At 40.7% G+C, this 72089-nt stretch overlaps 1 protein-coding gene across 1 annotated transcript; it reads right to left on the reverse strand.

The window, feature by feature from the left end:
• Positions 1-10619: 10619 nt before the first annotated feature.
• On the reverse strand, positions 10620-45853 carry GEMIN8 (gem nuclear organelle associated protein 8). Its single transcript, XM_054384889.1, has 4 exons — positions 45518-45853; positions 35945-36371; positions 18893-19139; positions 10620-10716 (listed from the first exon to the last, which is right to left on the reverse strand). Exons 1-4 carry the CDS (start codon positions 45851-45853, stop codon positions 10620-10622), a joined length of 1107 nt encoding a protein of 368 aa, XP_054240864.1.
• Between the last annotated feature and the right edge of the window lie 26236 nt (positions 45854-72089).

Here is a 72089-nt window from a genome sequence, read left to right on the forward strand (position 1 = left end):
AAAATATGCTGGTTTATTTCATCCTTCAGAGCTGCAGAGGTGGTAGGAATTCATACTTTAACATGCATTGAAAGGGGTGTTAGAAACTTCAAAAAAGCTTAGCAAAAAGACTAATATTACAGGAGTCTGATCTTCACTAAGCTAGGGAACAAACCAGTTAATAAGCATCTAGAAATTAAGGAATTAGGTGATGCGAATTAATTTAACAAAGTAGCAACCATAGGAATTCTGTCAGCTTCCTTTGGCTTTGGCTGAGTAATTAATTTTTTTTTCTCCTTAATTAAAATCAGAGACAGTGCCAGCATCAGTATGTGCATATTAACTGATAGCTCTGCTTTAGCGGTTGCAGCCTCTAAGCAGTAATATGCCACTGGCAAACTGGACCAAAGATACAGATGCAATGTTTTATCTTTTTTTTTCTTTATTTTTTCTCCAAACCTCCTAACTTTCCTTACTGCTTAATTCATTTGGGTTTACTGTTGGCTGAAAGGAAAGCTAGAAGCAAACAGCTCATGAAGATGTGAACACTGAATGTGCGTGTGCTGACTGCCGAATGACCCATGTGCACGACGGACCCTTCCCTTGCCAGGGCCCCACTTAGCTCACGTTGAAACACTCACGCAAGCACTACCATCCCCGTTAAGTTTGAGAAGAGAAGCCGCCAATTTCTATCGACGCCCAATTTCGTCCCCCGTGCAGATCCCATGACACAAGAGGGAAAAGTACATCACATTATCCCAGTGGCCCACAGGATTCCCTAAGGCTCACACCGAAACCCATTACGCCTGGCACAGGGGCGTCCTCAACACGTTCCACCTAGAAAAGGCACGTCCACCCTTCTCCCAGACCCCGAGGGTATTCCTCCTCTCTCTGGCAAACAGTGAACTGGACCCTAAGGGGACCTGCATGTGTCTCAAGATGAGCTGAGTGGGACCCTCTACTCCGGCTTATCCCGAGGGAAAGCTAGGGCGAGGTCGAATCACCCCCCAACACCAGCACCTATCCGCGATCCCGGCGCTCCAACGACCGACCGTCCCTGCCTCCAGTGTCGTCCCCCAGACGCACCGCTTCCTCGGCCTCAGCGGGGCCGGGAAAGCCACACTTTGGTCCGGCTGTGTACAACCGCCCCCCAGAAACTACAGCTCCAAGACTCTTTAGCATTATTATTAATAATAATACAGAGGAAGGGAGCGCTCTGCAGTAGGCGAGGTCCCGTTGCCCCGCCGGCTCTCCCTGCGGACAACAGTGCCCCCGCTCTCGCCGAGTTTCTCTGACAGCGGCCCGGCCCCAGTTGGGCGAGGGGGGAGGAGGAGCGGCCGCCCCCGGCCCGCTCCTCCGGGACGCTCAACAGGCTGCTGCCCCCCGTCCCCAGCTCGCCGCGCAAGAAGAGGCCAGGGCAGCTGCGACCCGCGGGGCTGTCCCACACCTGCCCTCGCTCATGCCCTCCCCCTGCGGCTCCGGAATCTGGAGCTCCCCCGCAGCCCGACTCGCTTACCCATGGCTGGCTCTCGTCGCCCGGGTGGTGTGGGAGAGAGCAGGGCAGGGGCTCGCTCAGCCGTGCCTCGCTGGGCTGGGCGGGAAGCACGAGCAGCAAACGCGACTCGCACACTGACGGGCTCCGCTTGCCTCCGGCGGCTGCAGCGCGGCGAGAGGGGCGGAGATAGCCCCGCCTGCCTGCACCGCCCGAGGGGCTCCCAACCCGGTCCGGCCCGCCACGGGGCAGGGGTGGTGGAGCGCCGCCCCGCGGCCCGCGGGGGGCATCCACGGCGGCGGGCAGGCGAGTGGCCCCGTCGCCCTCTCCCGCCTTTTCCCAGCTGTAAGGTCCGAGTGTTCCCCAAAGCAGAGCTTGCTCTCTTACGTTGGCCCCTGTTTTCCTCCAGTGCTTTATCCTTCGTCCTCAGAAGGCTTCCAGGAACGAGCACCCCGCGGCTAGGCTTCAAGTACTTGTCTAGGAAACGAAGGTTAGGGATACTCTCGACCTTCAGAGGTGTCTGCTTCTTAGTGTTTCTCTGTGGCAATGCAAAGGGCAGTGTGTGCCCAAATATAACGTTATTTCATTAATATCTATATTCGTGTTCGTCAATGTGACTCGCCTCCTGAATGAACGAATGCAGCTTGACAGCGTTCTATAGCACTGCGGTAGCTGCCGTGTTCAGCCACACACCATGCACGACTGTGCTCCCAGTGACTTTCTCGTTTCTCTAAACATTGTGAGAAACGTATCTTAGCTTTGGGGAAAACCAGTGAAGGGGACCCCTGAGTAACAGTCTGAGTAATCTGGGGGCTTAGGGGAGACTTGTCCACTAGTAGCTTACTAGAAAAAAAAACCACTTTGTACCTGGACATGTTGAAGGCAAAAATGATGGTATTGCAGAGGAGTAAGCCTTCAACAGACACTGAGGATGGCGATGTAAGAGAGTAGCAAAGTCGGCTTTTTGAGTTTAGTTGTTGTATTTGGTGGACTTTTACCATCAGAGCGATTTGATTGCTGAGGCCAGCTCTTTAGTCAGAAGAAATGCATCTACAGTGACTAATATCAATCAGATTGTGCTGATTTAAATTAATTGGGTACTTGGCATGCATTTCCTCACTTTTGCCACAATAATCGTATCCTAATTTCCTGTTATTTATATGAAGTAAAAGGATGTATTTTCATCTTCTACATGATTATTAACAAATGGATCTAATAAATTATGTAACCATATTCATTCCCCGCTAAACGAGATCAATTGCTTAAGACCATGTTAATAAAACATGAAGGCAAAGGAGAGGCAGAAGTGTGGACACCAATTTTTAGGGAAATTACTTCATACTTTGCAATTTCAGGCTCTTGCTCTCTAAGCAGTCTGTGTCTGCGCTCATATATAAAGTTGCGGTGTTAAAGTCATGGTTTGTTTCCCAATAAATCCCAGTCTCTCAGGCCAAAGTAACCTTAAGTTTTCACATTGAGTAAGGAATATAAAAGTTTTTCCACTAAGGGCTACAGGCCCAACACCATGCAGACAGTGCAGCATCAGGGAGTAAATACCTCTTCTCTAAGAAGTAGTAAGTGGATTGACTGAGTAAGCCATTTTGTAAATATAGTGGGGGAGTAAGGGGGTGGAAATCATACCAAAGCTGATCACTAGCAAGCTGCTTCCAGTCCACACTGGGAATTAAAGTAGATGAGCTATGCACCTTTGAAAAATGAGATTAGTTATGGAAATAGTACATGACTCTTAACTAGAGTGGCACTAAATAGCACTGAAATATGTCAGGAACTGAAAGCAAATGGTAAGAGCACCCTGCTGTGAGCAGCATTATGTGCTGGTGAAGGTATAAATCAATTTTATTTTTAAAATATATTTTTTGGCTACATTCATATTCTGTGAAGCTCTCGCAGCTTACTGCTTGATTAATATTAGGATCAGCTGAAAGATATGGGCCTTATTCTGACTGTGTTTGCCCTTATGGGTAACTTGCATTGTTTAAATCGCTGGGGGATGAGTTGCTCAGGGGAATTTGGTCAACACAGTCAGTGCTGTCCAAATTTGGTTTACATACTTATACCAAATTATGAGGTAGACATTCCTATAGTAGTGCAGAAGGAGTTGCCCATATTAATGGGTGTGCAGTAAGAGGAGGGACTTGTTGCCCTTTATTAGTTTTCTGTCACCCTTAGAAATATTGTTAATTTTTCTCTCCAAACAGTAAAGTGAAGAACAGCTGTCCAAATATTGGTTATGGCTCAGCAGTCAATGGGGATTTCCACTCACAGACATACTGACTCTCTGACAAGTGAAGAGAGAAGTTTGACAGGGCTGATGGCTGATGTCAGAAGATTTGGTTCCTTAAGTGGAACCAAATTGGAGTGTGCAGTATTTCAGCGATTCTCAGTAGCTGAATGGGTCCTTGGGTGCCATAGCCGGTAGCTAGAGGCCTGCCAGAAACCAGATTGATCCAGACAATCTTGGCATCGAGGGATTATACAATGGCCTGGTCCTATTGGAGATTTGATCTATAAAAGAGAAGGTGAAGGTTAGAATTTTTCTTTGATTAATTTCATTCATTGTCTGTGCTGAGTGCTCAAAATCTTTTCCATAGCTTGGGTAAAAACCTGCAAACATTTATCTATTTGCAGTGTTACCCTAATACTAGTGAGATTGTGTCGGTGTGAGCTGAAATTCCCCCCCCACCGACAATAACCAGGCTAGCTCAGTCTGGAAGCAAATGAAAAGCTGTATTTACAAGCAGAGTCTAAAATCTACAGTGAAATGCAATGAATATGTACAAATATACAAAATTCACAACATTCACAAATATATACAATCAACAGAAAAGCACAACCGATCTCCCTTTGCTTCCCCCCAAGGGGACCCTCCCAAAGGGGGCCTCCCTCTCCCAGGAGCTTCCCCCCAGACCCTCCTGGACAGAGAAGCACAGTTAGTTAGAGCAGAAAGTTGTTAACTTAGCTGCCAAGGTCAGTGTGTGTTATCTTCAGCCAGAAGAGAAGAAGAAGAAAACAGCAGCCAGACAGCCCAGCAACTGCCCCCACTGCAGAACGCAGAATGTGCCGAATGCCTACTTTGTTTTGGGTAATAGTTCTTAAACATTTCTATCTATCCAATGGAAGTGTTTAGAACAATCGTTATTTTGCTTTCTTACACCCAATAGTGACTTATTTACATTCTTTCACTTTCTCTGTTCTGAACTTTGCAAGGAAAAATTAAAAAGACAGTTTCAAACCATGACAGAGATGAATATCAGATTATTTCAAGAAACACCTTCAGTCCCTGCAGCAGCATGCTTGGTGTGTCTCCTAACCTGGTCTAAAATAGCATGTTCTCTGGAGATGTTTTAAAGGACCATCTGATCTGTAGGCGAAATTTGAAGGTAAGTTTCAACATCAAGATAAAGAGAAGTACGATGGAAAGTAGGGTGTCTCATCTGTTGTAAGCAAGGGCATTAGGGTATTATACCAAGGGTATTAATCTGAAACTCTGTATTTCACCATACATTTCACCATTCCCAGAAATCAGTAGTGAAGCAGATTTTAAAAACACACGAGGATTGATTGTATTAATTCTTCATTTTATTTTTCTTTAATTTGGCAGGCTCCATCTGCCTCCCCACTTCTTCACTGGAGACCTTCCTAGCTCTAAAACAACTCCTTGTTTTTCTTTGTGGACAGAACGGTGTTGTAGCTGCCACTACCTCTTTTTTTCATCTCCGTTTTCTACTCCTACCATCTTTCCTCAGGATAACTAGATAGATTGCACTTGTTAAGAAAACTTTCCTAATTAAAAACACAATCAAAGGCAGTATGTTTCCACTTAAATTTTTAAGATTTGACTAAACATTTAGTCATATTAAAGATGGTGGTTTAATAAAAAGATATTCTAGTGGGATCCCTGTTTCAGTATGTTCTTGGCTCACCTTGTGTCCTACTATTGGTTGTATGTGAGCCCTCCTCCTAGGACTCCCTCTGCTAATAGTGAAGCTAATGGTAAATTGTAAATATTACTCCTTCTACACTGACTACTACATGGGTAGTGTCAGTGTGTAGCAGTCATTACCAGTTTCCAGAGGATTAGAGTCAGTGGAGAGGGTGCCACTTGTACACTCAGTTTTGCAAAAATCCTGCAAATCTTCAAAACCTTATAAAATAGCCTCCTTTTGAATGTTAACACAAGTGTATTTTAGATTTAAGGGAATCAGAAGTGATAAATCTGTTTTTAGTTGTGGTGTGGTGAGTTGAGGCATGCTTGGATTTTTCTCTCCCGCATGATCTGTGCAAAGTGTTACAAAGGCCACGGATGCTAAAGTGAAATAAGGTGACAAATCACCTTATACTATCATCTGCGTGAAAAGAAGAAGTGACTTTTTCATGTTTTGAACTCAGTATCTTGCTGCAGATTAAGGAGAATGACTCATGCTCCCCTTGTATCATTTGTAATTTTTATGTGAAGCTGATCTGCTTTAAACCCCAACTGCTGCTCCCAAACCCCCTTCTTAGTGCTCACTTGCAGAGAGCTGTTTGCAAAGTTCATCCAGCAAAATGCTGAACGAAATTGTTCACATCATCAGTACTGTGTAGTCTGGGAGAAAAGAGAAAAGATAATAAAGAAGTAATTTGATATAGTTTAACCAGCATGTAGATATTTCTTTTGGAATTTGACATTCAGGTACTACAATGTAAGGAACAAATATTCTTCAAAATCAAAACGGTTTCTTGTTACCAAGTGGGTCATACTTCCAGCAGCCATTTCTCAATATGTAAATATGAGCAGTGATTGCTTTAGAATGGATATAATTATATATTCAACAGAATGCATAATTTTTCCCAATGAACCATAGTTAATTTTATCTGAAAATTAGTAATTAGCATTTGGGTGTTAATTATGGAGTACTAAATTCATCTTCAGTGTTAAAAAATAGGCTCCTCTCTGTTCCATATACCCCAAGTCACTTGCAGAATAACCAATGTCACTATGATTTTAAAGGTACAAAAACCTAATTAGCAGGTATCATTGAAAATGAAGGATTAGTGTTTACATTTGACCTCTGGCAACTAAAGAACCATCTTTCACTTAGGTCTCCTCAAGACGGACCTTACCCTAAGCACAGTAATTTGTACTTATTCTGTGAGTGCCCATGAGAGATCTAGGGGAAACCTGAAGGAAGAGAATGCTATTACCTGTTTTTATTCTGGATACACACTTGCTTCTGTGCCTTTCTCCTTCTGCATGCCTTGTAGGTAGCCCTACATCTGGCAGGGAACCGTGCAGGATAACATGAGGTCCAAAAAAGTGGTTTCATTATAGAGAAGAGAGCTTGTGCAGCCTACCTTGTTTTATCCTCTTTGATGGATCTGTGAAACTGGGTGAGAATACTGACATTTTGCTCATGTGAGGAGAGAAACATCTTCCCCATTGCTGTGCAAGAAATGATCCTCGTGAAGGCATTCTTCCACATGCCTCATTCAAAAACATTTAGGCTCAAAGTTCTGTCAAAGATGATGGCTTCAGCCTAGTAAGCTTGGATATAAACACTTACTGAAGCACTTTGCTGAGTTCCTGTTGTGGGGTAGGATTGTGTGGGATGGAGAGGCCAGCCTAGAAGGTGCTGACTCAAACATGTGGATTATCCAACATTTTCATTAGTACCAGTGGGAAGATTTGAATGTGGAATAAATTTACAAATGAAGAAACCAGACAAGGGCAAAATGTGTACCCAAGAAACATTAGTGTTCAGCTTCAGAGCAACTTCTGTGGGAGCATACATGTACTCCTTGCAATATCCTGAAAATAATTGCATACATATGTATAGTCCCACCCTCCAGTGGTACCAATAGACTTAACCTAAGTTTTATGTTGAGTTGCAAATTAAGGGTATAGACTTTATTTTAAGAGTGTTGTACACATGGCTGCCATCCAATAACTTCAGTATGGCAACCACCCAAGAAAGTGCTCCAAGGCAGCCTAATCAGGACAGAATTCCTGGCAAAAGTACAGTTCAAGACAAGGCTCGCTCTCTTTTTCCAAAGTAGAAAACTGCTTTGACAGCAGGCACCGAGAGCATTTAAGAACATTCTCAGGTGCCTCTTTTTTTTCAAACTGAAAAATCAAACTCAAAGAGCTGGGAAGAAAAATTGCAGGATTCATTTTAACACTTTTCTTGCTCCAATTGGGCAGTGGAGGCTGAGTAACAGCCAGCTGATTTCACTTTAGTCCTCCTTTTTTTTCCACTTCTGTCAATAGGTGCAAGCTCGTAACTTATTACAGAGGGTTTTATTTGTGCTCTGTAAACATGAATGGTGTGTTAGACTTAAACTGTATCATAAAGCTGAGCTAAATCCTCTCATAATGGGCTTCCCAGCTTTTGTTTTCCACCAATATACATTTTTACATGCTGGTTTGGGTTTTGTGTTGGGGTTTCCCCCACTCCTCCCACACACACTATGTTTTATTACATCTGTACTTCACGCTTTGCACAGTCCAGTTCTAGCAAATGGCTACACTGAGAGTTGTGGTTTGTGGCAAAAAAAGTGTAGGAAAAATAGAGAAAAGAGAAAAGATGGGAATGACTCAGTAATTCAGCAGCAGTGTAACATACTCAGTGTGCCCAAAGGTCCAGCAGCATAGTGCAAACTATCTGCAGAGGATGGGTGTTCTGGGATGTGGGAGTTGTGGCAGCTGGTACAGCCTGCCAGGTTCTTTGCTGGTAGATAATGGAGATGGGACTAAGACACAACATCCTCCATCAGCTCTGAGATGAGATTTTGGAAAGAAGGTGTGGCTTCAGATTTTCTGGCCTCATGGAAATGTTTCGCCTCCTTCTGACTTCACAGAAAGCCAAATGCATTAGAGCTGTCAGAAACGTGATATTCAGGAATAAAAAAAGCACAAGTCACTCTGATCAGAGGAGTGAGAGCCCTCCAGGAAAAAGCCCTGCAACTGAGAAACTTGAAAAATAACAATGAGATGACATTTGATATTAAATCTTGGTTTTGGAAGATCAGTTTAATCTCTCATTCTCTAGACTAATAAACACAGAGGGTTTTTTCTTTAAAAAATCCTAAGAGGTATTCTAAACATGAGCATTTTCCTCCTATTTTCAGTCCAGACACTGAATTTTTGCAAATGCATGAGCACATGATTAAAAATAAAAAAGCAGAATGCACTATTCACTCATGTACATCCATTCTCCAATTAGGAGACATGAAAAAGTAAATAAATGAAATTGTTACGTTTCTTACATTAGTCATGATTTTAGCTTTCATTTATAGCATGCATAAGGTAGATTGGAGAGTCTGTATTTTTGAAATAGTTCTTTACGGAGAGTTGTTATCTGATTCTTATTATCTTGGATATCATATTCAGCAATACAAAAATAGTGCCATTCCAAGAGAGGAATGTAATGAAACTTTTTATTAAAGCTATATTAAACATGGGCTACTGTCATAGGTGGATTTGGATTCTGACTTTTTGTACATTTTCCTTTTTCTAATAAGGTTCAGGCAAAACTCAAATGTTTCTTAGCTGCCAGATAACCTAGAACATTAATTCTGGCCTCAAATATTCCAAGGAAATAACTTCTTTGGTTTAAAAGATGAAAAAGCCACAAGCAAACCAAATGTTACATGAACCTGGCAGACAAAATTGCACAGAACTGTTAAAGAAGTTACAGAAACAGCAACTTGGGAAATTATCCCCAAAAGATATCAGCACTTCTAACACCCCGCAGGCCTTCCTTGATTAGAGCCCACCTTGAAAAAGATGCAGAAGTGCATGTACAATCCTTGAAATAGTATGGAACAGCTTGTGGATACGGAGAGGTAGTAGAAGTCTCATCCCTGGAAACATTCAGGGTCAGGTGGGATGGGGCCCTGAGCAATCTACTTAAAGATGTCCTTGTATATTGCAGGGGGGTTGGACTAGATGACCCCTAAATGTCCCTTCTAACCCAAAGCATTCTACAGTTCTACACATAGGAGAGCACCAATGGGATGATGCTGTGATGAGCTTGCAGGTGGAGAGGCTGGAGCAGAGGTAAATGAACTGGGCAGGCTGGCAATTAAGGCAACAAACCAAACACAAGCCAGGGAATGGTAGAGAGAGGGAGGCAGGGCTCTGGAGGCAAGCCCACTGAGGGAAACAGGGACAGGAAGTGATAAGCAGAACAGTGGGTGATGGTTATATTTCACAAAGGGGAAAAAATGATTTTATTACAGCAATTTTTAAGGCACTGGTTTGCACTTCACCTGCAGTTACCTATAGGCACTCCAGGGTAACAACTGGGTACATGTTCTGGGCTTCTATCCTTCCTTTCCTATGACTCCCACAGGTTTTGGACCCTGCTACTACAGATTTTCAGGCTTAAAAATTCTGATACCAAAGTTGGAAGCCTGTAGCCATTAGAATAATGGGAGATCCCTAGAGAGAGCAAACAGAGCTATGTAGGGAATTTATTAGCAGCAGGAATAGAAGCTTGTATCAGCACTTTGCTGGTGGATAAATCAGTGGGTTTGCTAATGATGTTTCAGTTCTCTTGATTGAATTGGATTTGTAAGAGAGAAATGCAGCTGCAGACTGAATTGCTTTATATGACAAGAGAATAATGAATATCCAATCCTGAACACCCAGGGTTTCTGTATATATGGGATAATTTAGCTTCCGTTCTCATTGTTATTATTTTACATGCAAATGAAATTATCAGCGTCTTTATACAATCACTTCTTGGACCACATGTAATCTAGTTTTTGCCTGTTTGTGTGCAAAAGAAGTTTCTTCCCCTCACTTTAGCCACGGCTTTACACTAAACCCAAGTCCTGATGGAGCCTTTGGGACTTCTGCTATACCACAGATATGACCTGTTCAAGAGGTCAACGAAAGTGAACAGAAAATACTGGAACTGCCTGTGGTTCTGAGAGTGGTGTTATTTATTTGGAGATAGGGCTCATTGCCTCATGCTATTATCTGGATATTACATGTGCTGGGGTTTGCATATTTGATGTTTACTTAACATGCATATCAGATTTCTCTAACAGTAGTGTTTTGGATCTGGCTAAGTGCCCTCATCAGCCTCATGCTAGGTTGCTCTCTGGGGTTTCAGCCAGTAAATTTCTATGTGTCTTAACCTCACCATAGGCTACTGCCCCCCCTCCAAAGGATCACTCTGAGCTGAAGCAATGCCCACTGGAAAAGTAGAAAACAGGATGCCAGCTGGCTAAGAGGGCTGAAAAGAGATAAAAAGAGTTAAAATCAGGCTTAAACTGAGAAACTGGCTTAGCAATATCTTCATCTGCTGGGTGGGAATAGATCATGACTACTTTGGTTGGTTTTTCACGTTTGACTTCCTAAATTACAGTTACACCCTGCCATTGGAGAGATGGGAGTTGACAGAGATGTACTTGTTGAGACACACTATAAATTAAACAGATGGATTGTGAAGTCCAGTAATTGTTTCTCCCACTAGACTTAAAATTCTGGTGCTCAACAAGATCATGGTGGTTTCATTGCACTGAAACTGTAGAAGGGCTTTGGTCAGTAGTTAAGAAAAGTGGGGATATTTACCCCTGGGTAATTGACTGGTCTACCCAGAGTAGGAGAGATGAACTGGCAGTGATACCCTTCCCATCATTTTCACAGCAAAAAGGAAGTTTTGTGGTTTAATGAGGAAAAGAGGAGAGAGTGATCTTCCTTCAGACACTGACAGGTCAGGGATAATGCTCTGGGAAGTGTCTCAGCACTTTCTGCTCTCAACATTTAAGGTGCCAGAGGCACGGACCTTTCTCTGGTCATCTAGATTAGTGATGCTTATTTGCTCTGCTAGTTCCCAAGTGTCTGAACAACAATTCATGCCCTGCATGTAGGAGGTGAACAGGAGTGTAGGAGATGACAATGCAGAAACAGCCTGCAGAAGTGCATGCATTGGGGTGGTGGGATACAAGCTAGGTTTGTGAAGAGGGAGGAAGAAGAGACGTAAAATGACTGAAGTAGGAGAAACCCTGGAAGCTGCTCATCTGGATCTTTAGAGATCTGAAGTATGACGGACATTGCCAGAAAAACACACCACAGTGCATATTCATTTAATTCCAGATAGCTTCATGGGGATGGCAGCAGTGGGAGAGGCAGTGTAGGAGGTTTTCTTACATTTGGTATGCATTCAAATGCGATTTCAAATCCTACAAAGTGGGGCTGCTAAGCCCTTCAGCATTTTTAAAGGTTGCTTGGCTAAGAAGTATATATAAAAAAAACACCTCAATTTTTTATTTCTGGAAACCAAGAAATGAAAATAATATTGGAAAATCAACAAACTCAACTTTTTTTTTTTTGACACTTTTTCTTCATAATCATCATTATAATTTTGGGCATCATACTAAATGTTTTATTCCAGTAGGATGTGGGTATCTTATTGGAGCAAAGTGAACAATTCTGTCAGGTTGATGGGGACTATCACACTGCAGCCTGTGCCTGGAATGACAGTTTCCACAACATAACACAAGCCACTAGTGCAGTTAATTATTATCAATGTATTTAATGCATAAAGAAGCTACAGCTGTAGCCAAGCCATAGAAACAAATTACATTTTGCTAGACCTGAATAATGCAAGTAAGACTGCTAGGCTAAAAGAGCTATTGAAGAGAAGAGACTACAGTAAGGCAGCTGTTTTCTTCTGATTTCAAACAAGATGTAACTGCTGTTGACAGGGAAAGTGTAAGTCTTCTTTCTTGAGCAGGTCTGTGTGGTAAAACACACTTGCAAAGAATCATAAATCATAGAATGGTCTGGGTTGGAAGGGACCTCCAAAGGTCATCTAGTCCAACCCCCTCTGCAGTAAGCAGGGGCATCCTCAACTAGATCAGGGCAAATAACTAATACCTTTACATTTTTTCTTTAGAAGCACTTTTGCATTCTGGAGATATGTTTATGGTCTCACACTGGAGCTGCAGATGACCTGAAGAGAGGGATCTGCTCAACAGAATAAGCCAAAGAGGGAGCACTGAGCACTTATTTTGTCAATAATTTTCTTTATTTTCTCTTCTGGTAGAGGAGAGCAGTTCTGGAGTAAGGACTTTCTGTATTACAATGTATCTGTTCTTCCTGGTGTGCCCCTGAAATGAATTCATCATCTGGCATATATGTTATCACAGCCCTTTGTGATGGCACCCAGTTATGTCACTTACACCACACTCAACATCAAAGCTTTCAGAGCCAGAGCAAGCCTCGGAAGGGGCAGTATAGTTTGCATGGTCTGACTTCAGTGACCAGCAAAAAAGGGTAATGTAACAAAGACCACAGGGCTGCTATACAATGAGAAAAACAGCCACCATGAGTGATGCTCAGATGCAGGGCCCCTCAGAGAAGGTTCTAAGAAAGGACTTCATGTGTACCCCTGTCACACCCATGGTGGTGACACCAAAACTGCTGAGACAGAGCTCTGTGGCAGACCATACAAATGAAAATGTCATATTACTCTCAGGAAGACTAGGTAAAACACATGCTTTCTTGTCTCTAGTGCAGGGTGATCTGGCATCACTGGCAATCCTAAATTCATAAACAGATATATAAAAAAATGTTTAAAAGTCATGAATATGACTATCTTTTGAGATGTAATAATTACATAATTTTTTAAAAATAAATTTTGGTTTATAGTCCATTTCAGATTTATATTCTGCAGTCATGTAAGGATTATTTTGTTTGGAGCAGATCATCAAACTTTTGTGTTTCAAGTGCATTGCAGCATAAATGGCAACCTCATCACTTGGCATGAAAGGAGAATAGTGGGATGGGAGCCCTTGGTTAGTACTCAACCACTTCATGGAATACGCTACAGAACAGAAGTGTGATCTTTGATGAATTATTTCATAAGTAAAAACATACTCCAAGCATTTACTTCTGTCACAACAGTAACTCCTTTCCTTCTGTCCAGGGAGAAGTTATTACAGCACCATAATTAATTAAAAAAACCCCACCAAGACACATAATCTGTATCTGCATTCAGATTTTTGGAGCTGTCTGACAAAGGACAGCTTAAACTCATGGCAGTCTTGATATTTTATTATCCTTTGCAAGTGAGAAGAGGGCCATGCAGTCTTGATTAGAAGTTTAATTAGCAGAAGTGGGGGTGGCTTCTCTATGTGTTTCATAATATAGAAAGATGGCTAACATGCCTGGTGAAAGAAAGGCAAAGGGATTGTTTTTATAACAAAGCAGGAAAATACCTTGAAGGCTGTGAGCACTATGAAAATGTGTGCATACATTCTCTTCTAGTGGTGGCAACATTGCCTTATGGATGCTTATGCCTGTGAAGTTTGCCTCATCTGATTGCACAAGTTCTTCCCTTAATTCTTTTCATGACAAATAAACCAGGTTACAATACACAGCTTTGCAGCTGGGCTCTCCTAACTTGACTCCTTTTGATTTACAGCAAGTGATCACACAATTAAGAGCTGCTGGCAGACCTTGATGGAAGTAAACTTTGATGGAGTTGAGCCATGTGGGGTGATTTCCATACCTAAGAAAAAGGATGCATGGGATAGCTGAAAGCTGAACCTCAGGACTGATGTTTCAATCTCAGTCTTCAGTATAAGCACATGGAAAGATTCTAAAAATCACTACAAACAGATCAGAAGTTTAGTTCGCTTCCTATGCCATCACCCAATAGCAGGTGTCTAGAAGGTAGTGTTTTATTACCCCTTCCCAGCTTCCACTAAGGTGCTTAATTTTTAAGACTTTTGCCTCACACCTTTATCAAACCCTGTTTTTAGTGAACTGTTGCTTTTATTTAAAACAAAGCCTAAAAATTGAGGAGGAGCATTTTGAACTCTATTTGGAAAAAATCCCTACTAGTTCTTTCCACTCTTCTCATCCCTTCCTCATCACAAAGGTATTTCCTTGTGATGGCTATGAACAACAGTCATGGGAATAGCAGTTTTGTGCGCTTTGACTTTTTGAAAGGCTTTGTAGGTAACAGATCTTGGTGTAGTTTTGGAAAACAAGCAGTGGTATTGGCATCATTAGGCTGAAAAGTATTTTGTTTTCAAAACCAACATATATGCTCACTCACTCGTTTGCTTGCTTTCTTAGAAGAAAATGATTCATGATTAAATGGGAATAAAAATATTCAGTGAATGTGTAATTAATAGAATCCATGCACAAAGAATCTTGATTACATACTCAGAGCTCAAAAGGAGCAAGTCTTTCTCCACTTTTGGTCAAGCAAGACTTCTGCACTGCTCCCGCCCTGCCAAAATTAATATTTGAAGCTGATGCATGTGTGCTCACCTGCTTCACGGAATGGACTGAGTCCAATCAATTCTTCCACTACAATAGCCAGATCTCCAAGAGAATACCTGTACAGTAATGTCATGGTCTATTACCTACCCACACAGAGCTTCACTGAATGTGTCTCTGCATACCTCCTAGCAAGTCCAGGTATGTAAGAACATCTGTGAAAGGATGTGAGGCCTAGAAATTCATAGTCCAGCTATAACTATCCTTTAGGAGCAGCTGACACTCCCTCACAGGCTGTTACTTTTACTTAGGAGAAAGCCTGTATTTCTACCCTTCAGACTATCCAGGCAGGATCACAGAGGACAACAGAGCAGGTTGAACAGGATAGGTTGATGAATTAGCACAGAAACGTGAAGACAGAATTTTGTCACAGCATGAATATATTCTTTATCAAATAGTATATTCTCCAGTAACTTACACTTTTAAGAAACCAGAAGGAAACTAGGGTTCTGGATGTTTCCTTTTGACAGGTTGTATTTCACCTTTTGGGCAATAGTTCTGTCCCTTCTGTAGTGCTTTCAGCCAAAATATTCAGACCAGCATGCCAAAAATCATACTTAAAAATCCAAATTTAAGCAGCTGAATCGAAGTATCTTTTCTCAATTTCTATTCAAAGAACTGGACTTCCAACTAATGCCACAACAGATGAAGATGCCTCTATTTTAAATATATTTCATGCAACATATGAGAACCTTCTGCAAAGAGAAAAAGATGTAAATGAACAAATCCACAGGGATTATATAAGTTTATCCTTCACAAGGGCTGTTGCAGAAATTTAGGTTGCTTTTTATTAAAGTTTCTTCTAAGCAGGAGATGTTTGCAGCTTAGGCATTGTACCAGAGTACCATTAGAAGGATGAATACTTACCAGTAAGGCTGATTAAAAGTTGTGCCCATCAAAACTGTTTAAACTCTTCTCCATTTTCCTGTACTTAGAGGCATACTAAACTGTCAACTGCTTTATGGGGAAGTAACTCTAAAAAGATGAGTGTTCCTGACAATGTCACCAATGCACAGGAGTAAGCAGTTCTTCTTTCAGTAGAAAACACAGAGGTCATTGCTTCATTTTTATGTTAAACTTAGACTGTGCCAGACCTGAAAAGACTTTTGAATTTCTTTTAAGAGGAGTTTCAGTACAAAAGACCTATTATAATTTTTCTCCAGTTTTCAAAGTGTCTTTAATCAATGACAAACTTTTCTGAAGATGAGGCAAATGAAGAAACGAGTTTCTGAAATTAAGATGTGTTTTGTATGACAGTTTGTTCTTGTGACTTCAGGGTGTAATTCTTTCTACTGAAACCGGGAAAAGCTCATGAGAAACAGCACCACCAGCAAGTGAAGGGGACCACAGGGCAGGGCTGTACAAGCAATTGGCATACCTGAAAGTGAAGATGTGATGCCCTGGACAAGGAAGAATAAAGTCTGTAGCATCACAGTTGTGTTTTAGTCAGGAGGCTGGTGTAACACTGTGGGGGTAGGCAGGAAGAGTACATGGTCCCATGACTGAGGATTGCAGCAGACTATGTATGTGCAAGAAAGGTGAATGTTGCAGACATGAGCATTTTTGAGTTGCAGTTGTGTTGCTTCCATGATCATATTTACATGATGTGGTAAGTAAAATGACATGAGAGATGGAGTAAAAGAACTGCAACACACAATCTCTGAGTTGCACAGAACTATCAGCAAAACAGGACATCCAACCAACTACTGGCATCAGACCATCCTTTGAAATTCAGGAGCAGAATAGAGATCATTTAGCAGCAGTTTGCGGTACTTTATTCCTCCTAGTACAGAGTCCTAGGGAACATTTCATCCAGTTCCAACCTCATGAAGCACATTAAACCTTCTCAGAAACATTTAAAAGAACCAAAGGCAAGGAAATTTCTCATGTGTTTTATCTGAAGTAGGAAAGGAATTTTATGTTTGTCTCGTATGAGGTCTCTACAAATACTTTCAGAGTCCAGAATTTCTGCTTCTGCCAGCAGAACCAGTTGGATGCAGAAAGAACTTCAGCAAGAACTGGAAATTTTGTTGAAAATTAAGAACAGCCCAGTCCTATCCACCCATCCTTCCTTTCTTCTGTACTGAGTTGCACAGGGGGGACACTGTCACCACACTGGAAACACTTCAAATAGGAATACAGAAATCTAAGCATGTTAATCTGGGACAGAGTTTTATTCAAGCAGATGCAACAGCCCACCCACTCAATTGGTACCATACCATGTGTATGTGGTATTGACTGGCACTCCTGTGAAGCTCCTGCCAACACTCTTTGTGCTTCTCAATACGTTGAAGTTGTTCTTGCTTTATATTCAATCTTCTGTAAACAACACAGCAACTATAACAAAGCTTTAGCATCTTAAGATCTGATGTGCTGAAGTATGCTTAAAAAAATAACAAATTACAAGGTGTTATGAAGAGAATTTATTTGGTCAACAAAAGGAAACTCAAACAAAACACTGAATTTTTGACAAAAACTGCCAAAAACAAGAATGAAGACAAATATAGGACTGTTCATAAGCCTTTTCCCTCTCCTGTTTTACACAAGTTTTTCACACTAATCACAATAGCCAACAGGGGCTTTGTATTTCAGTGCTCAATCTAACTCCAACTTGTAACACCTAAAATGAAGAACGTGGAACTGAAATGCAAATGCTGCTTTCAAAAAACACATAGTTACTACTAATAAACCCAAATATATTCCAAACTGCACTGCAGACTTGCTTTGGTGCAGCTGGCTGTGGCAGAGGACATAATTGCTGGTGTGCATTACAACCACTCATGCTACAGAGATACACCAAACAGTGGGCATGAACTGAAGGCAGGACTTTAGTTGTGACCCTCCTCTATTGCCAGAAAGGGACATGACTGTTTTTCCTGATTAAAAGTGTAAGGTTCCTTTGACCTGGCATGGAAATGCTGCTTAATACAAACCACAGCCCTTCAGCAGCCATGCTTCACTGTTCAGGGCATCATTTCCTAAGTCACCAGTATTGCGGGGCTAATTTTACCTCTCTTACACAAACTGCTGATCAGGTGGAGTGTGGCACACAAGCTGTTTGTGGCTGGAGCATGAGTAACCAACCAAAAATTGAGTGACACAAGTGGAGCCTGTGCAGATGGGTGAGTACACACAGAGGCACATCTAACTTGCCTACGCTAAGTGTCATGCATGTACTATGTAGGTGGGCATTGGAAAGCTGCACCTAAAATAAACTTAACTCTCAGGGCTCAGTGGCTTCCACGCCTCCATATACAGCATACAGATGGACCTTTAGTCTACTGAGCTGTCTTCTTTAAAGCTTCAAACCAACTAGATGCATTCTCCTGGAGTGGCAAAAATCACTGCAGGCCCTGGCCCCAAGAGTGTCTTGTCCTCTTAAGTTTCTCTTCTGCTAAACAGATCTCTAACAGACAGGACCACATCAGGCTTCCCCCCACTCTCCTCAACCCCTTTACATTTTTCTATATAATGCTGCTTTAAAGTCGAATTCCTGCCAGAGAAGTATCAGTCTGGAAGAAAAATGTCCTGCTTTATTATAAATCTTTGAAAAAGAATCCAAATGTCTGGGCTACAGTAATTTGATATGTTGTATCTTGGCCAGTGGGCTCCTGGTTCTCCAAAAAAAAAAAAAAATCTAAGATTAGCAGACATAACACTTCACGTCATGCTGTGTTAAACAGGATCCAAATGCTACTACATTAAATAAGACTAAAAAATGGGATCACTGAGTTTCCTAAATGAGAAGAGCAGACAATTCCTATAGTCCTTTCTGCATTGCTTTAAGTGTTCCCAGTTCACTAAGCATAGACATGTTATGTGTCTTGCAAGCATGGTCGAGACAGGTGAGTATCAAACAAGTGAAACTCGGACTTTAGACAAGTCTAAATAGTCTCTCCTATTACTACTTGACAACTGTATGCAGGTAGAATGGACCATGACCACTGCTGACAGACAGTGTAAAAGGAACACAGGAACATGTTACCCTTACAGGTCTCTGCCCCAAAGTTCAATCAAACCCAAAATCTGCAGTGTATTCTTTCAGCAGCACAACATGACTGAGGCACCCATCCTTACAGTTCTGCGCAAGGTCAGAGCACAGTTCAGGTACTCACAGCTTAAGGGGAATAATGGGCCAGTATTTGGGCTGTTTTTTGTCACAGTTTCTGTCAAAGATAAGCTGCATGGCAGCTTCCATTGCCTGGATTTTTGCAGCTTCAGCACCATACAGTCTTTTCATTTCAGCCATTCGCCTCTCCCCAGGTCTTTCTGAAGGTGGCTGCACAGAACGCTCTGTCCTTTTGTGAAGGTCTTGATCAGCCTCCACGTACTGGAGCTCAGCTTCTAGCTGCTGCTGTCTCCCTGGACAAGTAAAACCACAAGAGACGTAAATTATTTTAACTTTCAAAATATCACATATTTAAATTTGTTCTGGGTCTGGAGGGCTGTGAGTCACACATTGTAAGGTGCTATCAGCTTCTGAAACTTACAAAAATGAAGTGCACGTTACTTGTCCTGCTATGCTCATTATGCACAATGACAAATCCCTACTAGACAATCATGATAAAGTAAGGCTGGGAGAAGTGGGGAGACAGAAAGAAGATCCTGAAATTGAATCCTGAAACTGTAGGAAACATCTATATTAGTAACAACATGTCAAACTTGGCATTGCTTCATTTCTCCCCAATAAACACATGCCCTGGAAAGAAAAAACAAATAGAAACACAACCACCCTTCCCAATAGGAGACTTGTTTCCAAAGTAATGACCTAGCAGCTGAGATAAGGAAACAATGCACAGGATAATGCAACTTAGCTGAACCACAGCCAAGAGAAAATGTAATCAGTCACTACTCTGTGAAAATGAACAAATCAGTCTGTCACATGTCTGCCCCTGTAAGCAGCATGCTTAGATAAACTATCCAACCTCATCCATTTCTCAAGACTTGCAACTTCAAAACTGGCAGCCTCACTGCTATGGCTTTGGAGACAAATCAAAACAGCACCCAACACAAATCCTCACATGACACTTTAAAAACTGGATTTAAAACAGTTCAGAGAGGTGAAACATTTAGACCAATCTGCCATCAAAAAATCCTCTTTAGTAAGTCCATTTGGGAAACAAGAACTTGATTTTGCATGTTCAAATTTACCTCCACTTCCTCCATGCTGCTCTGATGGAACAAACAATGCTCTGTGCAGTTAAAACAGCAGAGTGCTACACAAGACTCCTCTGTTACAGGAAGATTTCTACATGAAAAGTCACCTGGAAGTTGAACTCCTTTACCTACCTATAACAAATGATGGTTTTCAAAACTGCATCACAGAAACAGTTCACTAATAATGACAGCATTTTTTTCTTCCCTCCCACCCCCTCCCCTTTTTTTTTAAACACCAAAAGGGACAGAATATCCACAGGTCAGGATGCATTAGCTGCATACAGGATATGCTTCTCAGCATTTGGTGCCACATACCTCTTCCCTCCTTCCCCTAAGAGATTTAGCTTCCACAAAAGATAGGACATCTGCAAACCCTAACCCAAAGTTACATATTCTGACATATCTGTGTCAAACATCTGCTGTTTATTTTTGCACTGGAAAGTACTGTACAGAGCAGCCAATCAACTGCCTGTTGGCCTTCCTAAATGAATTATCCCATGTACCTCATTCACAGAAAACAGATATTTTAAACAGTATCATCAGAAACTTCAGTATTGGCATCTCTTTGTCTGAGAGGGATACAGAAAGCTTTTGCCCTGTCATTTCAAACACCAACCACAGTTCTTTGTTGGTAGTGAAGGGTAGGAGGGCTTGAGGGGTCATTAGCGATTTATTCCAGTGAGTGCTTTCACTTTCTGCAATTTGTGCTGCACTGCCAGATTTCACAAGGAAGCATACATCAGGAGTCCATATGTGTTTTTGGAAGAGTCAGATTTATTTGGTGTCAGGCCACTTTAACCAGAAGGTCTGAATTAAAAGAACTAGCATTGCCTACAGAGGGCCCAGCACTATGAGGACAAGCTATATAGTACCCAGGCTGAGACTACACAGGTCACTTGCATGCCATTGAAAAAAACTTCCTGGGACACCAGACTGCCTACAATTAGGTAACATGCTTTTCAGCATCAACTTGATGCAAATTACACCAGAAACTAAAAGTCTATGCTGGAAAAGCAGTGTCTCCCAGAGCAAACCTCTGCCAGGGCAATGAATGGAACCCATAGTTGTTGACCCTCTTGGGACACAAAGATAATTCCTTCTACTCTGTATTACCCATGGAAATTTTTTATTCATTAGTTCCAAAGCTGCATGCTAGAGACAGCTGCTTCCTCACTTGTATGCCATTGAATACTCTGTGATAGCTCAATGCACATAATAACACTTCAGAAAAACTAATTTCTCTGGAGACAGATAATGAATTCTTCTGTTTGGAAATGAAATGGATCTCTAGCAGAAGCTTTATGATAGATGAGTGGATTACAGTTTAGTGTGCATAAATCTCCATTTTGTAGTACAGAGCAGTTAATAAACTTACTGATCACAGTATTAACAGTCAAAATAATAATAATACTGCTTTACATACTGTTCTCACAATTATGTAGCAAACATCTAGAGCATATGTTTTACTTTACACTAACAAGGTGTACTGCCTTTAACTTTCTAACCTGACTTACTATTTCATAGGTACTGGTTAAAAACTTCCCAGCATGACTCTATGTACAGTCTCAGACATGTAAATCAGGCCTACAGAGTACAGAAATTACAGAAATCTACTACAGCAACTCACAGGGTTTTTTTGTACCAAGAGGGCTGAATTTGAGCATAATTGTGGCAGCTGCTGCTGGTAATACCACTGCAGCTGTGTAGAATATGTTGCAGTTTCAAATCAGTTATTTGTGGAGAGAGACTACCATGACAATCTCCCCTGTCAGTGGCAACACTATTTGCTGTCATGGACAATCAAGGAAAGAGAAGCCATGGAACTAAGTTGGGTATGAAAACTAGTGCTTTTCCAAAAGCAGTATATCCAGCCAAACATAGAGATAAGAAATAGATAACAGCAGAGAAAGTTTTGTCCTGTTGAGATGCATGATAAGCTGTCTTTGGTGAGGCAGGGGCTTCCAGCAGTCTGCGTTCTTTCCATTACCTCATCATTTACTTTAAAACTAATACAACGCAATGCAACTTGAGCTAAGTGTGCAACTGCTTCTTCATTGAAAAGATGACAACAAACATCTGTCAACGTCAAAAAGCAACCAAAATTCTAAACTGTCCATAGCACTACGCCTATAGAGGCAAATTTCTCTGAAGCACCAGATACTCCTCCACAAATTAAGTAGCAAGGTTTATTCAAACACTATTCTCAGCTTGCAGCAATGAAGTCCCCAGCTTATTCTCAAACCAGGATTTCACACTCCAAATTTGTAAGTCATTGTGCTGCCAAGTTATAAATGTGAAACAAATAATTTTTACACAATTCAAAGTAGTTTCTGACTCCACTTCACACAGCCTAAAATAAATGTGCTTTCTTTTACAGCATTCAGCTACTGCCAAGCTTCCCCCAATCATGGAACAGTATTTTCAAATGTTCACATGGCAGGCAGGCAGCTGCAGTGATGGTGGTTTCCTGCACAAATGAAAAGGAATGCTGACATTTTCCTAACTGGTCAGTTCCATTTGTTCCCAAAGATGCTCTGCCTTTCTTGTAGCTCTTTCCAGAATTAACTTACTCCTACCAAGTTCAGTTCTGCTAGGAAGTCATTCTTACCTGGCCAAACCCAATTGTGAACAGTAAACGGCCTTTTTTACTTCACATTTAAGGAATACTGAGATCTCTACATGACTCATCACTGAGGTATCAGTGACTCCAGATCTTTTGAAACAAAGTTTTGGGTTGTTGTTCCCCCTCCTCACCACACTTTTCTTACCTTTTATGGATGGTTTTTAATCTAGGGTATACTAGCTGAAAAGTGACTAAGAAAACTACCTCCATCCTCAGGGACTACCAAAAGCAAGATAAACAGTAACTAGTGTCCTAGCTATTCACTGTATTTGGGGCTTCATATGCACACAAATGCTCTCTTACATACTTGCAGCAAAACTATGACCTAAGCATTCAAGACCTAGGGTATTTTCCTCCATAGGCCCTTAGAAACTCAAATGTCTTGCTTCTTTTATTTAAATAAAAGGAAAATGCAGTGTACTTTCTCTAAATTTGATACACTTTGCTCTTTTTTCTTTGTAGTATCCTTTGAGAAGCTTAGGCAGTAATTAAAAAACAACACCAACAAAACCACATAAGAAAACAAAATCAACCTCAAAACCAAAACACATATAAATTCCATTAGTTGGAAAGAAGTCTCCGTGGAGGGACTTTTACACGTTAAAGGAGATTAAAGTAGGAAAGGCAATTATCTATGTTGGATTTTTAATGAAAGATTCATACCCAGCACTGTGTGGTTTCTTGTACCATTTTTAGCTCTTAGTATTTCTGCATCCAATGCCTAGCTCACTGTAGCCAGTGATCATACATAATCTGCTGATGTTTCTTATACAGGCAGCCTCCTCCACAGTTCTCTAGGTTCACACACTCTGCAATCTGCCATGTTCTGCCCCACATGATGGTAAGAAACCAAGGGCTTGCTGCTCATAAATGTCAACTGGCCTTTACCTGACTATCAGTTTCTTGCTTAGCTGGCACACTGTTCTTCACAGAAATACTGCACTCTCTCTAGCCTTAATCTGTTTTTAGTTTTTCATGATCTCAAACTGACCTATACATCTGTTCACGTATTTGTCTGCTTATTTCAAATGAAGAATGATTTTCTGTTACTGCTGCATGTGCACTTTCTGAGCTTTCTCATCTTGTCTTAACTGCTACCTGAGCTGATCTTGAGCAGCCCACACTAACAGTTAAAAACACTACCCATTTCTACTGATTAAAAACTCCTAGTTCTCTCTTTGAATGCCACTTCCCACAAGCCTGTCTACAGTGTTAAATGCTCTGCCCACACAGGCTTCTCAATGTAAAATACCAGCTTCTTCATCTCCCTAGAAAAGCAAAGTACCTTTACCATAAACTTGCATATGAATTTTTCTGGAGTGATAGCATCAGACCATTTTCTTATGCCCATACTTGCATGGAGAAAAACAAATCTTCGCCTAGAGGAATTTCAACAAAATAGGGATGTATATCTGAGGATTTGTAAACAGGATATTCAAGGAGTTTAATTTCTACAGACCTCTGAATTTCTAGAGGGTGGTATCTCAAGCATTACTCTTTATCAAGTGCAAAACCTTGCAGGACAAGAGTTTCCATCAGTGGGAGCCTGTGAAATACAAACAATTGTGACTTATCCCCACCTCTGTAAAGATAAAATATTCTGGGTTGCTGAAAACAGCATAGTCTCACTTGCTGGAGGGTTACTTTGGAACATCAAGCAACTTAGAAGAAATTGTGGAAACATTGAAATATGAGAGTGATGATTTTATAGAAGAATGAACAGTCTCTAGTTGTAAAATGGCTTGGGAAAAATAGATTAATGTTTAAACTTCTAAAATTCAAAAACTGTTGCTGGCAAAAAATGTAACAAAAAGGTTACAGATGACATAATGTAACTTCCCCTTTCCAATTTTTAACAGAAGAAGACTAATCTCCAAAGAAGTGGAGACAGCTAAGGCCATATTTCACTATACCAGCAGTTAAACCTATACAGAAAAATCAAATGCTATAGCTGACTTCAAAACATTAAATTTGGAATAAAAGTGACTTCCTTGAGGGAATAATTTCCTGCCCTTACAAGCTCTAAGTCAACAGTCGCAACCTCCATGAGAAAGAACTACCAAAAATGGTGAAGGTATAAAATCCCAAGTATCTATACTGACAAACTATCCATCTGCAAGTTGAGGAGAGAATGAGTTAAAAGAAATTGAGTATTTCACCACATATATCTACAAGCAACGCAATATTCCCAAGGAAAAAGAAAATGTTCTGTTACAGGCTTTGAAGTAAGAGCAGATGCGGTTCCTTGGCAAGCTTGTGGCAGTCTGAAACCATGGCTGCAGAGACGTTTTTCTTTCCTCAGCCACAAAGCCAGCTTACGCAGTTTCTGCTCCACTCCTCCCTACCTGCTCCAGCTCCCAGGCCCCTTAAGTATGCCACTACCATCGTCTTGGGGTGACACAATGAATCCTACAATAAACCCCCCAACGTTAACAACAAAACAAACAAACAAACCCCCAAAACTTAAAGTGGCATCACTGAAGCAGAAGTGAATAGCTAGGAAGGAAAATTGCTTAACCTGGATTTGGCATTGAGATGTATTCATTGAAGCACAGCTCAACTGCAAACCTCTTGGCAAAGGCAGGAGTAGTTTAAGGCAAGGGACTGGGCTCCCCAAGAAAGACACAGTTGCAACAGGCAGTCTAAGCAGACAGCAAATGGATTTTGCAAATCTGAAGTAGTCAGTCTGATACCTTCTCCTTCACTACAATAGAAATTTTCTACATGTTTTGAAGAAGACAGCTCTGTAGAAACCAGGCAAATCAGCTACCAAGACAGCAAGTGGAGAGAAATTACCTTTGAAATAGAAAAAGGATAAAAAAGAGGACCCTGAAAACTACTGACCTGTCAGCCTCACCTCTGTGCCTGGGAAGATTATGGAAAAGATCCTCCTGGAAGCTATACTGGATCACATGTAGGGCAGGGAGGCAATTGAGACAGCCAGCATGGTTTCACCAAGGCCAAGTCCTGCCTCACTAACCAGGTTACTTTCTATGACATGCAACTACATCAGTGGACAAGGGAAGACCAAGAGATGTCATCTACCTGAGCTTTTGTAAAGCCTTTGACACAGTCCCCCACAACATTCTTCTCTCACAGGTGAGCTCAGCATAAGTAGGGGCCTGTATCACCTCACAGACACCAAGGAGTCCAGACCATACGCTTGTGCCACCTGACAGAATTAACAGCCAGGAAGGTGCTGACTGACCACTGCTTAGAAATTAGTACAAGATCAGGCACTGGCAGCTGCCTCTAGAAAGGATCAAGACTACAGCAATAAGCTTAAACACAGACCAGCTGACTCTGCACTCCCATCCCCCAAAACAACTCCAATCTGTCACTGATGGCAACAATGCTGACGCCAGACAAAGACACTGGTGCTAGAGTAAACAGAAGGATTACTGAAATCTATATATAACCGTATCCATATACACACATACGTTTATGGCACTGTCAGAGGAAAACGAGCAAGGAAATGTTCAGATTTACAAGTGCCTTTTTTCAAAGCAAATGAGTACACTGCAGAAACATGAGTTTTACAATATTTTTTCACATGTCCTGAACAGAAATTAAGCACATGCACTTGGAAGAAAGTGTTCCATGATGCACTGGATAGATAAATAATACTGAAAGTTTGCTGCTTTTGGTGGAAAAAAAAAAAAAGGAAGTAGTCTGTGTCAGTCTTCTAAATCAAACTTAACATTGCAATTTCTTTCTTCAGTTCACTGCTGAATTCAAGTTTGGTTTATTGCATGATATGAGAACGCAACTCAGTAATTTATGCAGAGAAATCCACTATTTTAATCAAAAATATTTGAAAAAGAGGTATTTTTGAGAGCAACTTGTAACCATGTTTCTGCTTTTCTGAAAGGAAGCATATTGAGGCTATGAACTGACGTTTTAGTTAACCAGCAGGTCCATAATTTAGTAGATGTGCAGAATTAAATAACAATCTCTGATTCAGATAAACTTAGTTTCAGCAAGTAAATGTGCATTTTTTTTCCCATGCTGTTAGTAAAATACAGTGTGTTGCTTGATCAATCATTGTGAAGGAGACATCTGGAAACAGATTCAAACTAAAGGATTCAGCTTGTGAAAGAAAGTGCTGAGGGGTGGATTTGGAAACTTCATTTACTTCTGATCTTCTGAGCTTCCTATTGCTCACTTCATCATTCTAGTAAGCTAAATGAAATAAATACATAAAACCCCAACAAAACAAACTGAGAAAATATGCCACAGAATCTCCCTGTTGTACCTCTCACAAAAGGGAAATGTTTGACATTAGAAATAATTCCAGATTCAGTTGTTGGAGCAGCAGCATGAACACTGTCTTCTTTCAAAAAGGCAGCATCCTGCCCTTCAGAAAGTTCAGCTGCACTTCTAAGCGAGTGGGAGCTCCATGTCTCTCCTCTGTCACTCCAATAGGGCAACTCACACATGAAGGAAGTGTTCAAGTAACTTGAAGAGAAGACTTTTACATGAGCAGAGCGATCAGACTCAAATCCCATCTAGCCTGATATTCTGTTCACAACAGTGGTAACTAATGCCAAGAGCAGAATGCAAAAGCAGGGAAAGCAAGTAGCTACACATCACCAGCTTTACCTACTGAGAAATGCAGAGATCAGAAAAAGACAGATATTTCTTCCCACACTCCTCCAAAGCCAACCAGATGATCTATCATCTACCACCTCAACACCTCCTCCTCCAACAAATCACACATGATGCAGTCTCCATAACCTGGACTCTTCCACAATTTTCTTTCCACTATATCACTGGCCAAAAATCCCAAAACAATGACAGCTGATGAATTTTCAAGTGAGTCTTCCAATCCCCCTGCTCAGCAACATCAGGCTGGCAGACCTTCTGGAAATAAAGGTGTTTGGCAAGGATTGTCCAGAGTGAGAGAACAGCATTGGCTCATTAGGATTTGAGTAATCATATTAAAATTGAGGCCTACCATGCAGTTTGGAGACATTCCTTGCCAAAATTTCCCCAATCTTCTGTGATCAGAGAAATGATTTTTATAGCAACCACCACCTCTTCAGCAACTACAAATTAAATTAAACCCAGGAGATACTTATCCAGCCAAATGTGAACAATAACAATCAATAGTATAAAGCCCATGCTATTTACTCCAGTACAAACCTAACTTCAATGCAAATATCCATTTAAGAATTATTCTTTAACTTTACATTGCCTCTGTGCTTTCAGTGTACTGCAGAATTCTGACAACTCAGATACATGCTCTTGAAAATATCAGGGGGGAAGCTCTGATACACAGATAAACAAGTCTGGGTACTTTGGAGGCCAGTAATGATGGTAACACTAATGAACAGGTGGATCAGTCTGGATTAAGTAGTTCATAGGGCTACAGTACACATGCTTCTTGATATGTTGTCATATCAACCTTCTCTATTTTCTGGATACAGGTTAGTGTTATCACCCCTGTATTACAGGTCCAAATAAAAAGAAAATGGACACAAATTCCTAGTATGGACATGCTTTAGATTCCTCGGAAAGGGCTTCACAGCAAATCATATCACAAAGAGGCAAAGGTGCTCTGCCCAGCCACTAGAAAAGAGGTGTGACAGTGTTCTCTTGCAGCTTGGGGTTTAAGATGCATGCCTCTTCTTCCCAAAAGCATGATTGGAAGAGTCAGATTATTACTTTGTCTCTGTTTCTAAATTCCACCTATGTTGAAAGCTTTTGTAGATTTAGTCCCAAATGCCACGGCCAAAGTCACAAAGGAAGTCTGTAAAGGCCACCAAATCCAAGTCTGAAATGGGTAGCCTAACAGCCTCTGTCCATCCCTCTCATTTGATTTTGAGCATACAAAGACACAAGTTTCAAAGATACCCAGGCAGGTGGAATGCTCAATTTCTGTCTCCACAGTACCCACATTTCCCTAGTGTTGATGGACATAAATTCCATTTGGATGCTTCTAACATACCCTGGGCACAGTGAGAGATGCTGAAAAGCAAATGGTGCCTCTGAAAAATTGGCATTAACAGTACCCCAGTCAAATTTGCAGGGGTAAACTATGTGTCTCCAAGCAAATCAGCACTAGATGTTTGCTTTATAACAGAGAGACTTAAAATGTGTAATACTTGAGATATTTTCCCACCAAACTCTGTTGTAAATTCTGAGCAGATTTTGAAACTGAAGAGCACAAAAAGCACACGTCATTACATCTATTTCCACCTTGACCTTCTGACATCTGCTTTTCACAATTACTCCAGTACTGTACACTCTGAAACCTTAAACATTCTTGCTACAGCAACAGTTTCCCCAGGCAGATACAAAAGAGACTGTTAGAAAATGCTTAATTCATAGCTCACACTGTTACTGTCCGCTTACAACATTGTGAATATCATGCTGATGGCATATGAATTCAGCTTTATCAGCAAAGAACTGAGACAGAGCTCTCTCCTAAGCAAAATCATTGAGAGATCCAGAAATGCTGCATGCGGCACCTAGACAGAACTGGTAATTGAGGAATTTTAGGGGAAATGGAAAAGTGCATAAACTGTGAAGACAGACTGCCCCAGCTGAGTGAGTAGCACAGAGCAGCTTTTATGTCACATCTCTGTCACATGGTCTCACCTGCTCTTTTCCACAGCAGCTGCAGCTGCTTTGACAGGCTCTCCTGTAAAGACAAAGAATGAAAAAAAGACTAGAGGAGCCACTCAAGGCAGCTGCAGATGCTAATAGCATAAGCAAGCAGGCAGACTTGCCTTCATAAAATTACCAGCACTGTTGAGTGTAAGTAGTGTAAGTAGAGTCTGTGTCTTCCCACACCAAACTGTTCCCATATGAAGCAATCTTCCATAATAGCATTCTGAAAGCTATTTTTGCACTTACAAGACTAGGGAAGGATTCCTTATTCCACATGTGGCTTCTTAGCCCTGGGGTCTTCCTGGTGTTACTTTGTCAAAGTTTTGCAGAGCCCAGGTGGGCTTTTGCCCCACAGTGCCCTCAAGTCTTGAAAACTGCAAGGACACAAAACAGGTGTTGACACTGCTTGTCTGACTTAAAATTGAATTACTGCATGTATCTTCGTTGCAAAGAGAAACTTCCAATAGCTAATCCATGACAGCAAGCTACTGACCTGCTTCCACTGGATCCTTCTGAGACCACCAACTATCAAGAATCAGCCATCAAAAGCAGATCTAGCACATGGATGATGAGGGACAGGGCAGCTGAGAGGAGCAATGATCTGCCTCTGCCCTGCATGTCTTATTCTCATACTCCCATGACAAGTCCAGTCAGAAGGAATTTTACCAGAACACTGATTTACCAAGAGCTGCAACAATATAAGATTGCCAGACTTCTCTGACTCATGAATAGCTTAGGGATAATAGCTCTCTGGGAGAAAGGATAGCTGTGATCCCACATTTGTTCAGCAAGGAACACATCAGGATGCGTTTCGGTCACAGGGATAGCATCTAACTTAACTATTAAGCAAAAGGTCTGGAATGAGCAATTCTCAGATTGTATTGTTCATTCTTCTACAATTTGAGGCTTTTGGACCTTACTTCCGACTAGGGTATGTCAAAATCTCTTATAAATATGAACAAACAGAACTTCTCAACAAGCCACCTGAGGTATATACTATCCCCACTCCAGTAACTGGAACACATTAGACAGACAAATGAAGGGTGATAATTTCAAACATGTTTCTATAGTTCAATACATATTTTCATATTAAGACAGCATTCTTCACTGCCATCAAATATAAGACAAAATAGAAGTGTTGACATCTTGGCATTCCTCTTAAAGCAGTGTCTATACCACAGTCACACAGAACCATGTGAGCTTCTTTTCCCATGCTTCTAGCTATAAACCTGCTGTAATACAAATACGAGTACTCCACAGCATGCTTAGGAAGAATTGAGCCCCAAGACAGCCACTGGTAGACAGCATGATGCACAGCATCCTCAAATGTCATCTCAGAGCTGAAACCTGGGGCATCCCTTAGCAGAAAAACAAGAAGCCTGGCCTTGCACTTCCATACTTTCAGGGGCTGCCAGCACAGTCAAAGTCTTAGCCTGAGGCACATAACAAATAAGAAAAACTTCACATATGATTTCCAGTTCTATGTGTTAACCCTCACACAACTCTCCTGAGCATGCAGCAGAGGATATGATTTTCTGACATTAAGTACACCTCTACAGCATAATGTCCACTGGTTGTAAAATGTGTTGGATTGACAGGAAAGACATAAGATCATATAGCAAAACTATACATATTCTACAAAGGACTGTGTTTCCAAATTGATGCTCTTAGTACAAAGATAACTTTGTCTCTTATGAAATGGATACAAAACTGTGACCAACTGTTGTTCTATGTTTTTGCAAGTACAGACTGCTTTTCAATATTAAAGCAGTGAAAATGGTGTGCTTTTCTTTGTTTCTCTAGCAAGAAGGCATTTTCTCAGCTGTTGGCTTCCAAGTATCAAATAACACAGCCTCTACACTGGACACAGTGTGTGCACTTGTGAAGATTTTGCTGCTACACAATAAAAGGTTCAATCATCAAGAGCAGAGAAGTGGTACAAAAGAAGAGTCTTTCACATTTCTCCTTCCATTCACAAAAGAACATGCTTCAAAAGCATCTCTTCAAGTACCCACACATACTGCTGAGAGAACTCTTACTTCACAGGCATTTCCCAGAAGCTTCAGCAATTCAACTTCTAAAGATAGTGGCAAAAGTTCATGTGACAACAAGGCTAACAAAGCCAAGGAAGTTGAGAAGACATTTTTAAGTTCACCTTCCAGCTGCTTTGACAGTTTAGAGTAGGGAAAAAGAAACTAAAAATATGTTGGTGACCAAGAGAAAGAATTTGAATTAGAGTCTGATGGAGAAAAAGACAGACGAAAGAAGGGGAATAGCATTTACCAAAAGTGAAGGAAAGAAGGAAAGTATGGTGGCAAAAAACCTCCATCATTTTTCCAAAGAAATATATGGGCCTTAAACAAAACCAAAACCTTCATGGATCTGGTATTATTCAAACACATTTCAAAACACAGAAAATTCCATTACTCCCTCTTCATGGAAGAGGCAGTGGTGACCATCATCTTTTGGAGAAAAAGAAACCCAAGGGAAAAAACCTATAAATTGCAGATTTGAAACAAACATCTTCATTCACCATCTCCTTTCAATTTCTTCTTGAAGTTTTCCACCTGGCATGAAAATTTTAAGTTGAGACAACACTATTTTGGGAAAAGCTGGAAGGTATGTGTAGGCAATACAAACAGAAGCTTTAACAGAAGAAAAACTAGTCATAGCATTAACAACTGTCAGACTATTATCCTTCAGTAATGAACTGACACGATGGTACTACTTTGCTTTGCTTTTCTTTGTTTTTAAATAAAGGATTCTGTCTCATCGCCTGTTGACTACAGCAGTCAATGGTTCTTGATGTACTCGCAATGCTGTACTCAATTACAGTAGTCATCTTCTCTTACATGTAAAAAGGGACCAATGAAAAACTGCATAAGGATAAAATGCATGTTTCAAAGGCTAAATTTAAAAATGTAATAAATACATGCAATTAGGCAATTTACAAAATTGTTAGGCTTGTAAATCTTCCTTTCTTGGCTTCTGTCCTTTTAATTCTTGCACATATGAAAAGGCAACTTACTGTATTCTGTCCTTTTCATCTAGGACGCTTGGAGAATTCAGTACACTACTTAGGCCTGACAGGTATGGTGACCCAGAAAAATAACTACATGTTTTTCAAAAGCCAGAGGGAAGATTTTTCAGTGCAACCAAAAGCATCCCCAAGAAGCACTGTATATGCACAATGGTTATGCGAAGAACCAGAGAAACAGATTAACCTGACAAGAAAACCTCCTAAACCCCAGCATCATTAGATAATGATGACTGCATATGAAGAAACAACTGAAGAGGAAAGAAGTTAAAACTATCTGTAAGGAGTTTTAACCAAATGCATGGTGTTTCTAGAACACAAGATAAGTTTGCAGTGCATTAGTATGTCTGACTTCATGTAGCCTCCGTAAAACTCTGCTCACAATTATTTTGGGGCATTGCAGGAACACATAACTTGACTGCAACACACGACATGTATATAAAAACTAGCAAGAATTTTACATGAATTCACAGACAAAAAAAAAAGAGATTGTTTTAAAAGAGGGTGTTTGTGACCAACTGTACCACTCCTGAAATGTTAAATCACGCAGCAAAGCTGAGAGTTTGCTATTTTCAAAGGTTTTACTGTGCAAGTCAGCCAATCACTGCAAATGCCCACTGCAAAAAGAAAACAAAACACAACAAATTGCTACAAAATCTAGGGAATCTGCTTGTTCTTCAAGTTTGTGGCAGTTACCAAAAAATTAAATAAACCTGAAGTTTTCTTCTTTGGCTAGTCTGACATGATGGCTTTCTTTTCTTTGAAACTTCTGTCTCTGTAATTAGTGTTAATGCTTGTACATCACCACCCAAACACGAATGCCTTTCCCACCTAGACCTCTGGCCTGTTTAAGTCTCCCACATTTACAAAGTTTGCACAGTCTCACCCTCTGATGTGTGTGATCACATTTACCACCAGCAAATTCTAGATCAGGCGTTGGAAGTGAAGACATCAGCCATCTGATTATCTTTCTACATGCTGATGTGATCACGTGTGGGACCCAGCTATTTCACGCTTGGTAAATCAAGACTCTCATTATGCATGTCCAAAATAGCTGCATTGCTGTTGTATAGCATCTCCCAATTTTGCAGGGCGTGAGAAATGCCAGACTAATGTAAGTCATCCTTCACATCTCCAGCCTCTGTACTAGTATCCCCTTCCTTAGGTGCCAAATTCCCCTTTCTATTTGTTCCATTGCTCTTTTCCCACACGTGTCTCACACAGCAAATTGCCAGTAAACATGTATCAAACTTTCACAGCACCTATTCTAAAAGAGCAAATCGCTTATCTCCTTGCAAGTGCATAGGAAGATGCAGAGATCAAAGGCTGTGAACTCCACTTGGAGCACCTTATTTATGCCAGAGAAAGAAAACATGAGACACAACCTTCTGCTTAATGTTCCCTAGCTTATTCTTCAACTTATCATCAAGGTCACTATTGGAATTTCACTTTGGCATACCCAACCATTCACTTTCAATTTAGAGAAAATTAAAACCTCTTACCTCAACATTATGAACGTCTCTTCCAGACACAAATACCTGAACTTCAGGCATTATCTGGCTTCATAGTGCCCAAGTTTCTCTACAAATCTGCCCCTATGGTGGAGGGAGCAGCCCAGGACATACAGTTTGGGATTAAAAGGAAAAAGTGTCAGAGAGAAAATACTTAAGTAACTGTGGGTATCTCTTGTGGATGAATTATCTCTGTCTTCTTGAGCTTCGATACTGAATGACAATCATTCTTCATCACAGTATGAAAGATATAACATGATACCGTCACTATGGACTGCAGCTTAATGAACCCCTAAATTTAATATTGCTCGCAAACAGCATCCAGGAAAATTAATACCTCCCAAAGTAGAGTGGTACTGCCTTCAGCACAGTCTCCATACCAGCTTATTTGACACCATGAGGGAACAATGATATTCCTCTCCTCCTGCTGCTTATGCTTCTTCTTTTGAGAAACTCCAACAGAATTAAAAATTTATTCTATTTTCCTTTTCCTCCACCACGCAAGAAAAATTATTCCTGCACAAAACCATACTGTATTTTTAATTACAAAATTAGCATTTAGATAGCATTGTTCACCCAAGAGTTCTGTGGCACTATAAAATGTCAATTAAATCAAGTACTTGTTTACTTTTTTATGCTTTGAGGAATTGCAGACCATTATTACTACTATCCTCACTTTATCAGAGAAATTAGTGAAGAAACTGTGGCATCCAATAGCTAAAAAAATCAGATTCCACTTAAATTTACATGAAGATTTGCTGCTGAAGTGAATAAAGTTACACTTACCCATAACTGGGCTGGTACATGGCACACAGCAGACACCTAATTATTCCCAAATGCTTCAAGTACTGCTTTGGTGGAAGGGACAAAAGTAAAATCTTTATTCTGAGTCACAAACCTCTTCCCAGTTCAGCCGCTCATCATAAAGAATCAAATCATATTTTTAGCAAGAGCACCCAGTGAGAGGTCAGGAAGAGATTAAACAGCTATACCAAGGTCATAGAAGAATATTTGTAACAGAGAACATCTCTGAGGCCAGATTTCCCAATATCCAGGATACCACTTTAATCACTTGCACACCTTTAGACACCACTAACTACAAACATGAAATAAACAAAACTCCACAGTATTTACAGAAGTAACCAAGGATCTTAAAGCATCCTGTACCTCATCAAAGGAACGTTTCAACAGAGAACACAGAACTAATTCTGCAAAAGCATGATGAGAAAGGGATGCATGTCAGGCACCACGACTGAGATCCTTAACTCACTCTTCTCTGCTAACTAGATCAGCTGTGAGCCATACTGATAGGAAGTGTGAAATTAAGCAGAGGTGTTTCAGCTCACTGGATACACCCTGATCAAATAACTTAATTTTTATCTCTCACTCCTAATCGTTGTCCCTTTTATGCATTTTTAGAATATCTCACTCTCTTAGAGAAAGCAGAGAAAGCTCTAATAAACATTAACTATGGGTATTTCCCATTGGAGTCATGTGGAAAAAGTTATTTTCATATTGCTGCTTTCTTAAAACAGGTTTGCCTGCAGCACTTGCAGTGAAGTGTTGATAAAGTACAGCATAATCTTTTACATCTTTTTAAGGATTTCACAGAAACAAAGATGACTTCTGAGCATCAGAATCATGAAAAATGATTCTATGATTCTATATTCACTTGAAGACTTGGGTCCAGCTTAAGATGCAAATCAAAGAGAAACCTGTGGTATAGCACAGGATGAAAAGTACCATAGGGATGCAGGGGGACAAGAAAAAGGTCAGGTAGTGTTGCTGTTGTGCTAGCCAAAGGATAGCAAACAAAACACCTGTTCCACGTTATAAAATAAACTTAGGCTTACTCTAGGATTAAGTGATGTAGTAAAGCAGTTCCTCTCTCAGACATATAGCACGTTAATTAAACGTAACCATTAAAATTCTACAGTTTTTCCTTCAGCAATGAAGATTAATATTATCCTCAGGACAAATGTGTTATTCTTCTTGTTGCAGTCATAATTTTCTCTCTCTCTTACTGAAAAACCCCCACTTTCTGAGACTTACCTCTAACAAATGGTACTTAAGCGCACTCATCAGTTTTGCTTACTCTACTCTGTTTGGCTTGCTCACTTCCCTCACTTCTTTCTGGAGTTCTTACAAAACCTGGAAATGTTGAAGCCATCCATCACTCAATGGCCACCACATACCAGAAAACATAGAACAAGCATGGACTTACGCAGTTCTTCCCGGTGCCTCTCTGTCTGTGCAAAAAACTGCCGAAGCTCCTCCGTGATCTCCATGTTACTCAAGTCATATTCTATCTCCTCTTCAGACTCAGAGTCACCCTCTCTTTCGGAGTCCCTGTCAGCATCCTCCCTCCCTTGGTGACCACCTGTATACTGCTGAGCTCCTCCATAGTATGGAGCTCTACCAATTGGTCTATAGCAGGAAAAATAGTTTTGGGTATGTGGGAGATCATTCCCATCCCAATCTGAGTAGTGGCTATTTGGAGAGGTTGCATAAGGATGCCATGGTAGGTGATACAAGGACTCCATGGCTTTCCTGTAGGCTTTCTGGTGTCTATGCATCCAGCGCATGGCTAAGTCATAGTGCTTCCAGTATCTTGCAAAAACTTGCTTAGAATACCACGGCTCAGTGTCCTCCTGTAGTACACCAAAAAAAAAGAGAAGAGAAAAAAAACAAATTGAGAGAGAGTAACTGAGAGGACAGACACTGTAAACACAAATGCAGATTCTGCTTTTTAATCACTACTCATCCTTTTTATGTCATCACAGAATCACAGGGAGGGATTGGAGGGGACCTTTGGAGAATATAGAGTCCAACCCCCCTGCTAAAGGAGGTTCAGCTAGATCAGGTTACACATTCAGACATGTTTTGAAAATCTCTAGAGAAAGACACTCCACAACCTCTCTGGGCAGCTCCTTCCAGTGTTACATCATCCTCAAAATTTTCCCTTGTGTTTAATTGAAACCTCCTGCGTTCTCGTTTGAACTCACTGCCCCTTGTCCTATTAGTGGGCACCACTGAAAAGAGCCCAGCCCCATCTTCTTGACCTCCACCCTTTAGATATTTATATACATTAACAAGATTCCTGCTCAGACTCCTCTTCTCCAGGCTAACCACTCCAGGTCTCTTAGCCTTTTTCTCATAAGAGAGATGCGTCAGTCCCCTAATCATAATTGCAGCCCTCCATTGGACTCTCTTTAGCAGTTTCCTGTCTCTCTTGAACTGGGGAGCCCGGAACAGGACACAATACTTGAGGTGTGGCCTCACCAGGGCAGAGTATATGATAAACAATATAGATCTGAAAAAGAACAATTATTAACACAGTGCAAGTGCACTACACTTCATTGCTCTCACCACAATTGTTTTGTTTTTTTGCATCACAAAACTACCAGTGAAGAATTACCAAAAGAGAAGTTGTAGTGTCCAAGGTATTTTTCCAAGTGTTTGTGCTATTACAGTAAAGTTGGTTCTTTTTAGGGGATATGCTATGTGGATATGTTCCACAATTCCTTAGCTGCTCATGTGAGTTGCAAGAACTGAATCGTTCCAAGGTGTATTAAAACCTACACCTGATTTCCAAATCCGCAGACAGAAAACACAAGAGATTAAAATTCCTACATATTAAACAAAGACATTCATTTTATCCAGTAACATATTTCCTCCATCTGCCTGCCAAAATAAGTTTCTCAGAAAAGGTCAAATGGCAATTCAGCCAAGTTCATATATCCATCATGGCCTTGATCAAAAACAAGACTGTATTTAGTCAAGTGCAAGCTGCCATTAAATCTCCCTTTTGTACTCATTAGCAACCAACACATGAAAAGGGGTAATAAAGTGCCACTGACACAAGCACACAGAAAAATATTTCTATAGAATGAAACATACTATAACACACCTTCTCCTGTCTTCCTGTTAATCTTAGTTTCCCTGAAAAAAGAGTTCCAAGCTGTTCAGATTTCACCACGAATTATGAAGCCCCACAGACCACTTCATCTCCCTCCTCATACTACTCTGAAAAAGAGGGGATAATAGAGGATCTTACAAGAATGCTGTAAAGTAAACTAGGGCCTAGAACCAGTAAAATAAATAACTTTTTTTTTTCTTTCACCCACATCTTAATTTCCATAGCAAATGTTTTATCTGAGCCAAAATGGAATGCCTGTATTTTAAATTGGAAGAATTTTAATTAAACCATATTTTGGCAAATGCTCAAAACTATTCCAAGATAAGCTGAAGTTTTCAGAGATGAATGCAACATTTAAAGTCCTTTATTGTTTGTGGGGTTTTTTTAGTGGTTTTTTTTTTAAGGTCACACAGGATAAAAAAACGTTTTTAAGTGTGTTTTCTTGATCTGCACAGGCTCCATTCCATAGCCTTAAAAGAATGGTTCTCTGGGGGGAAAAACATAAATCCCAAAACAAAGCAGAAACCCACACACACACTAAGAAATACTTTCCATTTAGCACTGACATATCAAGCAAAGTTAATTTCATTTACTTGTATTTGTTTTCACTTTCTGGTTTTCAGGCATTAATACAAATGCCAGAGTGTGGAAAAATAACTGTAACTTTAATGTTTTCCTTCCTTCTGCAAAATTGAGTCCACTATCCCATAAGAGATCTAAAAATGCTATCTCTTTTTAATGTTCATTGGTAAGTGCTCTCAGAAACACAATACCTCCAACTAGCAGAGTTTATAAAGAAAACTCACAACAAACATATTCCTTAAGGTATTTCTAATAAAAAATGGCACCCTATTTGTGAAGGTCTGTGGGGCTTACCTACCTGATTTAAAAGTATCTTTCCTGAAAAGTAACAGTTCTTGGATGTGAAACTTCAGGCCAATTCTCCTCTTGGTCTAACACTGCACTGCTACAAGACCATGCACCTCAGAATACTCATTCCTAAGATGAGTGGGTGCAAGAAAAGCATCTGCCTTCCATATGGGATTTCTTCATTCTTAACCATCCAACCCTCTAAAAGCTAAGGATGAACAATGTTTTATTTACTGTTCTTGCTCTGCTTAAGAATGTCACGCTGACTTCCCATCCTTCAGCAGTCAGATGGGAATGTCCTTTTGTCAAATCTGAGACATTCACAAGTTACTTTTAGAACATTTTGTCTATTTTTCACACTACTTAAAAATGCAGTTCTGAAATATCATGAAGTTTGACCAAAGCAGGTATAATACATTCTACGTATTTCCATGGAAGACAGTACGTTCTTTTAAAGCTCAGAAATTATCTCCAGTTCTTCCAAAATGTTTCTAAAAGAGGCCTTGATGACTTTACTGAAAGCTCTGGAATCCAGCTGGCTGATTTCTCTAGCTGACTAGCTCCAGTTGTTAATTTAAGGGAAAGGAAGACAAAAAGCCAGTTCTTGTAGACAGAACTGTGATGCTGGTCCCTGTCCAACTACTTTTGGGGGCTTTTTTGTTGAAAGTGACCCTTGAAAACACCTTTTACATTTGAATTTTAAAAATATGTTGGTTAAAAAAGAAATTACAGAAATGTTTTACATTGGGGTGGAAAAGGGAAACGAACATTTTAAAGTCCAACTTAGTTCTGTGCCTGTGCTTTTTCAGCTGTGGAATAAATTGAAATAAGAGATTTCCTCAAGGAAACAAAAGCCATAAATCCAAGGCAGATGATCAGAGTCCTCTATTATTTTCCTGTTATGACTCTGGAGTTTTCCCAGGAGCAGACGAATCACTTACTCTTGCAATGTGAATTCTATTTTTAAAGCAATTTAGCTGTTTTCACATATAATTTTTACATGTCTACACTTGACAGTTCAATAAATGTGTTTATATGCATTTTGTATACAAAATGTGACGAAGTTATGACACAGAAACCCATAAAGGCTGCTTACCATCTCTTGTATTTTCCTCTCCTCAAGGAGAACTAGAAAAGAAAAGAGTAGCTTTTTAACTCATAGAAATTCATGCATTAAGATGGTGACAAGTGCTATGGTCTGCAGCTATTAAGTATCCCCTCCCTGTTGTGGCTAATTGAGTCTGTTATTTGTAAGTTTTGATTAGCATCAGTAAAGATCTCATTCCTTAAAATTTTGTACTACAGTAAGATTAAAAGGGAGCCTTCCACACAACGTAGTCTAAAATGTTTGTATTAAACACTTTCCCCCCCATTACCTTTTTGTTTTCTGTTTTGTCTCACCTTTATTTTCTGAACTTCTACAAGCATTATCTTCCAAATTAACACCAAACGAAAATAAAAAACCTAAACGAAACACAGTGTCCTCATTTTCTAGTGGTGTCTGCACAGGGGTGGGTGTGTGTGTATATATATATATATACATATATGGAGCAATTACCATAAAAATTATTAAATCCATCTTGACTTCATTTAAGTAGTAAGGCTTCTGTTTAAACCTATGATGCACTCATAGCCACATACTGCCCCTTCTTTTACTTTTTTTTTTTCCTTCAGACATCTCATATTGCCTCACGTAAAGAAATTCTTTTAATGTGAGGAAAGTCCTGAAAGAAGAGGGATAACTGAGGAACTGTGGTCTGGATGATTGGGTAGTGAGGTGGATTGTGAATTGCTTGAAGGAAAGAAGTCAGAGTTGTGGTCAATGGGACAGTCTCCCTCTAGTTGGAAGCCTGTATCTAGCAGAGTCCCTCAGGGGTCAGTACTGGGACCAGTACTATTCAATACATTCATCGACAACCTGGATGAGGGATCAGAGAGCACTGTCAGCAAGTTGGGTGGAGTGGCTGACACACCAGAGGGTTGTGCTGCCATTCAGTGGGACCTGGACAGGCTGGAGAGTTGGGCAGGGAGAAATTTTAATGAAATTCAACAAGGGCAAGTGTAGAGTCTTGCGCTTAGGAAAGAACAACCCCATGTACCTGTGTAGGTTGGGGACTGACATGCTGGAGAGCAGTGAAGGGGAAAAGGACCTGGGGATCCTTGTGGATGGGAGGTTGACCATGAGCCACCCATGTGCTCTTGTGGCCAAGAAGGCCAATGCCATTCTGGGCTGTATTAGAAGAGGTGTGGGTACTAGGTTGAGAGAGGTTCTTCTCCCCCTCTACTCTGCCCTGGTGAGGCTGCATCTGGGATACTGTATCCCGTTCTGGGAACCCTCAGTTCAAGGACAGGGAAGTGCTTGAAAAAGTCCAGTGCAGAGCCACAAGAATGATTAGGGTAACAGAACATCTTCTGTAAGAGGAGAGACTGGGGGGAGTTGGGGCTCTTTGGCTTGGAGAGAAGGAGACTTAGGGGTGACCTCATTAATGTTTACAAATATATAAAGGGTGAGTGCCAAGAGCATGGAGCCAGGCTCTTCTCGGTGATGCCCAATGACAGGACAAGGGGCAGTGGGTGGAAGTTGAGGCAGAGGAAGTTCCATGGAAACATGAGGAAATTTTTTTTCACAGTGAGGGTGACAGAACACTGGAACAGGCTGCCCAGGGGGGTTGTGGATCTGTTCCTGTGTGACCTGGTATAGGTGATCCTGCTCTGACAGGGGGGGCCGAGGACTTGGTGATCTTTTGAGGTCACTTCCAGTCCCTAACATTCTGTGATTCTGTGGTAACTGTACAGGGCGGGGGGGGAAAAAGGTGAGAGGGAGAACGAGGTATATTATCTGTAACCAGGCAGGGTTTATAATTACCATAATTTTCAGTGAGTTATCAGCATGAATCACTGAAAAATATTCTGAATTCTTTCCCTGACAATTATTTTATTCCATTAAGATGTTAGCTGCTTCATCCATATATTTTTTCTGACACTTTCACCCTCAATTTGAACTTTATTTTAGGTGAGCACCAGTGAAAAGTAACAGAACCTTGGTGTGCTAAACTATCATTGCTACCATAAGACATGGTCTTATGTTGCTGGTCCCAGCAACACAGGACTATAGCCAAGACAGCACTTGAAATTGCTGTAGATTTATACTAGCATAAAGCTGGGATTTTTTAGAATGCATATGAATACAGGGCATACAGCAGATGCGTTCTGCTTCATATTTAACAGCACTGATTAAACAGCAACTTTTTGCCTCTAAAAACAAGCCACAGTCTGTGGAAGGAGAATGGGGATGGGCCACATTCCAAGAAAATGCAAACCATTCAGCTACCACAAAGGCAAATTACTGTCCTTTGCAAAGCCCACACTACACTCAAACCCATATTCACCTTGTCACACCAGCCAACCACCAGGGCTTCTACAAGAAGCCCTACATATGTAAGTAGTCTCATTGCAATCAAGGGGAGGACTCATGAGCAAAGGGTTACAGGATGAGGCATTAGGCAACCAAAATGTGAGTTCATTGTACTCTCTCCTGCCTGCTTCGAAGAAGGAAACCCAGCACTGAGGTCCCTATAAAACACTACAATGACCAATGACTTGTAACATGTGAAACTCACATACATAAAAGACTCCTGGACTATCCATCTTAATTTCAAACATCTCATTCCCCATGCTTGCCCTCCTCAAAGTTTTATCTCTGCTCTTACACAAGATGTTTTGTATACCTTTCCCATATACATCTAGATACTGTAAAAGCTGCCATAACATCGTTTTCTCTCACTTAAAAACTTAAGTCCATAGTACCTGATTCTTCCATTTTCCACGAGAGTATGTGTATTTCATTTTCATGTTGACAAATTCTTACATGACAAAAGATTCTCTGAATTAGCTTCAGCATAAACAGAAATCAGGTTCATAGCTTAATGTAAATACACTTTTCAAAGCAGCAAGTGGTGAAGTCTGATATTTCATTTTAATAGGCAACATGTACATGTTCTCTCTGAAGGAGAAGGAGGGGAAAAACCCTGACAAAACTATCCAACCACATTAGTTTCCCAAATATAAAAAACCTGCTTTGCCAAACACAGAAACTTTAATTATCTTCATAAATTATTTATAAAACATTAGACTATAAATATAAAGCAAACCATAATACCGTTGTGAGCCAGGACACTAAATTAAGAATTTATTTTATTTTCAGCTGACTCTTCCAAAACAAACTACACAAAACATAAAACATAACAAGAGGCAGACAATACATGTGAAAATTCTATTTCTGTTATTTATGCTTTTAGAAATAAAGAAGCAAATGAACACAGGAAAATCACCATCAAATGTAGAATTTAGAATGAGGAAGGCATTTGTTTGCCTATGCTGGCCATTAAGGATGGAAAAGCTATTTTTTGATAAATATTACTTCCTTTTCTCAGTTTTAAAATATTTCCCCACTGATAATTAAACACTGATACATTCCCTTTCATCAAAACATGCCTGTCTCCTTCTGACTTGAGGCAAGTAAACATTAGCAAAAATAAGTAAATCTGAGCAAGACAATGACAGCATTTAATTCCATTGAAGTCAAAAGAAGTCGAGATAATTACCTGTCATATTGAGACATAATCATGAAATACTGGTTTTTGAACATGGTAATGTAATTCACACTCAGGAAGCAAAGTCCTCTAGTGGTGTGTAGTATATAATGCTGCCACACAGCTGCCTACTGGAGGCAAAATGCACAACTCAGAAAGACCTACCAGTGCTGGATCAAGGGCAGTTTGACCATGCAAAACGCCAATGTGCAGAGGTCTAAAATTAACCAGTTGCATGGTATTAAGATAGAAAATGTAAGATATTATTAAAGGAGGTTGAAATTTCAATCAATTTACAGGTTTCAACAAAAGCCATTTATATAAAGTTTTCCTGAAAAAGCAAACTATGTTTAAATCAGGAATACCCAAAATAGACAGTTGACCACAGCACAGCAGCACCACCTGCTGCTACTCTTGACCCTGAGCTTGTAAAGTGCCTTCTTCAGTCAGGCCAGAGATGTTCTTAACTCAGTATGGAGTTCCTGGCAATGGCTACAAAATATCAAATCAGGTAGGTGATAAACTCAAAGGGAACTTATTCTACTCAAAAGTGTTTAACTGGTGATATACTAGGAATGAAACTGGTTCTAATCAAAATTGTTTAACATTCTGACAAATATTAGTAAACTACAGATTCAAGATTCCAAACTGAATCACTACTACACAGCCAACTTAAGATGAAGTTTTAGAAATGATGAGAGCAAATGTGCAACCGCTCACCCTCTAACGTGAGAGTCCTCAACCTCAACGAGTTTTCCTTAGGCAGCATCCCAAACCTGCAGGGACAGTCCCCTGCTGCTCCAAGGAGACCAACTCAACTGGCCCCCTGGCAGGACTCCATTTAAACCCTAGTCCAATCTGATCTGTGGTTATATATGATTAATGGTTGAGAAGATTCTTTCAACCAAAGTGTTTCACTATCTGAGGGCCTTTCTTTCTGACCCAAGCATATATGTGATATTGCTGTGATTTCAGCCATACTAGGGCAGATGCACTAGCCAGAGGCAGTAAGAGATGCTTAGTTAAATCTAACACTAGAACACACATACAGGAATTACTTTCCAAAGTACATTTCTCCTGGTATCAGCAAGTGCAGTTCAGATGCTTTTTGTGGCTCCGAACAGGTTTTGGTGTTTAAAGCCAGAATGTGTCATTTCACTATTTAAAGTGTTAAAACGTCAACTTGTGCTGTGTATTTCGAAACCACTCTACTACATACTCTTTAAAAATATTTGAAGAGTTCAGTAAAAAAGCATGCTATGTAAAAACATCAGTTGTGCACCTGTTTCATATGTCCGACGCTTAGTCTTGGTGCGGAATTGCCACCAGGAGCGGGAAATGCCCTAAAAGCGGTTTGATGTTCTGTGCTGCTTATTAATACTGTGCATTGTTGGTGTATAACATCATATATGGTGTATAGAAGTGCCCTAGTTACAGTCACACAGAAATATAAGCCCGTGATTGCTAAGACAGTTGCCAGAATAAGCTATTTCCCTTACAAAGAAGAAAAGGTAAAATTCCCCAATGCTACACACTGCAATCTTTGAAGTGGCTGTAAGTACGTGTCCAGCATTTAGGATACAGTTATGCCAACAGGACAGTCTGTTGAGCTACGAAGACCTACCTATCACTATGATGTCTTCACGGCAATGTCCTTACACCAACAGTAGTAATTCCTGTGAATGGAAACAAATTACACATTGAAACAAAATTATATTAATGTAGGAACAATCTACATTTAACCATTAGACCTGCAAACAAAGCTTGCAGATCACACTTCAGCATAATATGTATTATGGCTCTTTTAGTATTAGCAGAGCCTGAGACAGTGTGATATTCTACTGCTACGATAAACCAAGGTCTTCTCTCAGATCCATGACACAAACCCAAAAGCTACTTGTGTCAAAAATCACGAGGTCAAAAGTGGAGTTCTAAAAGCTGTACAATTATTAGTAGTCCCAGTCAGCTTATTTCATATATGGCTTGTCAGCTTAGTCAAAACAAAGAGGATGAACGTTCCAGAGTACTGCTCTAGAAAGCGAAGTTCATTTCCCGGTGTCACAGATGCTGTGCCTAGATAACGGTCAGTAACTCTTAAGGACGACAAAACCGAAGAGCAGATCCCGGCTCTGCCAAATGGGGCGAACAATTTAAAAAGGGGGAACGAACTCTTACGCCCAGGCTCCTCGGCCGCCACCTCCAGCCCGCAGAAGACCCCTCCCGCCTGAGCTCCCGCACTTAGGCCGGAGGCATTTTGCAGAGGAAAGGAAAAGCCCGTACAGCCGCTTTGCGTGCAAGAAATACCATCCCTCTCCTGTACCCACGCACTCAGGCTTCGAAAACAAAGCTCTCCCCGAGCTTCTCGCTTTCCCCTTCACGCCGCTGCTCACCCCGGCTGCCCTCTCCTTCCCCCCACTTTCGCTCCCACGTCAGCCGTCCCGCCGCGGCCCAGCAAGGCGGGAGGCCTGGGCCGCAGCCAGAGCAGGGGCACCGTCATTCCTGCACCCACCCGGACCGCCTCGGTGGTAGCTCGCCTGTTAAAGAGAGCCCAGCGTAGCCGCCTCTGGTGTTTCCCCACTTCCTCCCAACGAGGACCAGGAAGAGCACAGCTTCCCTTCACCACTTCCGCCCTGCCTCTCATCTGGCCTGCGGCGCCATCTTGTGGGGTTGCCGGGTCCAGCTTCCTGAGGGCTGTCAAAGGCCCCGACGCTGCTGCCCCCGGTAGCCACTGTGGACCGTGGTGCGTGCTCATGCTGTCCCACAGCATGTACAGTGCTCAACAAGTTGAGTTGTTACTCAAAACCTGGGGTACGGAGTGACGGGTGGTGCTGTGACACTTTGATTATTCCCCCCCAGCGCCCCATTTCTAAACTTGCTGTACTGCTTTTGAGCTAGTATTTTCACGGGACTGTGTGCAAGCAGCCATTCAGGGCCTGTCATGGCCAGCGGAGTGGGGATTACTTTTCCCCTTGTGTAGCATTTGCACAATCTCTTATGTTACCTTTGTCTGCCATTATCTGGTGCCATCATGTTCTTCCGTGTTTCATCGTGATCGGTAATACCCTCAGCTTTACTGTACTACTCCAAACAACTCACGGATGCACTGATCCTGGCAGGGAGCATTCCCCAGGGCCTCCTCTCTCACCATCAGAGTTAAGAGTTATTTCTCCTCTCTACTTTCTTCACTTTTAATTAATAATTCCAATACAAGAAATATTTTATTCCTATTTTTCATCTCTCCTGGTGTGCCTACTGCTCTAGCAAGTTGCCTGCTGAAAATCCCAGCAGACCATATGGAGACAATTTCCCTTTGTTGCCTGCTTGAATTATAAAACTCCGTTGTGAAACATGATTTCAATTTTAAAACCACACATATTGAGTCTCTTTCATGTATCAATTTTCTACATTTATCTGCCATATATCCGCTGAAGTTATTCTTTGAAACAATTTCTACTAATTTACCTGGTATAAGCATCAGATTTGATGACTCATAAGTTCTTCAGATGTTTTTAGGAACTTGCTTTACTAATGTTGTCACAGTCATTGTCTGTGTGGAAGCATATAAAAAGCTGTCATCTTATGGGATCTACATGAATATCACATTAAATAAACCTCTGATTATACGCATTTCATGAGCATTGAGATCAGTACTTTCTGCCTGCTGAAGGCTGATTTATTATTGTTACTAGAACAGCCATTAGAGTAGGGAAATTTCCTCATAAAAAAACAGAGTTTGTGGTTGTCAAGTCTAGACATCCCAGAGAGCACGCCAGCTACTCAGAGTCACCACTTAATTAAGTTATGCTTTAAGAAGCAAGGAGTGTAATGACTGGAGGTTTGTAAAAAAAAATAAATGTTGAAAGTTTAAATCTGCAACACACTTTACTGCTTATATAAGCTGAAAGGAGCCTTCTGGGCATCATATCTGAAAGGGTGTTAGTTTCCAGCACAGGAAGATGATGATGGGGAATGAAAATTAGGCAGCAACCTCTTTTTCCTATACCACTGTTCAAGAAGTATATGTCATACCCAAGTGTATGATTCTTTTAAACTTGTGCAAATTTGTATGTAAACCATTACTACATTACTTTGCAAAGATTGTGTTATTGCAGTTCTGCTCTCCTGACTTAAGGATAATCCAAAATAAGTCCGTTTTAGAACTGTTGGCTAATTGTTGACTGACCAAAGTGCTGAAATTATTGACTATGCTTGTTCTTTGCTATAACAAAATTGTATTTAAGGATACATTATTTTCAGCCATGAGGCAAATCCTAGTTTTTTGATTAAAATAAATCTCACTTAGGTCTGCTTCTTGTATAATCTGGATCTACAATTAATAGAATTTGTAGGAAAGGATTGATACCTCTTTCGGGGGCAGGGGCACACATGATGGTGTTTGTATACAGGAAACTACATGTGAGACTTCTCCTACTTAACTCTCTGAGAAGAGAGAAGTACAAGCTACTGGAGGCAGAGTGGGGGGGAGATACAGAAACATCTTAAATTTTACTGCCAAAGAAAATATGAAATGGAGCTGAACCAATGGACCAAATCTCATCACTCTTACCTGAAGCTAGAGGTAGTTAATGCCTTTCTTCTGTAGTACCATCCAAAGAACAGCAATGAAGCTGGTGAAGGGTCTACAGTACAAGTCTTATGAGGAATGGCTGAGGTAACTGGAGTTGTTTAGTCTGGAGAAGAGGAGGCTCATGGTAGACTTTATCTCTTTACAACTACCTGAAAGGAGGTTGTAGTGAGGCGTCAGTATCTCTTCAGGTAACAAACAACAGGATGAGAGGAAATGGCCTCAAGTTGCACTAGGGGAGGTTTGTATTAGATATTAGAAAAAAATTTCTTCACTGAAAGAGTGGTCAGGCATTGGAACAGGCTGCTTAGGGAAGTGGTGGAACCACCATCCCTGGAAGCCTTCCAAAAACATGTAGATGTGGCACTTAGGGACATGGTTTAATCATGGACTTGGCAGTGTTAGACTAAAGGTGGGACTCAATGATCATGGAGGTATTTTCCAAATTTATGATTCTATGATTCCATGAGTCTATACCTGTGGCCTCATTGTTTGTGGACACAAGTTAGTGAATTAAAAATCAGTCTCTGAAGACTTATACCACTGAATAAGGGGGTAGAATTCCTTTGGCTGCCTCTTTATGCTTACTTGCAGTGTGGCAGTGATCTCTGCACCTGAGCTAATCACTCCTCAGATCCAAATATAGCCACAGACAGAGCACAGCAACACTTTTCGGCGCTGTTCATCTGATGACGCTGGTCATTTACTATGGGGTGAAATGAATTACATCCCAGAAGCACTTGTTTCTTCCACTGATTTTCAAGGAAACCTGAGGCAATTCTCACACGATGTTCTTACTGGGGGTGTGTGTGTTTAGCCAGATAAATCCTGTAGAGAAAAACAATAGAAACGCAGAAGGTTCATAAGTCATAATGTGGCAACAGTGATTCTAGACAATAAAAGCCATCCTAAGTCAATAGATGGCAGCCTTGGAAACAGTAATGCTGAGCCTCAGCCTGGAGAGTCTGAACCGCTTGCTCTGGAGGAGTAAGAGATCTTCCAAACAGCCCTAACTTGTGTATCTCTGGTTTGCTAAAACATGCCATCTTCTATTAGTTTCAGATGGCACAAAGTCTCCCTTTTTCAAAACAGCTAACAAAGGGACCTTGTGCTATCCATATTTCCAGAGTCTGAAAAGCCAAAGAAAGGACTGAACACTCAGCTGATTCTTCAATTTCCATTTCTGGAGGCTTAACACTAGAACATTCGGGATAGCAGCTTACAATGATTTACATCAGAGTTTGATGTGGTAATTTTATGCAGTATATATGCACAATACAACATTATAATGTTGCATTTTCACCTTTTCTGTGAATTTTATTCTTTTGGACTTCATTAATTTGATTTATTTTATCTATCTTTGTAAATTTTGGCATTATTATACAGTAGCAACATTTAAAAATTCATATTAGGAAGTACAGATTATATTGTGCATGTATACATTTTCTTGTATCAAAAAAATGAAATTATTTCACATTTGTCATCAGTTATTTTTAATTCAGAAAACTCATTAATAATGTCAGACATGCTTTAAATGCAGGCATTCAGCAGGTGATGTATGAAGAGGCCACAGTAGGATGAAAACTGTCAAGGCAGCATGGACGTGGGCCAGGTTTTGATTCCTTTGCCCAAGGAGAGATATATGCCTTGATCAAATCAGAGAAGAGTTGCTTAGCCAAATGGCTGTGACCACAGGAGTGAGGGACGGGACCAAGCCTCCTGGTAAATCCTGTGCTTGCTTTGTCTAGGCTGACTAATTTCCACTTCATCACCAATTTTGGCTTACATGCTACTGTGTATGAAGTGTCTCTTTGATATCAACACCTCATGCCTGATTGTGGCCCCAAGAAAGCATGTGGGTTAAACCAGTACTGTACCTGGCTTCATGATTCCCCTTCCCCTTCTCTTTTTTACCTTTTTTTTTCTTTTTTTTGGGTAGCATTACTAAGTCTTAAAAAATGCCGAACTGTTTATGAAACGCATACATAGATACACTGAAATATCTCCCCTAATTATTAGAATTTAGCCCACAAAACTCATGATATACAAGTTAATGCCCCAGACTATTTTTTAATCCACTGTGTTGTATGTTAGTGTTGTAAGACTTGGCAAATAATTCATGACCAGTGATGACTAAATAATATTCAACTATTTTATTACAGGGTTGTTTTGTTGGTTTTTTTTGTTGGGTTTGGTTGTTGTGGGTTTTTTTTCTTGTTTGTTTGGTTTTTTTTCAGCTTTAACAAACATGGCATACTAGGGATGCAGCTGGCTTCCTTAAAAAAAATAGGTTTTTGTTGTTTTTATCTGTACACTGAATTTCTTCATTGTTCTTTGAAATACTATGAACTGCCTACGGGTATGGGTATGCAGATTCCACCAAAATGAATAGGCATCTCTGCGTCACATGAGTTTGTGCAAATTTTGTGGGTTGGAGCCAGGTTAGTTCATTATTGTGCATATGTTAATTTCTGCTTAATCTTAAAAATCAGCCTTCGATTGACCAGAGGTTAGTCACAGAAGTCACAGAATTGCTTGAATTCAATTAAAATGACTCAGCTACATACTGTCAGGCCTTTCAGCTGTTCGATTCATTAGCATTGCCCTCCATCATCTTCTCTTCTTCCTTTCTTCAATTACTTCTTGTATCTACCTGCTGTGTCCATAGCTATTAATGCTGGCTGCTTGTTTGTGAGCAATACCTCACTCTTTGAGTTGTTATTGCAGACTACCTCACTGGTTGTTTCAACCACCATTTGAATTTCCATATCTGTAAATGGCAGTGCTTTGTACAGTGGGTGGTAAGAATTCTACACATAGCTGCACTTGGATCCCAAGAGAGACCATGGCATGCTGACCCATCTTCCTGCTACAAGAGGGCTTTGAGGACACAAAAGGCTTTCTCTGTGTTATCTATATCCTCTGCAATAAAAGGCTTTAGTCACATATAATTTGAACTAAGACTAGACGTGAACTGAGAAGTGGTGCAGAATATAGATTAGGTGTGTAGTCATGCTGACTTGACCCAGATATGAGGAGGCTGCCTGATCCTGCAAATGCACTACTCAGTCTCCACAAGATTGTGAACAGCAAGATGCTTGTTGCACCCCTCTAAGAACTACAGAAAATTCTGGATACAAGGACAGGAGATGGCAATGGCTTTTGAGTTAGGTGCACAGGTGGATTGCAGCCTAGCGAAGTCAGTCTCAGCAGTCTCTTCTAACAGACAAGCACACAAATGTCACATTGTCTGTGGGGCCAACACAACCCTAAAAAGCATGACTTTGATGGAAGAGTCACATCTTAACTGCTTCTGTAGTCAAGGAGCCACACTTCACTTTTTAGTTCCTCAGGTTTGCTGGGATAGTTCCTTTGAAAATTTAAACTGACCCAGGAGTAGACTGACTGAAAAGAGTGGGAAAACACCTCGATGTAGTAGAGGACATAAGTGCCTGACTCTTAGGTGCTTAATCCACAAGGTGAGGAAGATTGAAAAATGTGTTTGAGGTTTTCTGTTCAACCCAGGGAGGCAGTTGGCTTCCCCAGAGAGTTACTTGAAAAAACTCTGTTTATTCTACCAAATTTAAGCTTCCAGCTGAAGTGGCTGTACTTCCTTTATAGTCAGTGAAGACTTGCATCTCCAGGAAGTAGAGGTCCTGCCAAGCATCTGAGATAAACTCTCTGGAAATGACTGCCTCCATAGACCTTAGGTCAAATCTAGATACAAACTTGGGTACTTCTGCTGTGTTTTTGAAAGTAGGTGAGAAGAGGGTGGGGAAACTATAGTGCGGAGACATCTTTACTTGCAGCTCTTCTCTCAAAAAATGACATGTTAGGTGGCAATGAAAAGTCATGATAAATGTGCCCCCTCTGAGTATAGAATAGCTTGCTGAGTGCATCATTTCCTTAGACAATGAGACATCTGAGTTTAATTTCCTTCTAAGCCTTAGAGGCTTAATACTTACCCCAGGAGAACAAACAGACCACTTACCTCTCACTGACCTTGAAAGCCCTACTCAAAGCCCAGCTTTTGTTTGGAGGCCAGCATCAACATTTTGTTTTTCATTCCAGCTTTTGTATGTGTCCACAGACATTATTTGCCAAACCATTCTGCTGTCTTTGCCAGAGATATTGCAGCACTCCAGATATAACTAAAATAAAATTAAAAAATCAGGCAAAGTGACTTGAAATTTAGGAAAATAAATGGCATGTCTGTTGCAGTAGGAATGGGTAATTGTGACAAAACATATTAGGTAGGTCCATTAATTTTAAATATTTTGACCACAATAGCTTGTTTTGTTTTGTTTACTCATGAATTGGACCCAATTCCTCTGTATGTTATTTCAGTGAGAATGCTCTCCTGGGTTGATATTTTCATAGAAACATTTGCAATTGTTCTCAGTGCAGTTTGTTCCTGCAGAAGTATCTGGGGACCTAACCAAAGTGGTGTTTCCCTACAAATGGAGGCATGAGAAGCAAAATAACTTTCCCAAGAAAATTTGTCTGAGCGCTGACAGAGGTGAGCCACATTGACCTTGCCTTCAGTATATTTTCAGCTCTCACTCACGGAATATATTGGAGTATTGGTTATCTGTGGGAAACTAATTTCTGCTTCTGAACCAGAGAGGTGAAATCTGAGTCTTGGAAATGTAAGACAGAAGAATGTGTTTATACATTTTATGGTAAATGTGCAGCAAGGTGTCTGCTGTTGAGATAGGTCAGATACACTGTTTATGGGAGTACCATTGATTTGCTTATTGTCCTGAAGCATCAAACCCCCAATCATGCCCTAGCCCAGACTAAGCACCTGTGAATGTGCTTACCTGGGCAGTTCCTGGGGTCCAGATGGTCAAGATAAATGTATAGCACATGTGAATAACCTTGTAAGCACCTGTGAATGTGCATTCCTGGACACTTCTGGGGGTCCGGCTGAGATCTGTGTGTGCCCCTGGCCACGTTTGGGTATGCCCCATCCCATAGATCCAGTTATCAGGGTTCTGTGTTACCAAAGGGCATTAGTTGTCTTGGAACAGTATTTAAACCAAGAAGTCAGGCAACTTGGCTTGTTCTCACACAGAGAGCAACAAGAGCCAAATGCTGCCTGAGTAGCAGCTGAATAGCTGAGTAGCTGTAGCAGACCAATAACTTCACCCAGGTCTTGCACCTGGACCAAGGCAGAAAGGGAAAAAGCTCCAAGGGAACTGAATCCCAGAAGAGGCTACAGCTCAGCAACTGGGCACAAGAGAGGCCTCCTAGCCCTCATTGAGGCAAGGACTGCTCGAATTATAGCCACAATATTTGGGAAGATACCAGACAGAGGAACAAGTCATGAGTCCCTGGCTAATCTGCCACAGAATCCCATTTGTGGGAAACCCACAGATCATAGCACCTGTATTTCCAATTTGAATTGCTGTATTGGAAATGTTAGATCAGTACTTAAATCATTTAACTGTCTTTATACATGGAGTCTAAACCCCACAACCAAATAATTGAACCTGTGAATACTTAGTTTGTAAATCAGTTACGGTGGTGTTTGAAGATACCACCACCCAAGGTATTAATTATAAAATATGTAAAAATATATATTTTTATTACACTTATGTATAGAAGAATTAAGGCAGCTTGCACATATTTGTTCTACTTGTCCAGCAGACCTGTCTAGTTCTAAAGCTGGCTGAGCAGGTGCTGTTGAGATGCGTTATGCATAGGCAACAAAAGAGCCTCCTCATATACAGCAGTCCAGAAACTCCAGACAAATGCATATATCTCTCAGATTTCTTCCACTGAAAATTCCTAAATAAATAAATAAATAAATAAATAAATAAATAAATAAAGGAAAATAGTTTGTCCAGGAGAGCTTAGCTGCCATCAAGCCCAAAGGAGTGGCCTACATGCAATATGTAGGTGCTGCTGCTTTGGGAGACAAAAGTTTCCAAGGAGAATCAAATCCTGAAGACTTCCCTTCATTTTCTTTCCTCAATGCTGGGTTCAAACTAAAAAAAAATTGAAAGAGAACCTCAGGGTATAGAAAATATTGATGTAGAACAGTGTTGGAAACACTAATTTTTGTTAAATGTAATAAAATATCTTTGTACAGAAACCGATTTTGTAGCATTGAAAGTAAACATATTTTCCTTTGAAAACTCATTAATTGCTGCTTCTGGGTCTCTTTTTCTGTTTTGCATTTGACTTGAAAATGCTAAATTCTGAGAATCCTGAAGGATGCAAAAATTTCACATTGAACCAAGCTTTTAAAGGAAGCTGGGTACATGTCACACTGCTGGGTTGTCCTGTGCTGGTGGTGTGTACTTTCAAGCTTTCTGCCACTTTAAAAAATTTGGTGTTGTTTCATTAGTCTCTTAAGAGAAATTCTTATGTGAAGCCTGGGCATCTTTCTTATAAACAGGGTTTTAATGTCTAGAAGCCTGAACTAGTGAGGAGCAGTGATGATCCCTTGGTGTTCCTCACACAGTTGCTCACTCTTTCTCAGAGCTCTGACAGTGTAGGGATGCAGTTTTGCTAAACATTTCAGAAAATTATAATTCTTTATGTTACCTTGCAAAACCAGGTGTCTTCACATGTACTACGTTTTCCCCTTTCTCTGGAACTGTCCTTGGGTTAGGGGTGCCCAGAATCCTCCTGCTGCAGCAATGATATCTCCTTTCATTATAGGGTCTCTGCTATAGCATGTGACTAGCTTTCTGCCTCCTCTTCTTGACTCACCTCTGCTGTTCCACTTAAACCAAAGTTCTCTGTGTCAATTAAAACTTTTATCAGTTTTATCAGATGATCCAGGTTCCCACTCCATAGCCCCCTGCTTGGTTACATCTCTGTTGAAATTTAGGTTTAGGAAAGCAGCTAGCCAGTGTATTAATGAACATTCTCTCCCGTTTCCCATGGAAATTTACATGGGAACAGAGAATGACAGAAATGTAATGACTAGGACTGTGTGCTGACTCTTTCTTTCCCATGTGAATCCTGGAGATGAGGAGACACCCTGAAGTGGGCTGGATGAGTTACTCTTGACCTCACAGCCTTTTCCCTTTCATCCTCTCTCCTTAAGACTCAGTGGGGTTTTCCATCATGAGTCTGGGGATGAAATGTATTTATTGCAGCTGGTATGCTTAGGATCTTCTTGCTGTGGTCTGAGATGTGCATGTGAGGTTACTTAGGTGACCTGATGCACAAGCATAGTCTCACCACATGGTCAGAAGTGATGTATGTGGTGGTGTGTCTAGTGACACAGAATCACAGAATCAATAAGGTTGGAAAAGACCTCAAGGATCGTCAAGTCCAACCTGTTACCCTTAACCTCATGACTACTAAACCATGTCACCAAGTGCCACGTCCAATCCCCTCTTGAACACCTCCAGGGATGGTGACTCCACCACCTCCCAGGGCAGCACATTCCAACACCTAACAACTCTCCCCATGACCATAACAAAGACCTTGTTAATGCTCCTGAGATGCTGCATGTGTGATTATATGAGTGAAAAAGCTAGTGGTGAGTAGCTGACGAATGCCTCCGTAACAGGTTATGTGACACATGCTGGCAAAGATGGCATCACTGCTCAGCCGTTAGCCCTGAATTCATTCTTGGGAGTTTCAGTACAAAGTAAAAGTTAAATTAAACGACCAACGAAGAAGGAAGTTAAATTCTTTGCATGAAGTGAAATGATGGCCTTCACATAGTATGTACAAGGAATTCATAATATCAAACTTTAAAAAGATTGTACACACAGATTTCACAAATCATTGCATAACAATTTACAGCCAGTTCTATTGAAATAACAGACACAAGCTTTGAAATTCCAGATTCTTTTATCTCTGAAGAAGCTAAGTGTTTAATTTATGACTAACATCATCCTTCATACAACTTTTGAAGAGAAGTCAATGCCTTCATTGCCTAATGAGTCATGCCTAATGAGCTGACTCTATCTGTCCTACTGGAATGGATTGGACCAGCATTCAGTAGTGACCCTACAAAGACAGGCACACAAGCACATGTGCTACCTTTGCAAATGTTTAATGTTAAATGGAGGTGGCATTCATTCCCAAGTAATTAATTATGAACTGTTCACTCATTCTCTGTTAATTTAAGTTCTTTACAAGTTTTATCTTCCTAATTTGGTATCCTGTGATTTTCAACTGAAGCATCTCCCTCTTAAAAGAGAGCTTTCTGTTTACAGAGATATTCCTATAGAATGAATAGTGAAGTATTTTTTATTAAATGACTGTGAAAATCAAAATCTCGCCACCAATATTTCATGGAGGGTTTATCATAAAAGGAAGATGCACATGCATTTGAACCAGCGTGACAAGAAATCTTCAGGAGTAGTGATGATAATCTGCCTCTGCAAAATCAGAGAAATGCTTGTGTGATAAATAATACTCACTTTCCAAAGCAAATGCAATGTTTACCTGTTGAATTTTCCAGGCTTCTATATACACACAGTATTACCAGACAAATCAACTATCACTTCTGCTATTTCTTCTTATACTTACTGTATGTTGTACCCAGAGACACTGGATGAGCTGTGATATGCACTACAGACACCAGATGCACAAAACAGCTAATCTGCTAGCACAGAAATGAATATGAACACAATCCTCTTGTGGGTAAGGAGACAGAGACTATTATTTGTATTATAGGTAGTTGGAAGGTGTTAAAATGCTGCTGTAATGGACACAATATAACATAAGTGGTCCAGAAGTGGTTCCAGAGATTTATTCTTAAGAACATAATTCCACTCTACACATCAACATTGTGATACACTTAACAAAACAAACAAAGAAAACAAAACAGAAACTTGTGCATTTGCATTGTTATTTTATAGGTTTATGAGAGCACTGTAAAACTATTGTCATCACTCTAGAATGTATAGAAATCTCTCATCTGGCATTTTAAATTTTAAAATATAGTAGCCTGCCTTTTCTTGGGATCTAAATACTATTCAAAATTGCATTAAGTTGTGTGGACATTGCTTGTAGGACAATACATTTTTCAAACTCTCAAGGCATGTAGCCTTCAAATTTTTTTGTTTAGATTTATTTTGGCTCATTTTATCTTCCTTGGATGGATTTACCAGACATCACCATGTCTTACATTATCTCGTAATGACTATAGAAGTCTTTCCTTAGCTCATCACTACAAGTTACAGGCTTTGACGCATTTCTAAGGGTTATGAGCTAATGAGATACACTTTTCACGTGCATACAACTGGGCCATGTTCCATCAACTCTCATTAAACAAGAAAAATAGAAGGAGAACAATACTAGCTGTGCTGTGCTGCTGCACAGCCAGGAGTTTTTCTCTCTCTGCCACTTCAGGAATTTTGATGACAAAGCCTGGAATTTAATAATATAAAGTATATTAAATCATAAAGCATTTAAAAATAATTGTGAATACCACTATCATTAAAAATGTTCAAATCAGGCAAGAGTAGACAAACTCAGCAGTGCAACAGCAAGACAGTGGACGTAAGGGACAGAGCAGGTGTAGGGTGGTGGTGGCAGGGACATACAGTTCTATTGGGAGATGTTGCTGTAGCTGGAGTGGAACCAGAAATGGAAACAGAAAGGGATAAGCCTCAGTGAGACCTGGAAAAGGCTGATTTTTGGGGTGATCTGGATAGATGCAGAGGGAGCTGGCTAACAAGTGAGAAAATATTGAGGTTTGAGAGGCAAAGGGCCAGGAACTGCTCTGAGAGGCCATGGTCCTGACTCGGATGCACAGAGCTGGCATGGACAGGGCTGGCATGGCTTGGGCTGCAAGGGTTTGTTTGGGAAAAAGGTAGTAAGTGCTACATTTAGGAGGCCTGGGAGGAAACCTGCCATTTGACAGGGCAGGAACATACAGCTGAGTAAAGGTAACCATGAGATAGAGAGGTAAATGGGAGGTAGAAGCAGAAGGGTAGATAAGTTAATGCAAGAAAAGAGGAATTTGACTCTGATTCCAAAGTTAGGTAAGTTTGGAAATATAGTTGTCAGTTACTTCATGCTGTTCCTATAGCTTTAGAAATAATAATGTGAAAACATTTCTTGTTACACATTTTGCAAACAACCAACCTTCTGCACTGGTTTAATTTCTTTAAACTGGCCATCTTACCACTATCTCTTTGTACTTTTCAAAATATGACAAAAGCATCCAGTCCTTAGGCAGGCTATTATAGGTCAAAATCAAACATCCATCAATTCACATTGACAAGCAAAATTTTTCTACTCTGATGGTAATTCACACAAATTATTTTATGACCCTGCAATAAGAATAGTCATAAAATATGCTGACTGTTCACAGCTGTTTCCTTGACCATCAACAACAGAGCTTTTATCTTAATGCTCCATAACATAACAAGATGAACTGAAAACTACAAGAAATAATGACATCAGGGAAGAACAGCTTCAGAAATTTATTTCTTTCCGAAGTTACATTATAATTAACCTTCTATTTAAGTGCTTGAAACCCATGTGATATCTAGCCAATATTTAAATACTCTTGACCTGAGCCTTTTCTAAGAAGTACATCAGTATGTGTTCCTATGTCAAATTCAAGGACTCTCACAAATAGATAAAATCCCCAAGGTGATTCTGCAACTAAGCGGTTGGGGTAAAGGTTTCACAAAGTATCTGTGAGAACATCTCCCAGTCTTGGTGACAGGAAAAAGACTGGAAATGCAGTTGTCATTTGATTTTCTCTGTATTCTGTCTTGTGGTTTCTAAAAGTTTTGTCTGCAGCCGAGCTATCACTGGGGAAGAATTGATAAAGTCTGACTGTTTCAAGGCAAACAAACGCTGGGAATTTCTCTCACAGAAGCTTTTTCATTCCCCAGTAGTGGCATTCAAACTAAAATAGCACGATTCTTTTTCGTATAAATTAGAATTTTTTTAGATGATTATGGCTCCTAGCAAGGACATACGGGTTGGTTTTTATTATATTTTAGTGAAGTACAATCAGGCACTGCAACAAACACTTGAAAAATAATGTGCTCTAGAGCAGAAAGACAAAGCTGAATTCACTCCTGTCAAGATACTATGCCACACAACCTGTTTTATTGACATTACCTATAGGAATGACTGTGGCTCATTTTTAAGTGCAAGTGGGAAGCTGAGTTACATTAAACACCAAATGTTGGAAACCCTGGGTTATTTCAAATTGTCACAGTGCAGAGTAATTGTTCTGACTGTGCTGTTTCACAGAATCACAGAACGTTAGGGGTTGGAAGCGAGCTCAAAAGAGCATCTAGTCCAAACCTCCTGCCAGAGCAGAACCACCTAGAGTAAGTCACACAGAAACATGTCCAGACAGATTTTGAATGTCTCCAGAGAAGGAGACTCCATAACATCTCTGTCCAGCCCATTCCAGTGTTTTGTGACCCTCACAGTGAAAAAGTTTTTCCTTATGTTCACATGGAACCTCCTATGCTCTTGCTTGCACCCACTGCCCCTTGTGCTATCACTGGACATCACCCAGAAGAGCCTGGCTCCGTCCTCCTCATTCTCACCCTTCACATATTTGCAAGCATTAATGAGATCATATCTCAGTCTCCTCCAAGCCAGAGCCCCAGCTCCCTCAGCATTTCCTCATAAGGGAGATGTTCTACTCTCTTAATCATCTTTGTGCCTCTGCACTGGACTCTTCCAAGCATTTCCCTGTCCTCAAGCTGAGAGGCCCAGAACTAGGCACAATGTTCCAAAAGTGACCTTGCCAGCGAAGAGCATCAAGGTCTGTTTTTTTACTTTATAATAGATGAGTATTTAAATAAAATTGGTTCTGAAGAGCTCAAATTTTCCATCCAGCAAGGCAATTCCCTTAACAAATATCTTATTTACTTTGACAAACACCAACATTTAAATGGCAATCCCTCTATATCTACAAAAAGAATAGCAACTCAAGACTTTTTTTTCTCATATGTCCTCTCCTTGACCTAGTCTACTTTTTTCTCTGTCCTTACCTTGCTTCTCTTAGTAATGACTTCTGTCTCCTCTGGAAATCAAGGTTATTCTACAGAAGTGTCCCTCTGCTCTTCAAAGAGGGAGAAGTCTTGTAAGCACAATATACAGCATCCTCCTGAGTGAACTGTCTTGACTGCAAATTGTTTCCTCCAGCATGGAGTGACTTGAGAACAGAGATGCTGATGAAAACAGCATGATTGAGTGCTTGCTTGGAAGTGGAAGCATTGAAAAGTGGCCAGGTCAATGTCTGGGAGGGAATAAGGTTAATGTCCACAGTGACAAGCAGTGACTTGGAGCAGAAATTCATTCCCTCCTGCTTTCTCCATGCAAGAGCAGAAATAAGGCCAGGTGCAGCTATAACTGGCACAACAGAGATGGACCTTCTAGCTTTATCTGCATCAATTCATTGAAAATGCCTAGGTGTGCTTGTCTGGTGCTGTTAGTGAATGACATGGGACACCTTGCATCTTTTTTTCTGATATGAATCCTGATTGCCAACTGCCTGTGAAATATAACTGGAAATATAACCTGTGAAATATAACTGGAAAATTTTGGATAGGGTTAGCGGAAGTACCTGGAGTACTGTGTCCAGTTCTGGAGTCCCTATTACAAGAGGGATATGGACATGGTGGAACATGTCCAGAGAAGGGCCACCAGGATGATCAGAGGCTGGAGCACCTCTCCTATGAGGAGAGACTGACAGAGTTGGGGCTGTTCAGTCTGGAGAAGAGAAGGCTCCGAGGAGACCTTATTGTGACCTTCCAGTATCTGAAGGAGGCTACAAGAAAGCTGGGGAGGGACTTTTTAGGATATCAGGTAGTGATAGGACTAGGGGGAATGGAATAAAGCTGGACGTGGGGAGATTCAGGCTGGATGTAAGGAAGAAGTTCTTCACCATGAGAGTGGTGAGAGCCTGGAATGGGTTACCCAGGGAGGTTGGGGCCCCATCCCTGGAGGTGTTTAAGGCCAGGCTGGATGAGGCTCTGGCCAGCCTGATGTAGTGTGAGGTGTCCCTGCCCATGGCAGGGGGGTTGGAACTAGATGATCCTTGTGGTCCCTTCCAACCCTGACTGATTCTATGATTCCATGATTCTATGAAATGATACTGAACTATACCAGAGACCATTAACAATTCAATAGTGTAAGGAGTGGAGCCTGGCAGTGCTGAGTCTGAAATGTTCTTTGTTGCTGTATAATCTACAAATAGAGCCATAGCCTTTCTAATTTTCAGCTATTCACCATTAAATGCATCATCAGTTATATGTTGGATTTATTTGCTCGTACTCTACTTCTAAACTCATGAGCTTCTGGTTGTGTTTCTTTTCCCATATTATGTGGCTCTTTCTCTAGTCACCCTAACCCCAGCTCACCTGTTTTCTTTCCACTTTACTATCTTCCTTAGTGATGAAGTAAGAAGATAATCCTCCTTCTACACCCCTTAAAGCACTGCCATGACCCATGGGATGGAGCTGAACCCTGCCCTTCATTCACCAACAGTTGCAAAACTCATATTTTCATTTAGTTCTCTGGTGCTACTAGAAGAGGGGCTGGAAGAGGCAGAGACATGTCTTTTATTTAGGCAATCATTTTTAATTGTTGATTAGCCTCATCCAGAGTGCAAGACAAACTCTCCTTTAGGACTTTAAATAAATAATGGCATTCAATGACCAGTCCATCGTCATTAAATGCAGATTGTGAACTCCCTATTGGCCTCATTAAACCTGTGGAATTCCATCAGCATTTATGTTTCTGAGTAAAGATTTATTTGAGTTTCCTTATTTTTGTATTTTACTTAAGGTCTTAATTTTCAACTCTGCTTTTTACATTCTTTCTTCTAAATAGAATACACAGTAGATTTCTAATGTGTAACATACACCTTAGGGAATTCCCAACATGTAAACAGAAGAAGCTTGGACTCATTAGTATTGGATTTAATTTTAAGTGTGACAGAAAGCTGGGTGAAATATGTGTTAAGCTCTAATCTAGCATTGTTCTGGGAAGGCACAAACCTATTCAAGACACGATAATTTCTGCATTATCACAGGATTGTGGCTGAGAATTTAAATGCCACAAAGCCAAAGGAATTCCCACAACAATCAAATTTCAGACATCTATGGTACTGAAGATTAATTTTAGTCTGGGCAATGTTTTTATATGATAAACCCATTAAAAGCTTTAATGAGAAAAGGCAGCCAAGAGGTGGAAGAATTGAAGGACTTGGTGGTGACTTGTAAGCAAGCAGAGATCACAGGCTTAGGATACTAACACTGAGGTATAGGTGTCTTGTCACAAGATATGTATCAATGAGGAGATGATCCCTAAAGACAGAGTGATGCATGCCTCAGCTGGGCACAGCTGAGGAGGCAAATAAGCAAGATTGAAATCTACTGGCAGAATACAGCCCACTGTATTTTATATCTTGGAGCATGAACTGTGCATTTCAGCTGACTCTGCATGATGATCAATTCTTCATCTTACCTCAGCTCAGCTGTTCTATAGCACTTTGGACACCAGTGGAACCATGCAAACGACACAGGAATAAACAATAAATGCCAATCACCAAACATTCGTGACTTAATGTTCAAAGGTAATTTTCTCATTTCATAACTCTGTAATTTCAATTGCAAGATTTTATAATTGCAGGGTTTAACCTTCTCTGTGCAGTACACTTGCTTCCTTTCAAGGCTAAAAGCACTTTGTGCTGTTAAGAAGGTGTGCAGCTATATTTTGTATCATCCAAAATTTTTTTCAGGACCTCTGGTTACTGTCCTTGATACAATGAGTTTTATCTATGGTGCCTAGAAGACTCTGAGTCCACAAACGATTATGGCTAGGTCTGCAGGGTGCCTGTACTTGACAACCACACATTAATGACATCTGGGCATTTGGGGTTTTTGTACTTGCTAAGGAGGCTGAGGCCAATCAGCTAGCATCCTGGGAAAGAAAATAACCTATGGTCAGAAAACATAAAGTCTTGCAAAACACTTTCTGATACTGTGCCAAATGTTCTCATATTTTTGCTGCCAAAACTCAGCTTCACAAGGGAAGAAAATGATATTTCATGGGAAGATAGAAACAGGAGGAACACAAATTCCAGAAAAGATGCAGAGGAAAGACTCCTGAGGTGAATATGAGGACAGGCAGTGGTCAGAGGATATAAAGCCCCATATTGCATACTGTTGCACTTGAATAAAAGGGATGTGAGTCTCATAGTCTTTTCCTTCTTGCACACTGATGACAACCTGAAAAATGTTTTTGACTTCATCGAATGTGCAAAATGCTGCTAAAACTTTCTTAATAGTAGTTGTTAGTAATCCATGTTCTGTATTTGCTTGTGATGATACATGCTCAGAGCATCCACTGATTCCAGTTAAACTGGTCTGTATTTGTCTATACTAAGAGAGTGAAATTCACCCTGATATTTTTACAGGCTATAATTTGGCAGACCAGCTTAGCTTTAATGTGACCTTGCTGTAACTATGAATAGAATTTATTTGTACATTTTACAACTTGTAAAGGTAAAATGCCTTTATGTGGCAATGATTTAGAGCAGTGATACTAGGAAAACCAAGTCACAAAATAAAACAAGTCATTTAGAAACTAGGGAGACAAGACTGGAGATGCTGCAAGAGTTATGTTTCTTCTGCATTCCTGCCACATTTATTCACACTTAAAAGATGGAAGCAGAGGAAGCAGAGGTTCAGTTTAGCTGATTGTCTTGCATCATTCCAGCTCTTGATGAGATTTTCACTGCAACACTTTGTTTTGTTGGAACACCTTTACTACATTTTGTCATCCTGTTCTGGTATAAACAGTGTTCTTGAAGTGGGAGATGCATTAAAGAATACAACCCAGAAAGACTGATAAAACCTTCAAACTGTATTTTTTTCTGAATGAGTACAATCTCAGTTTATGTACATTACTTGTATAAACCATATAAATATTTATAATAAATGCAGTTATTTATAACATTGACAAAATATTTTATCTGTATATTATACATTAAATATTATAGCACATGCATATTTGTATTTTATGGTGTATGTATATAAACACACACACATAGATGTTATAAAATACATGAAAACAAAATTTCGCTGTGTTGGTAGCAGAACATCAGTTGTTAAGTTTATGGCTGGAGGCTGGAATATAGACTACACTTAACTAATGAATTGCTGCATCTGATGTGCTGTCTTAGTATGTAAGGTTGAGCAAAAATGAGCTATGCTAGATGACCTTTACAAAGGCAGTGAATAGAATGCCCCTGGGAAAAGAGGACAAAGGGGCCCAGTTCCCTGCTGACCCTGGGTTTGAGGCTGGAAGGCAGCAGGCATTGCTTATCCAAGTCAGGGCTCCCCTCACCGGGGCATCATGAGAAGGAGGCACCTCAGTGCTCTGGTGCCCACAGGGGAGGTCTCATCATTCTGAGCTCATGCAGATACAGACATTTAAAGCAAAACTTTCATAGAAGCACCTGCTGGGAGTCCTCCTTCTCCTCTCTTTTGGACCATTGTCCATCCAGTGATGTGCCAGCCCTCCCAAGGGACCGTTCAGGATAATTTCTTTGTTGTTAAGTGGTTTCCAGGCAGCAGGAGGAAGCCACCATCTTCTAAAGTGCTTTGAATTGTTCTTCAGGGGCCTTCTTTTAGGCCTGGCTCTTTCCACAGGCTAAGTATCCCTAAGCTGGGTACCTTGAATTAATTTATCATTGATGCCTGCTGTGTCCAGGCATCTGGTTTTGAGCTGTTCTGTACTTGTGTTAGGGAACTGAAGCAGACAGTCTGAATAGATGCCACTGTGCCAGAGGACTGCAGGGGGAACAAGTGCCAAATTTAAGATTATATTCTACAAACAGAAAGCTTATTGCTGCTTTCTAGTGCAGCAAACCAATTCAGAGCCAATCCCTTGAGCCAAAAGTGAAACAGTTCTCCTTATTTCTAATTTTGAGTCCAAGAACAGAAGGCAAGTGATTTGTTTTGGACTTGGATTTGCAGATGAGAAAACTGACATACTGCATCTGGATGTTTACCTTACATGTCTGTAATTTTATTTATGAAAAGTCATGGGATCTGAACAACCAGTTAGTTAATTGTTTGCAAATCTTTCTTTAAATTTTGCATGTATTTTATACAACTACCAAAGCAGGGGTTTTAGCATGTTACTTTTTCTGTTCTCATTGCTTTTATTTATTCTGTAAGAAGTTCTGTTTGCCTGTCCTGTAAAATCATGCATTTGGAAGTAGGTTTTGCATGCTTCAAATATTAAGCTTTTGGGTTTCGCTTATGAATATCAGTGCACATCATGAAAATAAACTGGCTTCTTTTAAAGGATCTGTCTTTTTTCTGTTTGCATGCTCTTGACTTTAGGGAAAGAGAACATGGATGAGGAGGGAAAGTAAACTGGAGCACATAACAGTAAACCTACTGTAGCTCCTTTTCCCTTCCTCGGCAGGCTGAATCAGTCTAGCTGGATGTCAGAGGAGCCTTGGAAGAGGCCACATGCTTTTGAATAAAATGTTGTGAGGTGGCCTTCCTCAGCTCTCTCTTGGTGGTGTATGTGATGGTTTGAAACTGTCTTTTTAGTTTTTCTTTACAAAGTTCAAGCAGAGAAAGCTAAAGAATGTAAATAAGTCACTATTGGGTGTAAGAAAGCAAAATAATGATTGTTCTGAACACTTCCATTGGATAGATAGAAATGTTTAAGAACCACTACTCAAAACAAAGTTGGGGCAGTCAGAGTCTGAGCACTTCGCTTGCTTGCTGGGCTGTCTGGCTGCTGCTGCATCTTCTCTTCTGGCTGAAGATAACACATGGACCTTGGTGAGCTCAGTTAAGGGCTTCTTTGCTTCTTAACTCTCTGCCTTCTGCCAGGGAGGTATGGGGGGGAGGCCCCTTGGGAGGTCCCCTCAAGGGAAGCAAAGGGAACTTGGTTGTACTTTTCTGTTGATTGTACATATCTTTAAATGTTGTGAATAGTGTATATTTGTACATATTCATTGCATTTCATCATAGATTGTAGATTTGCTTGTAAATACAGCTTTCATTTGCTTCCAGACTGAGCTAGCCTGGTTATTCATTTGCTTCCAGACTGAGCTAGCCTGGGAATGGCACAATCTGAGTTCAACATTGTATCCAGTTTTTCACTGCAGCATCCCATACAAAGGTGACAGCTCCAGACTTTCTTACCCTTTTTTCCCCTGCCCCTTCCATGGTAGGAGCACCATGGTTCTTACATCATTTTGAAAACTGTTCGAGCTTTGCAGGACTAAAAGGCTTTGTTTTGCTTCCCATGTACAAATATGTGTCTTTTTTTCTTGTGTGAATGATGTGGTTGGGATTAACTGCCTTCTCTCTTTGCAGGTCACAAAAGTCAATTCTCTTTGGAGAGAGAAACTGCTGCTAGACAGCAAGTTAGAGCTACAGCATAAGCTCCAGATGGAAGCTTAAACATGTTTGCAAAGGTGGACTAGCAAGACAGTTGTCTAACACCACCAGATGCTTTGAAGAGGAGGCTGAGGATACTCACTGTGGCTTCTAGACAGTTGTATTTATATTTTAAAATAATGAATTAAAAAAAAATTGGAAGAATCATCATACTACTGGAAGCCATCTTGTGCTGGTGTAGAAAACTCGCCATTTACATGGCTGTGGTTTCATTGGAACATGCTATGACAAGTGCTGTGCAGGATTAACTTGACCAGCCTGAGATGAGGGTTTGGTGAATGGGACTCACAACTAAATTTGGATGCCTGAAGAGAGGGCTAGTGCAAGGCAGAAAGACTTTGAAGGATAAATCAGGTCCCTTACATAATTAATAAAAAATTTTCAAATGCAAAAAAGTCTAATTTTAAAAAGATATTTCTGTAAAATCAAACCTTAAAAACTTCCTGGCTAAAGTTTCTAGATGTTAACAATCCTCTTAGATTCAATGTAGACATGACTTGTTGCAAAAGAATTTGGGGTGAAAATACATTCCCCTGTGGAATCAGTAGCTGGGACATTGTATTCTTTTTAATGTTTTCTGTGCAATAATTTGAAGGGGCAAGAAGAATTGTCTTGTGGTTACTCTATGGCTCTGCTGTCTTTCTAATTTGCTGTTGTGAGAATACAAACTTACTTTTCCAGTGTGTCACTCAATGTATAGCAAGTAGCTTGAAATTACTTCTTTCAAAATATTAATTACCTCTCTAGGAGAAAGAAAAGGCATGTAGATGTCATAGCCTTTTTCTGAGAAAGCTGCTTAATGACACATGACATGAACATTAAAGAAGTGCTAAGTCTATTTTACATTTACAGCCTTGTACACTGGACTTTTCACATTTCAGAATTCTTACTCCTGAGAAGCTTTCATTGGTGTGTGGGTGTATGTGTGTGTGTGTGTGTGAGACTCAAATGAACATGCTGTCCTTTGCTTTAAGAGTTTATGTTATTGCTTTGTGTTTTGCAGTCCCTCTAGCCAATCTGCATTTATGAATTCAAGAGAATAGGAGCCAGGGGCCTAATATTACAGTAAATTAGGTACTGAATTTCTACTCAAGTGATTTAGTCCTGAATTTAGTCTTTATTCTAACTAGGTAATGTACAGAGATGTCATATTGGGAGGTAAAAGACTTGCCTCTTCCGTCAGCAACAAGAAGATGGTAGTCAAGGAGTAAAGAAGAATGCTACCTGTTTAAACTCTGTTTGCTCTGGGCTTTTGGAATGTTTCTCAGACCTTTATATGGCCTGCCTTGGACATTCAGTGTCCCAGTTGCTAGGGCTACCAGGATTTTGAATTGTGAATAGAGCAGGAGCAGAGCAATTTCAATCCATAAAGAGGAACATGCACTGGCTGTGCTTTTCAGATTCATTTTGAGCAAGACACTATTTATGTTACTGGTCTCCAAACAATTGCTATTCTTCAATAATTTTATTTTCTACAATTTCTGAAAGCAAACTGGGTTAGCAGAGAGGAAACCTATAGAGTCTATGTTTTCCTGTTTCACAGTTTACAAAACACTTTTTCTGTGTGGAAATACAATCTGGCTAGACTGTTTCTCCTGTTTCTTTTTCAGGGAATGTAATAACATGTTTATGGCCCTGTATATATTCTAATTTCTTGGAATATAGGTATTTTTTTAAGGAAAATTGTGCTCTGATGCCACTAAGAGGGATTGGTCTGATCCTTTGGAATAATTGCTTCCTGTTTTTCTATTTAAATATTGTAAAATTACCAGTGTCAAAAATTCACTGCTTTTGATTTTTAGTGACATTATGCATCCACATTCATATTTTCACAGTAAATTGTCATGGATATTAAGCAGGAAAATTGCTTCAGCTCTTTATCATCTCACCTCTAGTCATCCTAAATGCTAGGGTTTGCATCAACAGGAGGTTTAATTGTATGAGATTTTCAGGAACTGCAGTAACATCTTTCTGCTGGGGTGATCAGTGAGCTTGGTTAAAAATATTTCATTTCATGTAACTGTGTTATTTCATTCCGTGTAAATGTTTCATTCTGTGTAACTGACAGAGGCTTCCAGCTGTGCTCTCAGGAATGCAGTCCCAAACTGAAAGCTAACCTCTTAGGTGAGAGCAGACCTCTTGCCTCAAGAAACATGTGGACAGGGCACTTCAGGATGTAGTTTAATGGTCATGGTGGTTTTAGGTCAATGGTTGGACTTGATGATCTTAGAGGTCTTTTCCAATCAAAATAATTCTATGATCTATAAGTGCAGGTGTTCCAGCTAGCAGTTCTCCAGGAGCTGTCCCAGGGTATCTTCCTGGAACTCCAGAGTACAGCTTGGACACTTGGATGTTTGGGCTTTTTCTTTTTTTCCAGCTGACTCACCTTGTTGTGGTATTTATTTTCCTGTTAGGAATCCATGCCATTTTGTATTAGTCTCAGTGAAAAATGTCATCATATGTGAGGTTGGAAACCCAAAGAAATTTCTTCATGACAGATTTATAGCCACAGTTATTTGATCAAACACAGACAATAGCAATAAGTTATAATGGCTAGGCAGCTGACATCATTGAAACTGCTGCTTTTTATACTAAAACATCTGTATCTTACTCTAAACTTGTGTTTGCCTATCCGCTTTTGGTACCCATACAACACCTCCTGTTACCCAAATTTCTTCTTTTGAAACAGATTCTACCTTGTTTCACCATGTATGTGATGATTGCTGTACTCCTGTTAGGAAAACAAAGAATTCCTAAAGGAAAAGACCATAGTGATCTGTGTAACAAACTGTTTAGATTTTCATGAGGTGACAAACCTATTGCCACACCTGAAAAAATAATGTGATATATTTCACTAGAAGTTTCACTAAAACAAATTATTAGACCAGAATCATGTTGACTGCAGCTGAAAAGGACTGGGACTTTATGATTGATTATTTACTCCGGGGTGAGTATGAGCCAAGACTGTGAAGAAAGCAAACCATATGCTGGGCCACTTTAGGAGGATTGTGGCCAACAGATAAGGGAAGACATTACACTTCTCTTCTTGACATTGGTGAGGCAGTCACCAGGACGCTGTATCTAGTTCTAGGCCTCTATGATTCAAGATGGATGTGGATAAATTGAAGGAGGTCCAGTGAAGTGCTGTCAAAGCTGGCAGCTGGATCACATACTGCGTGAGAGGAGGCTGAGGGGGGGCCTAACAGCAGTGTGAAGCTACTTGAAGGGCAGCTGCAAAGATGATGGAGCCCAATTGGTTTTGGTGGTGTACAGTGACAAGTGGCAACAGCCACAAAGCATGGCTGTGGAACATTACAAAAATCTATTTCACCAGGAGGGCAGAGTAGCACTGGAACAGGTGCCCAGAGATATTTTGTTATATATGCGTCGTGAAGGGAGCCTATGCCCAGAATTATGCCCCAAATATTGCCAAAACTTGTCCAAACATGTTTTGCTCACATACTCCCTTCCCTTTCCTTCCTGGAGTGGGTACTCAGTCCAGAGCCAAGTAAACAAAGGTCCAGGTATCACCAAGCAAGGATAAACAACCCAGCCTACCTTTTTTGGGGTAAACAAGATCACACGCTCACCTTGGGGGATGCTTGTGCTTTTTCTAAGTTTGGGCACAATTCTAACTACATGCTTGGCCATAGGCTGAAGGTGTCTAAACAAGATTGACTATTGGCCAAATCCAAGCCTCGAGCATATTATAAATATACCCCAACTTGTAAACAAGTTGCTCTTGGCTATTAAGCTCTTTTGAACTGTTCTGCTCCATTGCGTGTGCTTTGCCTTTGTGTACATGCTCTACCTTTGCAGTCCGTAGAGAAGCCAGCAACCCAGGCAGTGCCAGCATGCCTCAGTTTACCTGGAAGTCTGCAAAGAGTCCTTCGCTTCACCTTACTACAGCTTAGCGTTGTATCCCAGTCCTACCAGTAGGAAGAAGCTGCCACCGCATCTTAAAGGAACTGAACCCCATCAGTAAGCTTACCCAGTCAGGGGGAGAACTTGCCATGAATACAAGCTGCAGACCTGCAAGCCAAAGCCTCCATGTGCCTGCTCGCAAAGTAAGGACTGCCCCCAGTCGCGGAAGAAGCAGCCGCCGCCTGCCGCTCCACAGCCCTCTAAGTCAAAGCTGACTTAGGGTGATTCGAGCACCGTGCTCTGCCAGGACCATCTGTGAGTGCCCTGTACAGCTTCACAAAGAACTGTCCCATAACCCTAGAAACAGGAAAGCAACCACTGAAGAAATCGGCTGCTTGCTCAGTTTCAAGCTGAGCCAAGGGAAAAGCCGTGCCGTCCCGCACTGCCCCCCCCCCCTCACCACCATGCTCTCAAGCAGCTCCAGGAGGGGAACCACTCCACCGCGGTGCCAAGGGAGCTACTCGAGAGAGGAGCTGCAGGAGAAGGCTTGCCTCCACTTGTGTCCAGGACTGCCCCCAGGAGCCAGCGCCAGGTCTCCGCAAGCCCCTGCACTTCAGCAGTGACCAGCCATGGCACTGTTGTATCCCCACGAGCCTCAGCAGCAGTCACAGCAGCCATAGCCCCAGCCAGGTCCCTGGAGCCAGCCTCAGCAGCCAGCATAGCGGTAGTTTAGCAATCAGTTTAGCAAATGAAACTGTATCTTACCAGTGTTCACGTGTTTAACGCCAGATTTGATTCAGTTTAAAAATCCCCGTGCTTCAGCTTGCCTGGTATTGTAACCTATGGTCTATAAGCAGCCTCCCTGGCTATGCCCAGAGTCATAATTCATGATCATAAATTGATTTAAATCTTGGAAAGGTTCCTTTAAGTTGTAGGCCCTGACACACTGTTTCCTCTGGCTGCTTAGCAGCTGCCAAGCATCTTGTTGAGTCGCCATCTTGTGGACAAGTAGCAGAATTGCAATCTTGGTTCTAATTGAATAACTGTTTTGTATTTTTCTAATTTGGTTTGAAATTGTTGTAGTGTACCAATTTATGGACAATATGACCATGCATTAGAATCTGCATATAAACATTGATAAAATGATATTAATAATTTTGAATATTAATAAGAATACTTTTCATATTTAATATTTTCATAATTCATAAATTAAAACCCATATTCATTCATGGAGATTTTGAAGACTGGGCTGGACAAAGCCACAGATGACCTGACTGAGCATTGATGAAAGTCCTTCCGCAAGACGGAGGCACATGGAATGATATCCATATACCTCTGAGTCAACGCTTCTGCAATCCCATGTCTTTTTTAGCTATATCTACATTATACTTCTGGCAAGATATCTAATCCTGAAAACCTGGAGTACTCTTAAGACCTGGTATCTGGCATTCACAACACACTGTAACATCAGACTGTCTGCAGGTTTCATCTGTCCTGAGACAGGTGATTTCAGGACTCCTGATACTACATTGGCCACGTGATGCCTCTGAAAAAGCAGTAGAAGGCTGAATAGTGTTCCATGATCTGGTCATGTAGCACAGACGTGCAGCGCCACCTAAAAGCACAAAACACAATCAGGATTTCTTTTCAAGGAATATCAGATGGATGGCCTACTTAGAATGGTATGGAAGAAGTTCCATAGAATTACTCCTTTCTACTAGAGGTATGAAACTTCTACATGACCTCATAGAGGATGATATTCAGCATGCAAAAGACAACTGTGGCATGGAGAGAGTGAGAGGAGAGAAATCTGAGTGTCACAGAGAAAGTGAGTAGACTATCTCTGAGTCAGACTTCTGAAGATGTACATACTTAACATGGCATCCATGCTGCCTGTCTCAGCTAGTGGCTGGCTGGAGGACAGAGTTTTCTAACAGGAAGATTTAGTCAAACTATGCAGACCATGATGAATGTGAGGCTAGACCCTAGTGATGAGAGTCAGCCCTCAGTGGTGACCTGGAGCTTGTAATGACAATCTTAACTGTATGGTTGAGAAAGAGTTGAGGCCCATGGTATGTGTTTCATCCATGAAGGCTTCACAACAGATTGCTGTGAGGCAAGTAAGGAATGACTACTGAATTCCT

Source organism: Indicator indicator, chromosome 1, assembly GCF_027791375.1.
Source record: "Indicator indicator isolate 239-I01 chromosome 1, UM_Iind_1.1, whole genome shotgun sequence".
Taxonomy (NCBI): domain Eukaryota; kingdom Metazoa; phylum Chordata; class Aves; order Piciformes; family Indicatoridae; genus Indicator; species Indicator indicator.

Bases quoted from the DNA above. Each gene is read 5' to 3' on its own strand.
- GEMIN8 (XM_054384889.1), bottom strand. From the start codon at position 45,853: ATGAGCACGCACCACGGTCCACAGTGGCTACCGGGGGCAGCAGCGTCG. The intron at 19,140-35,944 runs GTAAGTCCATGC...TTACTTGTCCAG, and splicing joins GAGGCACCGGGAAGAACTGC to GGAGACAGCAGCAGCTAGAA. The intron at 10,717-18,892 runs GTGAGTACCTGA...ATCTCTTTTCAG, and splicing joins CCCATTATTCCCCTTAAGCT to CCCTCTTAGCCAGCTGGCAT.